The 72,089-nt window shown below is 36.6% G+C and overlaps 3 protein-coding genes across 3 annotated transcripts; 1 reads left to right on the forward strand and 2 right to left on the reverse strand.

The window, feature by feature from the left end:
* Positions 1–17,317: 17,317 nt before the first annotated feature.
* On the reverse strand, positions 17,318–17,881 carry LOC145089907 (secreted RxLR effector protein 161-like). The gene has a single exon (XM_079028291.1). The coding sequence runs from the start codon at positions 17,879–17,881 to the stop codon at positions 17,318–17,320; it is 564 nt and encodes a 187-aa protein (XP_078884417.1).
* Positions 17,882–37,852: 19,971 nt separating this feature from the next.
* On the reverse strand, positions 37,853–38,705 carry LOC145090679 (agamous-like MADS-box protein AGL29). The gene has a single exon (XM_079028801.1). The coding sequence runs from the start codon at positions 38,615–38,617 to the stop codon at positions 37,928–37,930; it is 690 nt and encodes a 229-aa protein (XP_078884927.1). The 5' UTR covers positions 38,618–38,705; the 3' UTR covers positions 37,853–37,927.
* Positions 38,706–65,030: 26,325 nt separating this feature from the next.
* LOC145087943 (uncharacterized) lies at positions 65,031–66,590 on the forward strand. The gene is made up of 4 exons (XM_079026089.1): positions 65,031–65,237; positions 65,343–65,427; positions 65,518–65,995; positions 66,115–66,590. Exons 1-4 carry the CDS (start codon positions 65,210–65,212, stop codon positions 66,361–66,363), a joined length of 840 nt encoding a protein of 279 aa, XP_078882215.1. The 5' UTR covers positions 65,031–65,209; the 3' UTR covers positions 66,364–66,590.
* Positions 66,591–72,089: the final 5,499 nt, after the last annotated feature.

Raw genomic sequence — 72,089 nt, forward strand, 5'->3', positions numbered from 1 at the left:
TTCTTAGCAGGCATTCCGATCTTGCCATTGGGATTCAGATTCTTTGCCTTGTGGTTTGACTCTTAGCATTCTGCGCGTTCCAGTCACCATTATCTGAACGTGACCTGGAAGGGTTTCTTTTGAAGTATCTCCCACTTGGCGCGTTTTGCCATCCTTGAGCATAGTAGGGAACGTATGCGCGATTTGGACAGTTTTTGGCAATACGTCCAAGTGTTCTACAGTGAAAACATGTCTTTTTCTTCACTGGGAAGTTGTTTCTTCCTGCCCCTGGTGGCGTATCCTTGCCTAGTCTCTTGTTGTTCCCACATGCACACTTGCCACAAGAACTCTGTTGCGTTGGAATTGGTGGCCTGTATTTCTCAACGGCATGTTGATCAGAAGCAGTTGAGTTCGAAGCAACAGATTCAGAGTTCAAGGAGATGTTGGTTTGTTCAATGTTTTTCTCCTTGTTCTCATCTTCTGCTACTTTATCTGCACATGAAGTAGCAACATTAGTATCTTTAATATTAATTACTCCTCCTGACACAAATCCAGCTCGTTTGCCATATCGAAGATGTGCCTCCCTGTCAATTTCTTCCTGTGTCATTGGGATGGATGTGTAGTTATGATTGAAAGGTGGAGGAACACTATCATATGATTATCTTTGAATTTTAATTGGGTTTCAAATAAGGACTCGACTGTCTGACTTGACGCAGTATAATTTTTGAAACTGACATCAGTTTTTCCACACTTAATTTTTAAAGCGTCAAGTTCTTCAGTTACAGCAGCAAGTTGTCTCTTAACATAATCATAATTTTTACACTTGTTGCTATACTCTTTCTGAAGTTTCCTAAAGTCCTTGGTTTTTGCTTCTAATTCAGCCTTCAGGGGTTTATGTCCTTTCCTGAGTTGATATCCTTTATATCTCAGGTCCTCAACTTCCCCTTTTAATAAATCAATTTGTTCCCGAAGAAATTTAATCGTATATTCACATGATTGAGAACATGAAACTTCACATGAATGAGAACACGACACTTCATTGACAGGAAGGTTTGCTGAACTCATTGTTTTTTGACAATTCAAAGCGTTAAGTTCTTCAATTATATCAGCCAGACTAAGACGATTGAGATCTTTTGTCTTCTTGATGTCAACCACGTCCATATCCCATGATTTTGGAAGTGAATTCAATAGCTTTTTGTTTATCTCAGATTTAGACAAGAAGATCCTAGCTATATTCATCTCGGTAATAAGTGTAGTAAATCGCTGCAACTGAGTTTCGAGGGTTTCTCCAGGGATATAATAAAAAATGTTGAAATTTTGTCTTAACATATCCTGACGACTCTCTTTCATGTTTTCAAGTCCCTTGTAGACCTTAAAATCAATTAAAAAACACAACTAGAAGCTAAAATAAAACTTAAAAGTCAAATTGAAAAAGTCAACCTTGAAAAAGTCAAAAAAAATCAAACTTGAAAGTCAAACCGAAAAGTTAAATTTGAAAATTTAAAAAATTAAACGAAAAAGTCAAAGTTTAAAGTCAAAGGTCAAACTTGGAAGTCAAAGACAAAATTTAAGGTCAAAAGATAAAAATAAAAAATAAAAAATAAAAAAAATTAAAATATAATTTTATTTATTAATTTTTATTTAATTTATAATTTTTATTTATTTATTTATTCTTATTTTTTAATTATTATTATTATTATTTTAATTTTGGATGAAAAATGAATTTAAAGTTAAAAGAAATTGAGTTTTTTGGTTAAAAGTGTCAAAATTCGAAATTAGGAAGCGACAGGCAGTGTTTAAGTTTAATATTTCGGAGTGAATGCACAAAGGATTGGCTAGCCGAGATGGTTAGTCGCTTGGGTTGTTGATCCGGCGGTCGCAGGTTCGATCCTTGCCTCCCCCGAGATTTGCGGCCTATTTTATTAAAGTGCTGAGCCGAGCTGTTCTTGCCGAGCCACACACGTTCGATCCGCAAGCCGCCGAGCCGAGCTGCAAGCTCGGGAACCCTAGCCGCAAACGCGAACCACGCCGCCGGCCGTGAACTGTTTCCGGCAGTAAGCTCCGGCCGAAAACCCTTCAACGATTACGTGAAAAACAGCGATTTTTCAACTTTGAAGCTCCAAAACTCGATCAAAAACCCTTTTTTATGAAAAACACGAAGAACAAACCCCCTTTATTTTTGCGAGATCTATCCAAAAACGCAAAAATATTTCGAAAATAAGATCAAATAATGCTCCAAAATAGGGTTTACGGCCCAAGAATCTAGACTTCACGGTTGATGAATTTGACTGGTTTGCGGCCGTGAATTCAGTGTTTACGGCCGTAAGCTTGGACCGAGAACACAAAATCTTCGATTTTTGGATGAAGCAATGAATCCTTTTGACTGATACAACCAGGCTCTGATACCAATTGTAAGTCCCTAATTTGCCTGTGTATCAGTTAGATCTGTTTGATGGTGCGGAATCCCAATCAAACGGATGATGTCAGATCAAATAGAAGAGAAGAAGAAGAAGAATATGATGAATCTCAATGTATTAATGAATAGAATGATGATCCAGATACAAGAGACTCACACACTAACACACAATAGTTCTTATGTCTCTCTGGTCGTAAACTCTCTAGGGTTCATCATTCTACTCCTCACCCTAACACCTCTATTTATACTTGGAATATGGGCCGGATAACACATGGGCCGTAAATGAGTTTACGGCCGTAAACTCAGCCGTAAACTAGACCATAAATTCATAAAATATTACATAAAAATATAATTGCCCAGAAAAGCAAATTATAAACCATATCTTGACCTAACAACTAGTTTTTCCAACACTGGGTAGTTTAGTTCTGGTCCTTATAAGGCTCTACTAAAAAAGTGGATTGGAAGTTGTTTCCTTTCTCTCTTCACCACGAGGACCACACTGATGGCTTCGTGGGAAGTAATTAGGTAGACAGATAGTGTTTCACCTGGTATTACCTATTGGATTGGCTAATGTTGGGAGCTTTTGTAAGGTTGTTTTTAGCTGTTCTAGTTCTTGTTCTACTTCTTTTGTCCAACGTACATACCAGACTCTAAGATTATATTCAAGGTCCTATGTCAGGCATACCTGGCTCATACACCCAACGTAAGGATCAAATTTGTCAATTTTTTAAGAAATAAGGCTAGGAAGTAAAACTCACCTAGAACACTAAAGTTACATTCCAAACCTTTTTTTTCCATTGGTTGGGTAGTGATCTGAAGCAATGTTTGAACATGATATCCATCGTGCATCTAATGTCGAAGTAAACTCTATGGATTGTAGTATTCTTCATCCGGACTCATATTATCAACAAGTCATCTCCACCCCAATTTGAGGGGGCGCAGTTACGTGGTGAGAACCGCAACTCTATTCCCTTTTGGGTTGTTGTAATTGTTTTTCATGTTATCGTCTAATGTTGGGACCGAATGGCAAGTGTCTCCGCCCTTTTGTATGAAATTTTGGGTTTCTCTTTTATTGGTTTGACTGCTGACTCTTTTCTGTTGTGTCGCTCCCTTAAACTTCTGGCTATTTCCTTGAGTTTCCCTTTACGGATGTAATCATTGAGCTCTTTCTTTAGGACACTGCAGTTAGTTGTATCGTGTCCATGCCGCTTATGGAACACGCAATACTTTGACTTTTCAAGTGGTTTGTCTGGGAATTTTTGGGCACCTCTGGGTTTGTTGAAGATATCTAGTACGTCTGGACGTTTGTCGCGTCTATTGTCTACCTGGTATGGTCTGTAGGGTTAATGAAAACGTCCTTTCCTATTTCCATATCCTCGATCTGGCTGGTTGTTAGTGTGGTTATCTCTCATGCTTCCCTTCTGGGTGGTTTCCACCTTTAAGTATGCTTTCTTTGCTTTTATGCCTTCTTGTTGTCGTAGGTATTGTTGGACTCTTTCATTCATTTCCTGTCTGGTGGTGGTTATCTTGCCAAGAAGCTTCTTTAATAGTGTTCATGACAAGATCCTGTGTGCGAAGGTTCCGGTTGCTAGGTGGTCGCTTTGTCCTAGGACATCCAACATGGCTTCGTTAAAGCGTTTGAAGTAATCCCTTATTGATCCCCCTTCGTGTTGCTTACAGTCAATGATTTCACGTACATCTGCTTTGTATTTTCCCAGTTTCATGAAGTTGGTGAGAAATAACTCTTTTGGTTCTAAGAAGTTTCAAATGATTTTTGGTGCTAAGCTTTTGAACCATCCCCTTGCATTTTCATCTAAGGTGGTTGGAAAGATTGTACACTAGTACCACTTGTCTAATTTTAATGACAACATATGCCATTTGTAGGCGTCTAGATGGGTGCCTGGGCAGGTTTTTCCATCGTATATTTTTAGGTGTGGAAGTTTGGCTATGGTGGGCATGTCGTAGTCATGTAGTTTTAGTACAAATGGTGATGTGTGTCAGTCGGATGACATGATGTGGTTGTTTCCATGGTGTTGTTGGAAGGATAGTTGTTGGAGCGGTGGAAAATTTGGGTAGTGTGTGTTGTATAGTGGGAAAACAATGAACATGGGGAATGGTTGTGCATGAACGTTGTTAAATGGAATGTTAGGGTATGACGGGGACATACCAAACAAAAATAATGGAGTAAGCATTGGTTTTGATTTTCTTACTATGCTATTGAATGATATGGATAAGGATGGTCATGTCAGGGACGTTGAGTAGATTGGTTGGAAGTTGGGTATAATTTGCATTTGTATATGGGGTTGCATTCCCGTCTGTGATGGTGTGAATCTACAATAAACACTACAACATATACATGCATACCAAACATATCAGTAGTGAATCTACAATAAACACTACAACTAACTGAATGGGCCGGCCTTGGTGCCTTAGACCCATTGGTATGGTGAGGAGACTCACCTGACACTACTGAAGTCCCGCGGATAAAACTCTTGTTGCTGGTTGACAGGTTCCCGAACTGTCAATCATCAAAACGACACGTAATTAATAATTGGGTTCTAATACATAACCATATGTCTACACTTAGGGTAAATGGACCACTTTACCGCTAACATATCTTGGTCCAAAACCAAGGCCCAAACTCACACTCTGAAGGTCCAAAAGCCCAATAATCAACCAAGGCCCATTTTTCCAAATTGGGCCCAAACCTCTACATGGACTTATGTTAAGGCCTAACCAATTATTCTAGTCCAAACAATTGGCATTCTGATGGCCCAATAGCTAATAATCCTCAAGGCCCACTTATGGCCCAATTTTCCAAATTGGGCCCAAGCCCCTCTAATAGGTCTTATCCTAAAGGCCAATAATCTACTTAGTCCATAATTATGTTCCCCTTTAGCCCACCAAGGCCCACATCAGCTTAGTCCAATAAATGGCCAACCAAGAACCCAATCCCATTTAGGATTTTTCACATAAAATGACGATTAGGATTAAGTGTTCCTACTTAACCCATTAAGGACTTAATCCATTAAGTCCAATATTTCCTTAGGTTAATTTGCCAATGATTGATAATTAATATTTTAAGTTTATTAATTAATTCCAGCGTGGGTTTCGATAAGTCCAAACCAATAATTCCAACATTAGGGTTTTCAACCCAATCATAGCCAAATAGGCCCAAAACTAAGTCCTTAGATCAATTAGGGCTTAATTAGGCCCATTAGGGTCTCATAAGGCCCATTAGGGTTTCATAAGGTGGGCACCACCCACTACCACCTCGGGTAGTGGTGGTCAACGGCGGCTCATGGCGGCGGCCACCACCTCACGGTGGTGGTTACGAGTTTTTTTATTATTTTCGCATCGGATACAATATTATAAAGCAAAACCCGAAATAGCACCAAAACACACACACTAATACAAGTACACACACAACCACCCTAGTGGTGCCCGGCGGTGGCACGTGGTGGCGATGGCTTCCTTGGTTTTCCAACCAATGCAATACATACAACATAATACATCAACACACCTAAACACATCGTAAAACACGCACACAGCAGCCTCCCTCGGGGTGGTGGAGGTTGACCGAAACAGCCAATGTAGGATAGTCGCGTGGGGCGGGAAGCATAGCAATAGATAACCGCTTGGGGCTATGGCGGCGATGGAACACGGTAGAAAACCACCGTAGAGGACGATGGAGGCGTGTCCTCGGCCAAGAACAACGGTGGTGCAACGGTGGAAAGAAATGGAGACGGAGGTGGTTGGCGACCCAACTTGCGAACGACAGCAGCACGATCCTTGTTCTCCCATTTTTTTCCCAACTAACACTCATCGGCTCGTGGCTCTTCGTCTTCATCGGCAGCTGTGGTGATCAAACCAACTAGGGGGCGGCTGTCGGGGGTGTTGCTCCGGTCAGGGAGGCATAAGGGTGGGTGGAACTTGAAGAGGTTCCATAGCCCTCCTCTTGGCGTTCCTCGCCTCGACTGTGGTCACCAATGGATCTCACGGGCAGTAGGAGGGGGCACAGTGGTCGGATTCGATGACGCAATCGGTGGCTGAGGAGGGTTTTAATGGTGGTGCGACTACCGGAAGTGAAGAAGGAGGTATAAGGCGGGTGACGGCTGTAGAGGGTTAGATAGGGTTAAGGTTTTGTTAGCTTTATATACCAGAAAATGAAACATATTGCAATAATGTCACAAATTGTCCCTCCCTTCACCTTATCTCTCAAAGTCAGCCCATATTTTACTCTTTTAACCCTGCCTCCTGAAACCCTTCACAAATCAAGTCCGAATTTTACGATTTAGCCCCTCCCTTCTGAAATCTCTTTCAAATCCAGTCCAATACTTACCAAACACACCCTAACTTCTAAAAATCCTTACAAAATACATCCTGAAATTACACTTTGACCCCTGAAAGTCAAAAACGTATCATTTGGCTCCCCGAAACCACTCTCCGCTAAATATTCTTGGTTTTATGGCGACTATTCATTCATTAATTTTTATCTATTTATTTATTAATTAAACAAAATGTTACAATTCTCCCCCACTTAAATTAGATTTCGTCCTCGAAATCATTCCTTACCATCCCTTACACACCCGACAACTTGGACGACATGGTCCAAAACCACAAGCATACCCCAGCCTCCCGGGGAAACCAAAACCAACCCCGTGGGGTTCTAAAACTCGGATATTCTAAAACTCGGATATGAAATAAATTCTTTGCAACATGATCACATCAACTCAGTTGAAAGTCTGTAATCTCGAGATGGTCTGGCTCCCTAACAGACCACCCATGTAGAGCTTTACCAAGCTTAATCTTCCTCAAGTGACCGAACAAATACACACTTTCTGCCTTGATTATCCCGATTCTACCATTGGAAGCAAAACCGCTGACCATAGTCAACAATAGAGCACTTATTTTTGACAGAAAGCTCAAATAATCCTGCTGTGAGTGACTTAGCATAACCTAGCAATATGTTATTTCGTCAGTATTTTCAACCTAAAGCACCAATACTAGTACTGCCCAAACGTTGTGATTGCCCAAAACAGCATGCTGCCACATGGCTGCTTTCCAAAATCTACCGTGACCTTCTGGGTCTCCAGCCGATCGAGTCCATGCGTCGAATCCTGACGTCACAAAATCCCAGGCTAAAAGTGATTGCTACCCGACCATTGGTAGCCTTATCTTACAAACGACCTTAAGTAGTCCCTTGCTTCCTTGATCTCATAACTGCAGTGGCGTTCCTATTGTCTTATCACTGGATCAACCAGGTCTAATCCCTCTGGGGAAATCCATAAACCAATTCGTGGATTTGCCCCGCCCTCACTGCTGCACCCGAACCGGTGGATACTACTGTTCCTTCTGCGTTCCACGAACATGCTCATGCCATCTACCAACCAAGTGAATGCTACGGCTACACCCGCAGTCTCGCAACACTCTATCACTATCTGCCAACCTCATGAATGCTATGGCTACCCCCAAACTTACATCATTCTAGAACTATCCGACTGTTACTGAATGCTACGGCTCCCCCGCAGTCTTACAACACCATCTACACTATCTGACTACTAGTGAATGCTACGGCTCCCCCGTAGTCTTACAACACTTTCACCCTACTGACCATGATTGAATGTTACGGCTCCCCCGTAGTCTTACAACACTTTCATCCAAATTGACCATTAGTGAATGCTATGGCTCCCCCGTAGTCTTACAACACTTTCATCCTAACTGACCATTAGTGAATGCTACAACTTCCCCATAGTCTTACAACACTTTCACCCCAACTAACGATTAGTGAATGCTATAGCTCCCCCGTAGTCTTACAACACTTTCATACTAACACAATCGTAGCCCAATACCTTACCCCTAATCTATCAATTCAAAACGCATGCAGAGTCAATCACACACTTGACCGAACACCCGAACTGAACTCACTTCATAACTGGAGTCTCGACCTACCTTCCCAAATTCTGTTATCAAGCCCCCAGAAGACGCGATTCACATGCTAGGGAGTTTTACCGAACTCCAAAGTCTCACAGCTCTCAAACCAAATAGCCCTTGGGCCGCCATTTTCCTCGATGAGGTTGAGAAACTCATCCCGATCTCATAGCTGCCCTTGTCCTGAATACCTGCGCGATTCCCCCCCCCCCCCCCTCCACTTAGATTCGACTAAGTCTTTTCCATACATGAGATTTGAAGGATTCCCAATCCTTTTTACTCTTTACTATCCAAACCGTTGACAACCCGCTGCTTCCCATGCTAGTGTTCTATTACTGGCCTAAACCCCAAGGACCACACAACTCCTAAAGATCAGAAAAATACTTCCTGAATCCTAGCGAGACTAATAATGTCAGACGCCTTGAAATGATACCCCACTTGTATATTAAAGTCCAAATAACCGATGCCCAGACCAAAGCCTCTACAGTAGACCACTTCCCCTGGCGCCTCCAAAAGCCGACTCAAGCACACTGGTTGAGTTACCAATCCTGACCGTAGACCTTCCGTATCACGACTCTGAACCGATCTCGACCATAGACCTAGATAAGATTGAACGCTCCAAACCAGCAAAGAGGGAAACGACCTTTCACTAACCACCCAGTAACTTACGGTATGCAAATGGCATATGACCATGTTTGAAGGTATAATCCAATCACAAGCAGGGAAACAAACCCAGAGATACACTTACTAAAACCCTTGAAACAAAAAACTCTCTCGTGCAGTTTCCCGCAAGTATTGTACTAAATCTGGCCCTGCTGGCCTCTCAAAAGCTGACCCAAATTCTTGGGTTTCGTTCTGGGACCCTCCAATATATGCACCTGATCTGGTCCCCTCTTCCCAATATGCTCCAAGTCGATCCCTTGTTCTTGAGCTCTAGAAATCATATCATTTAGGGTCTCGCACCCTGGCACACTCACCAGCTCAATCGTTCACGGCTGAACTGCAGTAGTTGGAGCAACCTCTACTCTAAACCGGGCTACTAACTATCCCCAGGACATAGTCTCCAATCCCGATAGTGCAATAGAATGCAAAATCAATCCGTGCCGTCTGACACGAGAGATCCACGACGATCTCAAAACCCTAGCAATCCTTCCACTAATTGGCTCACCACCGGATCCGGGACCAAACCCTGGTCCTCCCTCATGCGTTCTCATCCTCTTTTGGCACAGCAGCTATCCCCATTATCAGAGTATAACCAAGAATTCTCCTTCCCATAAGCTTCTTATATTCTTCAAGACTCTCACTGATTCGAGTATGGATCCTGTGCTTTCAGTAGTATAGGCCCATATTACCTTCCACACCTATCCATACTTTCCTCAGCAATCCTCCTAAATCCTCTAAGTCTCCTACCCCACTGATGCACCAAATATCCGCTAAACAGCAACACGATACTCACTGAAGCAACTCCTAGGCTTCCCCTAGGTTCCCAACCTCGCCCTGCCATCAATTGCAGAAGAACTCCCCATGATGTCAGTCATCCACCTCCTGGATATCGTCATATCCACTTAGTAGCTGACTCCCATCATTCAAGAGTTCCACAAAGCACAAAGCAAGCAGCATTCGTGCAGTATCACTCTAATCCAAAGAACTATCATGGGACATTTATCCCACATACCACTACTCATGTTATCCACATCCATCCATCCTCACTATCGGCTGTCTTATGCATACAAATTATACACATAACAGGATCTAATACACTGTTGAATAATAGACTCTACCCTAGGAACACAACTAGACAAGGAACAGGAAATAAGGCCAAATAAATTATTCTAAGGCTATAAGATCCTAACCATATACAATTTTAAAAGCATACGCGTAGCAGTTACTAATACCAATAATCATTCCCATTCTAGCATGGCATACAATATCTCCAAGGATACAAGCACCACATATCAGGCCAATCTATTGATGACTACTCAACACTAACATGCAAGTCTACCAACTCATACAACATATATAGGCATCTCCCCTAGCCCTAACTAGAATGCGATTCATAGATTCATAAACCAAGTCATAACAAATAAAATATATGGGTATTCTGGGGAAACTTACTTGAGCTCGACTGATTGCATGCACCACACCCTTTTCTTATTTTAGAAAGTTCTTTCCTTGAAAACATTTTTCTTTTTAAAAACTTTACAGATCCTTATTTTGAGTTCAGACTCACCCTAAAGTATGTCTGAATCCCTCAAACCAAGGCTCTGATACCAACTTGTAACGACCCAAAAATCAAGGGTAAAAATTACATTTTTAATATAGTCAAAATATAGATATCATTTATTACAAACATCCGAAACATTATTAATTAAAACATTTATTAGAGTCCATCCCAATATCATTCAATGTGGAAAACATGGGTGTGTGCACTGCGATCAATCTGGGTCCTTCTATTCCATACCGATGATACCTGAAACAATAAACAAAACTATAAGCACGAAGCTTAGTGAGTTCCCTAGAGCATACCTCACACAATCCACATAACCACATATTCCATATAAGCTATAATAGCTATATAAACCATATCAATCACATAGCCATACATATAAACATATATGGATGCTGTGGGCTCCCCCCAAGGTCTTACTCCAGGATGCCATGGGCTCCCTCATGGTCTTACACCTAAGTGCCATGGGCTCCCCCATGGTGTTCAATAGGAAAGCCATGGGCTCTCCACATGTTTTACATCCAAGTGCCATGGGCTCCACCCATGGTCTTTAATAGGAAAGCCATGGGCTCTCTACATGTTCTTACATCCGGTGTCATGGCCTCCCCCATGGTCTTCCATGCAAATATCATAAAGATAGCTAACATATCCCATACCGCATAGTCAATAGCATACCACATAATTACTAGCATACCATATTTACATGCATACCAAACATATAAGTAGTGAATCTACAATAAACACTACAACTAACTGAATGGGCCGGCCTTGGTGCCTTAGACCCATTGGTATGGTGAGGAGACTCACCTGACACTGCTGAAGTCCTGCGGATAAAACTCTACCTGTTGGTTGATAGGTTCTCGAACTGTCAATCATCAAAATGACACCCAATACATAACCATAAGTCTACACTTGGGGGGTAAATGGACCACTTTATACCTAACCAAACTTGGTCCAAAACCAAGGCCCAGACTCACACTCTGAAGGCCCAAAAGCGCAATAATTAACCAAGGCCCACTTATGGCCTATTTATGGCCCAATTTTCCAAATTGGGCCCAAACCTCTACATGGACTTATTTTAAGGCCCAACCAATTATTCCAGTCCAAACAATTGACATTCTGATGGCCCAATAGCTAATAATCCTCAAGGCCCAACTATGGCCCACTTATGGCCCAATTTTCCAAATTGGGCCCAAGCCCCTCTAATCCGGTCTTATCGTAAAGCCCAATAATCTCCTCAGTCCATAATTATGTTCCCCATTATCCCACCAAGGCCCACTTCAGCTTAGTCCAATAAATGGCCCAACAAGAACCCAACCCCAATTAGGGTTTTTCACATAAAATGACGATTAGGGTTAAGTGTTCCTAATTAATCCCTTAAGGACTTAATCCATTAAGGGGGTGTTTGGATAGGGAAAAAATAGGCTGCTTATTGCTTATTGCTTAATCCCACCGCAATAAGCACATTTAAGTGTTTGGATAGGAGTCTTTAAAAATCAGCTTATTGCGGTAGGAATAAGCAAAATAAGCTGATTTTAATAAGCAAAGGGGGAATGCTTATTGCTTATTGCTTATTGGTCATTTAACTCATATAAGCTGTTTTATTTTGCCAAACACTTAAATGCTTATTGCTTATTGCTTATTCCCACCGCAATAATCTAATCCAAACACATTTAAAAAAAATGTTTATTCTCACCACAATAAGCAAATAAACAATAACTTAATAAGTTAAAAACTATTTATCCAAACACCCCCTAAGTCCAATATTTCCTTAGGTTAATTTGCCAATGATTGATAATTAATATTTTAATTTTATTAATTAATTGCAGTACGGGTCTCGATAAGTCCAAACCAATAATTCCAACATTAGGGTTTTCTAAACCCTAATTATGGTTTTAAACACAATCATAGACCAATAGGCCCAAAACTAAGTCCTTAGATCAATTAGGGCTTCATTAGGCCCACTAGGGTCTCATAAGGCCCATTAGGGCTTCATAAGGCAGGCACCACTTACTACCACCTCGGGTAGTGGTGGTCAATGGCGGCTCACGACGGCGGCCGCCACCACACGGTGGTGGTTACAAGTTTCTTTTATTATTTTCGCATCGGATACAATATTACAAATAAAAACCCGAAATAACACACACACACACACACTAATACAAGTACACACACAACACCCTAATGGTGGCCGGCGATGTCACGTGGTGGCGGTGGCTTCCTTGGTTTTTCGGCCAACGCAATACATACAACATAATACATCAACACACCTAAGCACATGGAAAAATACGCACATAGCAGCCTCCTTCGAGGTGGCGGAGGTTGACCGGAACAGCCAATGAAGTAGGAGAGTCGCGTGGGGCCGGAAACGGAGCAATAGATAACCGTTTGGGGCTATGGCGGCGACGGAACACGGTAGAAAACCATCATAGCGGACGATGACGACGTGTCATTGGCCAAGAACAGTGGTGGCACAACGGTGGAAAGAAATGGAGATGGAGGAGGTTGGCGACCCAACTTGCGAACGACAATAGCACGATCCTTGATGCAATCGGTGGTCGGATTCAGTGATGCAATCGGTGGCTGAGGAGGGTTCCAATGGTGGTGGCGGCTACCCGAAGTGAAGAAGGAGGTATAAGGAGGGTGAAGGCTGTACAGGGTTAGCTAGGGTTAGGGTTTCGTTGGCTTTATATACCCAGAAATGAAACATATTGCCATAATGTCACAAATGGTCCCTCCCTTCACCTTTTCTCTCAAAGTCAGCCCATATTTTACCCTTTTAACCCTGCCTCCTGAAACCCTTCACAAATCAAGTCTGAATTTTACGATTTAGCCTCTGCCTTTGGAAATCTCTTTCAAATCCAGTCCAATACTTACCAAACACACCCTAACTTCTAAAAATCTTTACAAAATACATCATGAAATTACACTTTGACCCCCAAAAGTCTAAAATGTATCATTTGGCTCCCCGAAACCACTCTCCGCTAAATATTATTGGTTTTAGGGTGACTATTCGTTCATCAATTTTTATCTATTTATTTATTAAATAAACATAATTTTACATTATGCATGCCGGTTGGAAACAAATAATCCCGGAAATCACCTACCAAAAATCACCAAGATTTTTGTGGTGATTAGCAACACCGGGATCAATTATCTCATGAAATCAAGCATGTATATCACTTTCAAACTGTAATTCTATCGCTTTTCTTCTGGGGTTATGTATCACGACCCAATATTGTATATGGTTTCCTTCCAAATTTCTTCTGGATTTCGGTCTATATAGATCATAATCGTCGAGGTCATCTGATTGTTTTGTCAAATTACACCAGTTGATTGTTGTTTTGATAATTTTTGAAGCTAGTACTTATTTAATTTTTCATTTTGTTGTTTTTTATTTAGGGCACGGATCTTATCTATCTTCTTCCTGATGAAAACATGTTAATCTCTCTTATTCCTGATGAAAATGTCTTAACTTAATTTTTTTATCTTGTTGTTTTTTTATAAGTCAATGTCTTCAGTCAAATTACAATCTTTATAGCAGAGTCTTGGCTAAAATTTTGTTTCAAAATGAATATTTCAGATTATTTGTCCAATACTTTGTCTGCTTCAGTCGATTCTTGAGCTCAAACCTATTACATGTCGGCCTCTTGACTGAAGTTTTGTTTGAAATCAAATATTTCTCATTATTTAGTCGATATGATGTCTACTCCTTTTTATGAGTTTTAAAGAAGAAACATGTAAGCTTTAATGTTTCAAAATTTTGAGTCTATGAATGAATTTGTTGATGAATTGGGGTTCCTTTTAATTATTAATTTTTTAGTTGCACTTGTGTGTATATAAAGCAAAAGGTTTGTTAAAAAAGATGAGAGTCAATAGGGTCAAGCAAGATGTTTGAACTTTAAATACTTTCATTTAGACCGGTGTAGGTAATATAAATGGATTATATGGTTTTAAATTTCTCAATTGAGGAACTGTATTGTTCGTCATAGGTAAGCCCAGTAGGTGGTATTTTGATATGGTTTTCTTAAGATATTTTAACGTCTGTAGGTATTCATAAAGATGACGTTTATTGATATGTTGCTGGTAATAAAAATGAATTATATGTCGTGCCCTATTTAAGATATATTTCAAGATGATTTAGTGATTGATAGGTCGCTTCAAATTTATTAGGTTTTATGTTTGTTAATTATATACTAATGTAGTGTTTTGACTTTTTAGGAGTAAAAGCAAATTTTTTGATGATTTGGATTTGGATGTTTAATTCATATTTTTTAACCAACACCATTTGTTTTTGGGTTTCCAAGCCCAAGAATTAGATTTAGGCTTATTTTGATTTGGATTTGGGTGTTTACTTGACAATTACATCAAGCACAAAGCGTTTTACATATCTCAAACATCGTTTTTCATTAAACCACTTTTATAAAAGCTTTGTTTCATCGATAGAGTTGTATTTAATTTTTCACCGTCATGCTCATATGTATATAAAAAGTAACTATACTTCTTCATTTCCTTATTTAATTTTCTGAATTTCTTTATATTCACACCTCTGACATATTTTATTTCAAATTTCAGGACAAAATACTGAAGGTGAAGTTGTTACTATTTGTTCTATTCTCAACGAGGATAATGATAACCTAAAGGCATTACTCATTTGCGGTCGTGCCACTTAGTTTTCTTAGCTTATCACGAACTATCTATAAGGTTTTTTATTATTTAAAATTAAAAACATATAAACCAATATTCTGAAAATAGATAATTACTTAATTTTTTTTACAGTTTTTTACTAGAATGGATTTCACCTAGATCCCGAGCATAATGAATTAAAGAAAACATATTTTTGGGTTAATTAATTTAAATAAAAAGACAAAAAGTGTAAGCCTTTGAATTTTTCCAATCCTCGATTGACTTTCTCATAATATTTTTTAACCTTTTTTACAGGCAGAAAAGAATGAAAAGAAGCTAAGTTGCATGTAGTTGTGGAAGATTACAAGCCAACCCTTGATTTAGACCCTAACCATGTGGCACACGGATGGGATTTGGTATAAATAAGAGAGTTTTTCATAAAAACCAGACAGCAAAAGCTTTTAAATTTTCTAGAAAAATTTGAGTTTATTTCAAAATATAGTCATCAATGGTCCTTTTAAAGAGGTTAGAATGATATTACAACCAACAATAAGATGTTTTAGAATAACTACCTTTGGAGCCTTTAAACCCACTTTGTTTTGGGGTGTTGATGAAGAAGAAAAGATCAAAGAGGATGATCTTCTCTACAAGTATCCACCATCAAGATTAAGGTACCAAGAATTGCTAGAGAGAAATTCAAGACCAAAAGAGAGAAAGCTACGACTTCAAGAGAGAAATTCAATACCAAAAGACTAGCAACTTTCAAGTATAGGAACTTATTATATATTCCACGCATGCAAAAAGGCTACACATTATTTTAATCTAAATTAATACCCTAGTAAAGAGGAATGGAAGACAAAGTTTGGAGGTTAACAAGCAACCTCCATGTCTTCTTGAAAGTTAAGGCCAAATGGATAAAAGAATATGACAAAAGTTTGGCTAGTTTGTCTAACTAAGTAAGCCAACCACTTAGTTAAGTCATGGTTTGCCAAAGTATCCAAAAAATTTGTACATGACTTGTTGATCATACCTTATGATGTAATAACTAGGTTGTCTTCTTTTTTATTATTATTTTCATAAAACAATAATTTTTCTCTAATCAAAGACAAGTGATGAATTTATTTATTAATAATCAAATACTTAAATAATATTCAGTAAATACCAACTTGATTAAGGCATGACCTTATAGTATCATATTTTATTATTAACACCACTCAATAATGATCATTAAGCATATAGATCCAACAATCTCCCACTTGCATAAGATTCATTACAGACTGACATAGACAATAGCTGGCGTCTAGCAACGAGCTACTGCCCCTAAGAAGTCACGAAGGGGTGCCATCAATCAACATCCAATTCCAGGAGGTCAAAAGTTGCGATTGAAGTATAAGCTAAGTGTATTAAAATTCTCTTTATTTCAAACATCATGTTGGATATGAGACATGGAATGTAATCATTCACATTTGACATCCAACTTTAAGTAAGGCGCCTTAGATGTCTAACTCACAACACATAAGAGGAAAAAATATCATCTTGACTACATATACACTCTCATATAGTTCATGTTATACCCAAAAAAGGATTTCATGACTGCACGATTACGAGCAACATTTAACCATGACAAAGTATAACAATTTCCATACTTTAGTTCTCCAATATGTATTTGAGATCGAAATACATAAAGATATTTACCAATGTTCAAGATTCACTTATGAGAATGATCCATGAAGTGAATCTTGACGCGGGTCATATCCAATAATTGTTCTTTAACAAGTACATATGAATTTGGATGCAAAACTTTGTTATTTCACCACTTGAAATTAACCACTCCAATTTATATTAGTCTTAATTCACAGTTGCTCCCGCAATAGTGACTGACTATGGACAATTTTGAATAATGACATTATTCAAGGATTAAATAATATGCTAACATAGAACACAATAATATTTAACACAAAAGAGATATATCATATATCAAAAGAGATTACATATCATTGCTACATAGTTCAGAATATCCAGATATTAGTAAAGTACAAATTTAAATCCAATTGCTAGTTAATCGAAGACTGATTCCTTTTTCATGGATCTCAAACTTGTTTTGAGAAAGAGGCTTCGTGAATGGATCAGCTAGATTATCATCCGTAATGAACCTTCTCAGTGCATATATTTCTCAATTCGAATCCTTGATGAATGAAATGGAATTTCCGTTGAATATGTCTAGTCTTGTTTGTAACCATTGGGTCTCTTACGATAGTAATCGCACCAGTGTTGTCACAAAGCATCTCAGTGGCATTTTTGATGCTTGGAACAACATATAGATCACCAATGAATTTCGTCATCCAATCAACTTCTTGAGCAACCTCAGATGCAACTATATACTCAGATTCTGTTGTAGAAAGTGCAACCACTTCTTGCTTTGAAATTTTCCAAGAAATGGCTCCTCCATTAAGTGTGAACACGAATCCCAATTGTGATCGTGATTTATCTCGATTAGTGTTGAAGCTAGCATCAATATAACATCTTATAGTAAGCTCTTCCTCAACTCCTCCAAAAATGAGAAACATGTCTTTAGTCCTTCTTAAGTACTTAAGTATGTTCTTTACAACCATCCAATGTTTTTCTCCAAGATTAGCTTGATATCTACTAGTTAAACTAATAACATAAGCTATATTCGGCCTTGTAGATGTCATAACATACATAATTTAACCTAGTGCTAAAGCATACAGTATGCGACTCATTCTTTTGTTCTCATCGTCAGTACTAGGGTAGTCTACCTTAGAAAGAAAGGTGTCAAGCACTAGTGGTACAATTCTTTGTTTTGAGTTATCCATTGAAAAGTGTTTTAAGACTTTGTCAATGTATGTACTCTGACTCAAACCAATGAGCCTTTGAGATATATCTTTATAGATCCTGATATCGAGTATGTATGCAACATCTCCTAGATCTTTCATTTAAAAGGACTTGCAAGTAAGTCGATATCTTTCCCGATTAGTAATATGTCATCGACATATAGAATAAGAAAAACCATTTGGCTCCCACTTTCTTTGATGTATACACATGGTTCATCGACACTTTATGAGAAGCCAAACCTTTTGATATTCTCATCAAAACGATGATACCAGGTCCTAGATGCTTGTTTCAATTTATGAATGGACCTCTTTAGTTTGCCCAGTTTATCTAGGTTGACAAAACCTTCAGGTTGTTCCATATAGACATCTTCCTCAAGATATCCATTAAGGAAAGCGATTTTGACATCCATTTGCTATATCTTATAGTCGTTATATGCAGATATGGACATGATAATGCTAATAGATTTAATCTTGGAAACGGGCAATAATGAAATATTCAAAGTCAACGCCTTGAATTTGAGTATACCCTTTTGTGACAAGGCATGACTTGAATGTTTGTACATTCTGTCCATGTTGATCTTCTCCTTGAAGATCGATTTGCTTCCAAAAAGCCTGCTGTTAGGAGGTAGGTCAACTAAGTCTCATACTTGATTGTCATTCATGGACTGAATTTCAGCTCTCATGGCTTCAAGCCATTTTTCAGATTCTGGATTTGTAGTAGTTGCCTTGAAATTGATGGAATCACATTGATCCATCAAGAAGACTTCCTCTTCAGGAATGAGAAGTCCAAATTATCCAAATTCCTGACGAGGTCTACTTGAGTGTTGTACAGTTGGTGTGTTTTCGGCATCTGAACGATAATTTCATGTTCAACAATGCTTTGTTGATTATCATTCTCAACTAAAGGTTGTGTTTCTTGAATTTATTCAAGATCAATGGGGATCCCACTTTCTTTATACAAGATAAAGTCATCTTCAAGAAACACTATTTTTCGGGCTATGAACACTCGATTATGTTCTTTATGAAAGAATAATAACCCATGGTTTATTTTGGGTACCCCACATAGACACACTTTTGAGATCTGGGTTCAATCTTTTTAGAAGTCTCTCTTTTAATATATGCTTCACAACCCTAAATCTTTAAGTAAAATATTGATGGAACTTTTCCATTCCATAACTCGTGAGGACTCTTACTAACCTTTTTAGTTGGGACCATGTTTACAATTCAAGCTGATGTATCGACGGCATAACCCCAAAACGAATGAAGAAGGGAAGTGTGACTCATCATCGATCATACCATATCAAGTAGAATACGATTTCTCCTTTCCGAGACGTCTATTGTGGTGTTCTCGATGGAGTGAGTTGTGACACTATGACATAATTCTTAAGATGTTCATCAAACTCATAACTTAGATATTCACCACCACGATCTAATCGTATGGTTTTAATCTTTTTCTCTAGCTGGTTTTGTACTTCATTTTGGAATACCTTGAAAACATCAAATGCATGATGTGTTTCATGAGATACACATTTAAATCAATTTCATATATTCCATTACTAGGATAAGTCTCAAAATAGAACACATTATATTTAAAAATAGATATGGTTCCAGAATAAAAGTCAAACTTATAATGAAAACCTTGTTCATACAAATGGAAAGTAGAGATACTATTCCTAGTTATATTAGGTGCATAACAACAATTTTCAAAATAAGATTAAGACCATTTGGAAGCAAAATATGATATTGCCCTATGAATTTGATAGATACTTGAGTGTCATTGCCTACATGGAGTTCCAAATTGCTATCTATGAGTTCTCTAACATTCTTTAATCCCTGCAATCATTGCAGATGTTAGTACCACTTCCAATATCGAATACCTAAGAATTAGTATGGAATGCATATAATTCAATCACATATATACCTAGGGTGCCAACCTGTTTGGCCTTGTTTTTCTTAACTTCCTATAGCTACTTGGGACAGTTGTTTTTCTAGTGTCCATTTTCATTGCAGTGAAAGCAATTAGAGTCAATAGACGGGTTGGGCTTAGGAGTTGGGTTGGTAGCAGGAGGCATCCCTTGACCCTTTCCATTTCCTTTGCCTTTCGTGGCAGATTTGCCTTTCCCCTTATTGGTAGCATTACTGGTTATCTTCTTGGTGATTTAACCCTCGCAAATGATCAACACTTGATTCCCAAATTTCTTGATGTTTGCCTCAGAATTCTTGAGCATTGAATGAAGCTAACTAATTCTCCTCTCCCATTCATTCAGAGTGAAGTTCAACACAAATTGATTGAATGACTTAGGCAATAAGGCTAGGAAGCGATTGCTAGCTCATCATCAAAAGGGAATCTGAGGCAGGCAAGCTGCTAAATTTAAGCTTTCATTTTGAGTACATGTACACTCACAAAAGAACCTATGAGTTCCCATTTTATCGATTAGACTGGTGTTGATAGATATTATCAAGAAGATAATGGCGTATCAACATGATGAACAAAACATGTGAGTAAACTGTGATTTATAGATAGAGAGATTTAACATCTTACAAGAGCAACTTTCATGGCTAGGGAGAATTCCCAGGTAACTCTCTATCACTACAAAAGTCTACATGGTGCACTCATAAAATAAATGACCACTCATCTCCACTTTATATACTAGTAGAGGGAATATGCTCTCATACAAAAGAATATTCTAACCTAATAAATCAATCATCATTTTAGAGAACTTCTAGCTCCAATAACCCCCCCTAAATGCTTGGAAATAATGAGGGTAAAAAGCAGTGATAAAAGGTAGAACATTTGACGTGTAGGTTTTGGTGTTGAAGTATCTCAGAAAATCCGAATCTTTCGTGGTCTCGGAATCTGGAAATGGAATCTCTAGCATCAAAGAACATACAGAGGAACTAAATCTACATAAGAATATGAAATTTCAGTCTTCGAAACTGAACAGTCCCCAAAAACCGATCATGTTCACAGTTTACCCCTCAACTGTTGAACCGAAGAGCTCAATCTCATATCACGTCTTCAACATTTCGAACTCGAGTGGTAATGAACCAAATAATCTTGGAAGAGTAACATGCTAAAAATATGAAGAATCTCAAAGTAAAGTTTGAATAATAAATAATGTGAATCCAAAGAAGGGTCTAGCAATGCAAAAAATTTGATTGGAATATAAAAAATCAGTGTCACGTCTCAACGCCAAAAGAATCTTTGTCTTCAAAGTATCACAATTCCAAAATCAAATAATAGAATCTGATCTGGATGTTAACACAAATGATACATCCCAAAATGTAGAGTCTGAAGATAAAAAATCATAATACAAAGTACATCTAGTAATGCCAAAAATTTGATATGTAAAGATCAAAAATCAGTGCCACATCACATTACTAAATCAATCTCCGTCTTTGAATGTCTCTAAAATCCAAAATCTAACAGTAAAGATCAACGGATGCTCATGATTCTCCCAAAGTTTTGATCGACCACGTAATAAAGATAAAAAATAATCATGAAACCGGGCAAGAGAATATGTCCGATATGATGGAGCATCGCACTCTCCCCTTTTATGTGAGCATCTAACCGTAAAACCGAGGATATTATTTTTCTTGTCATGGGTAGAATTGGTGTTTTATTTCCAAAATGAACAAACATTGTAGAGTATATATGATAAACCGTTGTTAAAGAATCATAATGTTGAACCGAAGTGATGTTGATACCCGAAATGCAAACTCAAACTCCAAAAGCATAACCATGACTCGTCAATCAGGGTCGAAATGAATTGGTCTAGACCTATAATCCAAAGATCTTAGGTCCGAATGATGGTCTGAGACCTTATGTAAGAAGTTTGAAGGAAGTTAAAATGTGAACCTCGGAAAGATCCAAACATCGGAAAATATTGTTGTTCAGACAAGTTTCCGAATAAATACGTGGATCCAAATCTCTGAAGCATATAAATTTGAGGCTGCAAATGCGAGTTGCTCGGTAGAATGAAGAACACACAAATAATAATCTCCAAAATAATTATGTATTCACTTGAAATTAGCAAGAAAAATGAAGCCTTGAAACATGAGGCTATTATTCGTGTTAAAAAATAATTGATTTTTTAAAATAAAATAATGGGTATTAAATAAAATTAATTGGGTAAAAAGGAAATTAATTGGTTTCAATAAAATACACATTCCGATCAATTTTTTGAAAAAAATATATTGGATCCGAAATTGAAATGGGTTGAGTAATCTCAGAATGAGTGAGGGTCCGAACAAAAACGAATATGAAATAAAAAAGGAATAGGTTAAAAAATTGGAATAGGTAAATCTCAGAAAGTAGTTAAAAATCGATCTGAGGTGAGTCTGGTTGCTCAGAAATGTTGGATCCACAAAATAAATCAGAATCCGAGATTCAAAATGGAAACGGGTTAAGTTGATCCAAAAGAGAATCCATGTGGGAGGGTTACTCAAAAATTGTGAGTCTGGGATGCTTTTGGATATTGAATCGAATCCAAGATTGAATCCATAAAATAGAATGAGTTGAATCCGAGATGGGATCCATCTTACTAAAAAGGATTCAAATGAATATATCGTAGAAAGCATAATCTCAGAAATGATAAGTCTCGAAAAGATACAAAGCTGACAAAATCAGGGTGCATTTAAATGAGGCATGGGGTTTGATGTTGGATGTTGTACACTGCTAGACAAAAACTAAGAAAGGCGGAGTGTAAGTCAATAGATGAGACAAAAGTCTCAAGCATCTATCAGCTATAGGACCCACATATGCTGATGTGTAGCGAGTCTATTGGAGACGTGTTTCACACTTGCTGGAAATGAGAGTGACAGACGACAACTATCACCCACTCAAGGAACTTTAATCTCCTCCATATCAAGTACCTTTGCTACCGATAATATGTGCAATAGTAAAAGACAAAACTTGTCCTCCACTCTTGGTTAGCATTAAATGCTCAACATGACTTTTAATTTGAACAAGAGCATGCACGTACCCATACTCTTCAAGTACAACAACTCTCATTCTCGTTTTTAGAGCATATATAGCTAGTACAAAATTTTGCACTCACATATAGAAACAAATAAATAAGTACAAAAGCATGTGTACATGTATTTCCATGTGTGTACGATGCCCAAAAAAATCAGCATTATAAGCTTATAAACCCAAAAAAATTAATTTGCACTCTCAGAAAATGCATACCCAAACACATTAAAATCCATATCATTTGAACCCCATACCCTTTGTTCAATATTTTATCCCACAACCATATTTTTATGATTTTCGAAACACCTTTTAGCATGCGATAAAGATATCAAAACACTAACTTTTTACTAAGAAACTTCATCTTCTTTAGCAAAAAAATAATACTCTTTATAAACTCAGATTTAACAGCAGCAAAATGTCTATGAACAGAACAACATAATCTTTATTTTCAAGCAACATTACCAAAAAAAACAGTAAATAACTCACATATGATTTTTCAGTTGCGAAGGTTGAGAAAATCATTAATAATGATGAAAATCTTCAAGATAGTAGACCAATCGAGATCGTTCTCTTGAAATAACCAGTTGGATCTTCAAGGTCTCGCTCTGATACTAATTGTGAGTTCCCATTTTATCAATTGGATTGGCACGGAAAGATAATATCAAGAAGATAATTGTGTATGAACATGATGAACAAAACATGTGAGTAAACTATGATGTATAGACAGAGAGATTCAACATGTTACAAGAACAAATCTCATGGCTAGGGGAATTCCCCAGCCAACTCTCTCTCACTAAAAAAAGTCTACATCATACACTAATAAAATAAATGACCACTCACCTCCACTTTATATACTAGTGGAGGTAATATGCTCTCATACAAAGGAATATTCTAACCTAATAAATCACTCATCATTGTAGAGTATTTCTTTCTCCAACAGAACCCTCACTCATTTTGCAACCAATCAAAGTATTCAGGGTCTCAAAACTCACTTGCTTAGCCTTTTTGCATGCATGGATATATAAGAAGGTCTTATACTTGAAATTTTCTAGTCTTTTGGTCTTGAAGTTCTCTATTGAATTCATAGCTTCTCTCCATATCTCAATCTCTACCTTTTGAAGTTAGTTACTTGATTTGGAGCTTCCCTTTGTGTCTTCCTTTAGTGCTTATTTTATTAAGCACTTAAAGTCTTAAAGAACTAAGAATTCAAGAAGTAAACTAGAAATTCTTGGTACCTTAATCTTGGTGGTGGATACTTGTAGAGAAGAACATCCTCTTTGATCTTTGCATCTTCATCAACACCCCAAACCCAAGTGGGTTCAAAGGCTCTAAAAGTAACAAAATAAGCACTAAAGGAATACATAAAGGGAAACTCCAAATCAAGTATCTAACTTCAAAAGGTAGAGAGTGAGATATGGAGAGGAATCTACGGCTTCAAGAAAGAAATTCAAGACTAAAAGGCTAGCAACTTTCAAATATAAGACCTTCTTATATATCTCATGCATGCAAAAAGGTTACACCTTATTTTAATCTAAATTAATAGGCTAGTAAAGAAGCATGAGGGACAAAGTATGGAGGTTGATAAGCAACCTCCATGTCTTCTTGAAAGTTACGACCAAAGGGTCAAAAGAAGAGGACAAAAGTTTGGCTAGTTTGTCTACCTAAGTAAGCCAACCAATTAGTTAAGTCATGGTTTGCTAGAGTGTCCAAAACATTTGTACATAACTTATTAATCATACCTTATGATCTAATAACTAGTTTGTCCTTTTTAGTATTATTTTCATAAAACAATATTCTCTTCTCTAATCAAATACAAGAATTGAATTTATCTATTCATAATCAAATACTTAATAAATATTAAATAAGTACTAACTTGATTAAGGTGTGACTCTATAAGATCATATATTATTAGCAACATCACTTAACAATGATTCTTGAGCATATAGATCCAACACACACAACTTTCATTTTCAGTGAGCTTTTAATAAGACTAGATCCACAACCTTTTTTTAAAATTTTCATTAGGATTGATTTATCCTTGGTTTGACAATAATGTAGCTTCTTCATGTTTGAAATTTAACATATGCAATTGTGGTCTCCTATTATTATGATTTGCCACCTATTTGTGAAATTCATGTCGTAGCAATCAAATTTACCAAGTGATGATATGGGTTATTTAGCTCAAATTTGAAGTTGATTGTGGTTCAATAGATGGTGAAAGCACATAATCTTTTAATAAGAGGTTCACTATGTATATATGTATATTTATGTTATTGAAAATGTGTTTTAGGGTTTGATATATATGGATATACATGGATAAGGCATTGATAGCTAATATGCAAAACTTTCATTATCATGGATGATTTTTGCTAATCCATGGAAAAGTCCTAAAAAACTTACGCAAAATTTATATCTAAACGAAGGGATTATTTCTTTTAATGCATGTTAATTCTTATTAAATTATTTGACTTTATACCACGATTCCACCATCACCATACCTATAAACCGACCCCTTTACAATGTCTTAAAAATGGAAGTGAATTTTGTGTATTTTTGAGGCTTGTGAACCTAACGTTGTTTAGTTTTCTAAAACGGTATTGGTGTTTTCTTTCCTATGTTGTAGGGACTCACATATCTTTTTTGAATGGTTCAATGCTACTTCAGTAGTATCAACTTTATAGGGAAAGGCTATCTTTTAGTTATAAGAGCAAATTACTGGATATAGCATAGTACTTTGCATTTTTTACCAATATAGATAATGTACTTACATTGTTTTTACCTATGATGACAACAAACTTACATATTATTTGCACGTAATAGGAACATAGAAAGAAATATTTACACTAATAATAATAACATTTATGAAATAATTTGTTTTCCTCTATTACACTTAAGAGCGTTTGGTTGGGTTAAAAATCAAAACCTATAGATTTCTTTCTTTGTAGACTTTGGTAAATATATATTTGTAAATACATACTAAAAACTTATGGATTCCTTTCTTTGTTGGATTTGTTATTAATATTATGGTTTTTTGTGTTACTTTACGGACTAAAATAAAAACTAAAGTCTTAGGTATTATTGTATAATGAGTGAGATGACAAATGGGAAACAAGTTGTATCACTAATCATTTTTGTATAGTAAAGTCAATTTTTCTGAAAGCTACATCCATAGATCTAGGAGATAGTATGATTCATGTTTAAGATTTTATAAATTTTTTAACCATGGTTTTCATGGGTTATAAGAGCATTGGGAGTGGGCAACGGGATGTAATACCAAATTGGTGGCACCTCATCCATAACACCAAGGGGAAATGGTGTTCCAGATGTTATATCATGTTAAGAGGTAGAGAGAGAAAATAGAGAAAATTATTTGATTGGTTGATGAAGAAGATAGCCAATCATCTTTCTTGTTTTATCTCGTCCTCGTTACCACAAGATCCACCATAACGAGCTTCAACGAGTTGGGGAGGGGGGGGGGGGGGGGTTCCCCGTCATGACGTCGTTGAGGCATGCCACATCAGCCTGTTGCTTCTCGTTTTTGGCCCATACCACGTGCTCTAACCTAATATTATGATATTTGAAACGTATAAAAGATAAGTAACGCATATTTAGAAAAGATCCATAAATTTGAAAGTAATGCCTTTTTGTTTCTTGAACAGTTATTTTAAGGGCCAAAAGAGAACGATAATTGGGCTTTTCTTGTATACGCCATATGGACTAAAACTAAATTATGGTTTTTCTTATTTCATGTCGTATTTCTTTTTTTATTATCCTTCTACTAAATATTTCTATCTATTTTTTATTTATTGGACCATTACAAAATAAAAGATAAGATGAGGAAAAAATTAATACATTATACATAACAAACATTTAATAAGTAGATTATATAAGTAGTGGATAAAATAAGAATAAAATTTATTTTCCATATTTTTATGGGTTAGTAGAAAGTTTGGGATATGGGTGATCGTTAATGATATACCCACCTTAGGAACGACTCAGGTAAGTGCCTTTAAAGACTGCATGTTACCTTCAGGTTATTTTAATTGTGAAATATTCTATGATAATATAAGTGTTGTAAATATCGGTTTAGGCGGTCTGCAACTGATTAAGATTATGGGTATTTGGCTGAAATTAATCAATATCGGTCAAACTCGGGCTAGACGGTCCTCGGTGTTCCTAGGTAGGAATATTTTGAAAAATTCAAAAATTTAAATTTTCAATATCGGTCAAACCGTTGACTTTTTGACCAGTTTGAATTTGAGTCAAACTTGAAGGAATTGGGGTATTGATTAAGTTTCCACCTTGGTTTGGTCCTAGTCAGTTCGCGAGACCGATCGGTATAGGGAGGGAGCGTGTTGTTGTTTTTCTGTGGGACTTTTATTTAGGTGAGTTTTCTCACTATATTACCTATGTCATAGTAGGGTGCATGCTAGACTACACGAGTATTCGTATTTGATGGTTATTATTAGTAATTACTGAGTTAATGATAACTCCAATATAACTGATAGTCCTAGGGTTGCAGATAACCCATTGGTGTTTATATTGAGATAAGGGTAGTGGTATGTTGGTTAGAGTACCAAGAGATTAGTGATTGTCTAGTTGAATGCCTTAGGGGTTGTACGAAGTCATGTAGGATAGCCCGAGAACTCTTAATCTAGGCTTTCCTGCCAATTCCTTGTTTGGTTATGACTCGAGAGTGAGATCATTTGTTTGACTGTCTATCTCACCTTTAGTTACATATGTCCATGCATTCAATAGTGGTTGCTAATGGTGACTTAGAGTCCGGTGTAAGGCGCGGTATGTGGTAGTTAGCTATTAGTCCAACCGAATAGTATATATGTTGCCTGTATGTTGTTCTTATTTTTTGATTGATGTTGTGTGTTACTAAGCTGCTGATAGCTCTAACACATGTTGTTAGCATTGGGATTGCTGATAGTCCCCGTAGTTACTGATAATCCATAGAGCATGTTGTTAACCCATTAGGATTGTTGATAGTCCCCAGCGTTGCTGATAACTCACAGGACGTGATGTTAGCCCACTAGGATTTCCAATAGTCCGAAGGGTTACCAATAACCTATATGGCATGCGGTTAGCCCACTGGGACTGCTGATAGTCCCAGGGTTGTTGATGTAACATCCTGTTCTGAATTGTTCCCGTTTTGAATTGATGATCAAAGGATGAAATGCTATCAAGCTACGGATACATAAGGGGTTGGGTTTTGGACCAAGTTGGATTTGGATAATGTACCTTGGATTGCTTGGGTATTCAGTTTGAGTTTCTGGATCAAAGGGTATTTCGATAATTTATCAGCTCAAACTTTTATGGAAAATGGATTTTAGTTCAGGATATGTTATGGCAGGCAGGAATTGATAATAGTGTTGAGAGTCTTGATACCTTTCTATGGATATATGAATGGTGGGAATAAGAGTTGTATCGAGTGAGTCATGGCCTTCGGGAGAATTAGGGTTTTGGGAAAAGCCATAGTACGTGGGGTGTACCAAGGTGGTATGCAGGGTGTACCGAAGAGAAGAAACTACGCAATGTGTAGCTGGGAAGAACGCGTGAGGTATATGTGAGGTTGGGTCAGGGTGTGTGGCCTCGTATGCAGGGCGTACAAGAAGGTACGCTAGGCGTACGAGGGTAAGATTAAAAACCTTAATCTGAGAGTTGTACTCTATATAAGCATAATGTTAAGCCTCCTTTTTCATTCTAAGTCAAACCCTACCCTCTAAAACCCAAAATAATCGTCCTTAATAATTCATGGTGGCATTTTGAGCTTATGGAGTCCATTTTTGGAGTGTTTGGTCCATTTCCAAGAAGGTGGAGTTTGATGCAAAGATGAGGATCAAGGAGAAGCTTATGGACCTGGCTTTGGTGACTCATTTTCTGCTTGATGAAGGTATAAAGCTTTGAACTTGATCATTGGTGTCTTAGATATACCATTTATGGATTTTTGTTCACTTTGGTCCCAAGTATGAGATCTAATGGTCTTAATTTCATTCTAGGAGCTTTGGGTTGCCCCACTTAGTGTTTCTAAGGTCCAGGGTCCATAAAGTTGGCACCTTTAGAGTTTAAGACCATCTATGTTGGAGTTTGAGCCATTTCTGTGAAAGTAGAAATTTATTGGTTTTTTTGGGCAATGTAAAGTCACAAAGTTAGTAACTTTATGGGTTTAGATGTTATTTGGGACTCAGATATGTGGTTTGGACATAAGGTTTAAGCATTAAGTGCTTAATGGAAAAAGTGGGACTGAGAGGGAAGTACGTTGGGCGTACAAGCCAATACACGCAACGTACAAGCCATTAAGGAAGTACGTTCAGTGTACAGCTGAGTACGCCTTGCGTACTCAATCAGATTGGACTTCACGTTTATGGGCCTCAGGTTGGGCCATTTCTTGGACTAAGTTGCTGTGAGCCTTCGTGAGCCAATTGGGAACATATTTATGGACTAACGAAATTGTTGGGCTTTAGGATAAGGCCCATTGGAAAGGCTTAGGCCCAATTTGGAAAATTAGGCCATAAGTGGGCCGTAGTTGGGCCTTGATGATTATGAGATATTGGACCATCGGAATGCCAAGTGTTTGGACAAGAATAAATGGTTGGGCCTTAAGGTAAGACCATGTAGAGGTTTAGGCCCAATTTGGAAAATTGGGCCATATGTTGGGCCTTGGTTGATTATTTGGCTTTTGGGCCTTCAGAGTGTGAGTTAGGCCTTGCTTTTGAACCAAGTTAGGTTAGGGGTAAAATGGTCCATTTACCCCAAGTGTGGATTTAAGGTTATGCATTGAAACCCAAATGGTTAATTGGGTTTTGTCTTGATGATTGATAGTCCGAGGATCGTTCAGCCAGCAGCCAGAGATTTATTCGCGGGATTTCAGCAGTGTGAGGTGAGTCTCCTCACCATACCAATGGGTCGAAGGCACCAAGGCCGGATCATTTATCTAGTTATGATGATTATTGCGGATGTGTTATTTATACATTATGTATTTATGTGAAGTCCATGCAGGGGTTCCCATGGTAATTAGTTATATGTGGTATGCTAGTTGATTGTGTGGTATTTGGTATGCTAGTTGTCTTTTTGATACTTGCATGGAAGACCCCCCCCCCTCGGGGGGGGGGGGGGGGTTCCCGAGGCAGTTGGATATAAGACCATGTGGGGGTTCCCTTGGCATTCCAGGCTAAGACCATATGGGGTTCCAATGGTATTCTAGGCTAAGACCATGTGGGGGTTCCCATGGCACCCAGTGTAAGACCTTGGAGGGTTTCCAGGGCATCCTTATATGTTTGTATGTACGGTTTATATGGAAGTTAGTTAAGGCCATGTGGGGGTTCCCATGGGAGTGGGCCAAAACCAAAACCTCATCGAGTAAAAAATACCAAACTAAAAGGCAACAATACAAAAGATCAAAACATGCCCGAAGAATCTCTCATACTACAAGCTTCTTAGAATCTTCGTTACTTTCCTTGATCCAAGTATGGATCTTTTGCTTTTAATAGTACGAACCCAATACCATCTTCCATACCTATCCATACTTTCCATAAGAATCGTCTTGAATCTCCAAAGTCATTCTCCTATGACTATCTTTACATAGTTCCCATCACTACACAGCTCACATCAAATACAAAGATACTTCCTAGGATTTCCTAAGATTCTAGTCTCCACATGTGCCGATAGAGACGTTTCCGATGTTGACAATCACTCGATGAATGTAGGTCGTACATAATTGCAATAAAATAGGCATTCAAATATATGTCTCTACCATAAGTTATTCATCATACAAGAACAAGCAATAAGGTTGAATCAAACATTATAAGGCTATTTAGTCTTGACTATGTACCATCCTAGTGCATGCATTAAATAATTTATAGTATCAACATAAATCGTAAAGCACCTAATAAAAAAATAGACATATAAAAGGCATCTCTCCTAACAAGCATCCTATCATGTAACACCCAAAATTCAGAAGGCTAATTAAGGAAAGAAAATTTTCAATTAAGAGGCCAACTCGTTGAGTTCAAGGGTGAGAACTCGACGTGTTGGAATAATCGGGCACGTGGGAATTTAAAGACCAACTCGACAAGTTGGGGAGGACCAACTCCATTGTCCTAACCCTAGATCTTGGAACCCTAATGTTATTTTGAGTGATTGTGACCCATTTTGAGTGTTCTTGTGGGTGTTTGAAGCTATTGGAAGGAAGGAAAGTTTGAAGGAACAAGGAAGAGTTGCTAGATCATGAAACCTCACTCCATTTTCGTCACTTTCTGGTAATCAAGTCTCAAACTTGCTGAATAGTTGATTAGATCTCCTTCTTAGCACCTTTTGCTTATTTTTGGTCCAAATGATATGGTCCCTGAGAGTTGGACGTTCCAAATGAAAAGCACTTAAGATCTAGAGTCTTGAAGGACTTTCATGGCATAAAGGTGACAACTTTATGGCCTTGGAAGTCCCATGCAACCTTTCAGCCATCATTTTGGCCTTTTGAGCTACTAATGGCCATGCATGTAGAGAAAGCTGGGAACTTTATGTGATATTTTGGTTCTTATGGTCCAGATCTATGACCTCATGGTCTACCTTGTAGTTTTGTTGGTTTTGGATTAAGACCTTGGCCCTTTTTGGGTTAGGGTTTGAGCTTATTCTCTTTAGGAAGGGATTAATGGGTAAATTTGGAAACTTTACCCTTCTAAAAGGTATTTCCAGTCTAGATCTAGAGTATTGGGTTCAGATCTGAAGAATAAAGGCTTAATGTATTAAGAAGGAGTAAACAGACTGAAGAACTCGACGAGTTCATGAAGGGACTCAACGAGTTGATGTGAGTATGACCCAATCCTATTAAAAAGGAAATAACTCGACGATTTGATTCAAAGTATCACGATTATGTGGTTTATGGGAACTCACCGAGTTGAAGGAATAACTCGACAAGTTGAGTCAACTCGAAGCGTTGACTTTGACTTTGACTTGGATGTTGACTTTTACCTTGACTTGACTTTGACCAAGGTTGACCCCTATAGGGTTATGAAGTGTGGAATGGGTTCTAAAGGGGTAGTTCCATGTAAGGGCTTGGGCCCAATTTGGAAAATTAGGTCATTAATGGGCTTTCATGGGTTTTATAGTTTGGGCCTCGATAGGTCGAGGGTGAAACAATCATTTTGCCCCATGTAAGCATTATGGATCATGGTTTGGAACCTAATTGCTAATTAGGATATGTTTTGGTATGGATAGCTCATGGAATTGTCAGGGCAGCAGCTAAGGATTTCATGCAGTAAGCTTCAACATTCGAGGTGAGTCTCATCACTATTTGTATGGGTCGAAGGCACCAATGTCGACCCATTTGGTTTATGTATGGTAGGAAGACTCGGGGATTAGCCCTAGGCATTATGTATGAAAGACTAAGAGGTGGCTCCTGGCACACTATATCCTAATTAGCTAAGTAGAGTAGTATGTATGCTAGTTATCTTTGTGATGCTTGCATGGAAGACCAGGAAGTGGCTCTCTACACTTGTCTGTAAGACCCAGGGGGTGGCCCCCGGCTTGGCAAGAAAGGACATGTAGCGGCCCGTGACATAATAGCAAGACTATGTATCGGCACATAGCATCTTGATTAATTATGATATATGAATGATATGTATGGCTTATGGTTATGTATGATAGTATGTGATTTATGTGCTTATATGCTAGATAGTATCCGGCTGAAAGATACCGAAGGGGTAGGCCAACACCCAGATATGCTAGGCAGTATGATGATATGTCTGGTATGTGGTATTTGGGAACTCACTAAGCTTCGTGCTTACGGTTTTTAGTTTTGGTTTTAGGTACCTCCAGTTTTCAAATAAAGGAGCTCGGGACGATCGCAGTGCATACACCTATGTTTTTCGCAATATGTGGTTTCTGGGAATCAACTCTGATAAATGTTTTATTCAAAATGCTTTTCAATGTGTGGACCAAGTTACAAATGTGTTTTAGTTATATTAAAAATGAAATTTATGGTCATGAATTTTGGGATGTTACATATCAATTATCATGCATCCCTAAGCAGATCTTTAACCATATACTATCATGAAATTCACATATTAGCATAATAATCATAACGTTCATGTATGGGTATTTGGGGAATCAGTTATTGGGCTCGGCTGATTACATGCATCACACCTGTTTCTACATAAAATCTTTTCTATATAGAAAAATATTTATTAATCCTCAATTTGAGTTCAGAAACACCCAAAAGTGTGTCTAAATCCCTCAAACCAAGGCTTTGGTACCAATTTTTAATGTCTTAAAAATATCAAGTAAAATTTTTATTTTAATCACCAAAACCATTCAAGTAATTGTTCAAAAGAAAATCATAATATAATATGTTTTAAAAATTCAGAATAATAATCATAAATCAATAATGCAGAAATAAACTCCAGGGATGCAATGCGATCAAGTTAGGCCCTTCGCTTTGGAACCAGAAGTACCTAAAACATTTAAAACATGAAACCAAAAGAACAAAGCATAGTGAGTTTCCTAAAATACCGCATATCATACATATTAGTGGGCCTATCCCTAGGGATATATTCCAACGCATATGAATGCTATGATCCAACCATAGTCTTACAATCACTTTTATTTCTACAACTCAGTTGCAGTCTTTCCTGTAATGATCCAACCATGGTCTTGCATACAAGTGATGTGATCCAACCACAATCTTTCATATACGTGATGTGATCCAACCATAATCTTTCATGCAAGAGTCATAATGACAGTCTAGCATCATACATAGTATAGTGAAAAGACTCACCTCACAAGCGCGGTTGACAGCTTACAAACTCAAACAAACGAAAAGCGGGTGATATATACCTCTTAATGAATCATACAAGGTAAACCCTTTGTCTACCTTTTGTAACTAACAATTTGACTAAAATTTGATTGGGTCAAAAAAGTCAACGGTCAATGGTTAAGGTCAACTTCAAATGGTCACCACATCATGGCCTACCCATGGCCACATTGTGGCCTTTCATCATAATCGCAACCAACTTAGCTACCACGACGTGGCGAACATGCAACTACGTCATGGCAGCATCCTAACAAAATAGTCGCAAAACCCATATTCACCGCATCGTGGTGAGCAGCATGTCGCGTCGTGGTTTCTTGTTGAAAACAACTTACTTGATTAAGCTCTTAATCTGATAAGCCCTTTGCTCTAACTTTCCAGAAAGCTTCTAGGGACCCTAAAGGTCTATAAATATCCGAACTTTATAGACATGCATGACCCATGCATGTCCATCCCTCTTCTAGGTCAAAAAGGTGAGAAAATGACCAAAATCACATGTAATGTTCTCAAATTTCATCCAACTTCTAGATCCAAAAATCATTATGCTTAAGGGACCTTGGTAAATCATAAAGTTGCAAAAGTTATCTCATTCATCCACACAAATCACAAATATTAACTAAAACATGCAATATAGCCTACATTTAAGAAGGAGGGACCAAAAAGGTGAAGAGTTGAGGACTTACAAGGAGTCCACAAGATGCACACATGGAGTAGAGATGAGTAGCTTGTTGGATCAAAGCACTAGATTTCCTTCTTCTTCCTTCCAAGATCACCAATACACTAAAAATGTGCTCAAAGCATAAAAAGGGGCTAGGGTTTATCAAAGACTCTTTGGAGGTGATAAAGGCTAGAAGTGGAGGAAACCCTAGCCATCACTTCCCTTAAACAGGGCCTTAAGCCCGAAGATTAGAGCTTTTCATTTATGTCGTCACCACGTCGTGGCAAGCATCATGCCATGTTGTGGTGTTGTTAATGAAACACGTGTTCCATGAAAAAAATTCCACGTCGTGGTAATCCTTTCACCATGTCGTGGCCAACCAACAATCTCAAAATTACAAAGTGGAATTCATACCTGAAATCAGGCAATACAACGCGAAATCCAGAAATTAAACCAACAATGTGTAAGTCGTTGATGTTAGTGACTAGGGTTTAGACCAAGGCCCTTAGGGTTTAAATTAGGTCATTTATGTATCCTGATTTATATGAGATTTAACCTCCACTATTAATCAAACAATCTATTATCTTACATGGTATTGGAACTCTAAGTTAAAACCTTATTGCTAACCACAACTCATAGTTGTCGCCTTCCATCTCCAGCGACCTTCTATAATAGTTGTCGGAGGTGCCTTTTCTGTCTGGTTTTTTTCCTTTTCCCTAATCTATTCTCCTCTTTTCCCTCCTAAAGAAAACCTCTCTCGTATAAACAGTTGGTCTATCCTCTACTATCTTCTCCGATGTCTTTTAGCATTGACTTCGTCGATCTGTCAGTTCTTCCTTGTTGTCATTACATCTAGTTCTAACTGCTAAAGTTATCGCCAACATCGCTGCCTCAAAATCTGATCGTCGTCGCCACCACCTGTAGAACTACCACTCATGCGTCCAGTTCTGGATCTCCACCGGCCTTCCTCTTCTACTATTTATCTTCATTTATGTTTTATGTTTTATGTTTTTGTTTTTCCAATTTAACCGTCTCCTCCCAATCAAATTGTATGTGGATGTTAATTATTAGGGTTTAGGCCCAATGCCCTTAGGGTTTAAGTTAGGGCATTCATGTATACCTATTTATATGATGTTTAACCCTCATTATTAATCAACAACTTATTATCTTACAAAGATGAAGGACTAGAAGGTGTTCGGTTTATTATATGAGCAGCAATAAGAACACATTCCCCCTGAAAAAAAATATTGGCAAAATACCTTGAAATCCTAACGCAAAATCAACATTTAAAATATGTTTATGTTTTCTCTCCAATCTTCCATTTTGATGAGGCATACCAACACAAGATGTTCGAAAAATAATTCACCATTAGTTACAAAGTAAGCTTTCGTACAATTAAATTTTTTACCATTATCGGGTCGAACAATTTATACTTTTTGAGAGAATGGTCGCGCAATCATATCAATGAAAGACATAAACATCTTAAAAACTTCTTATTTATAACCTAACAAATAAACCCACACAACTACCGAATAAGCTTCTATGATAGTTAAAAAAAACTAACGAGCACTAGAAGAGGAAGTTTCATCATACGCATCCCATAGGTCACAATGTATTAAATCAAAAAGAGAAGTATATTTTTTTTTCACCCGAAGGAAAGCTATGTTTATTGCCATAACAAATATCACATTTTTATAAGAGAAATTAAATGTCATCCCACTAATTCTTCCTATTTATCATCCTACTAGAAAAGGAAGAAGTTTGTCCACTTTTTCGGATCATTGGATGACCCAATCACTGTGTCATAGTTCTAAGGACTTTGACTTATCAACTAAAAATGTTTGGACTTTCAAAGCTTGTGGAAGGTAATAATTACATCCAACTCCAAAGTTCAACTTAACGAGAGAAAGGAAATGAAATGAGTGGAAATAAGAAGAAAATAAAAGAAATTGATATTCCCGAGTTTAATTAAAGGAATGAAGTGGAGAGAAATGGAATGATCATTTTTGTTCCTAACTTTCCTTCTGATTTTGGAGAATTTGAAAATAAATAACAAAATGATTATTTTTTTTTTTTTTGAAATGGCAAACCATCCTACTACTAATCTAATCTTAAACATCATTTATGTCTCATAGTGAAACTTAAACAAAATGATTAATTTTCGTTCCAATTCTCTCCAACTCATAAACACAAAAAAGAAAAAAAAAAATGTTTTCATTTCCTTTCTCTTTTTTTCTCTCCTAACTTTATTTCCTCTTCTTTTCTTTTCTTTTCTTTTGTTAAACTCGGGAACTAGACGTTAAAGTTCATCCCGTCTCTCACTCGGGCCGATCACCTCCCTCGAATGTCCGACCTGTATAGCACATATGTCAGACTGTAAGAGTCAAATATGATAAGAGAGTTTTGGATCTTCATTAAGTGTGAAACTAAGATCAGGTTGCAATTTAGTTTGGGAGCGAATAGAACATGTTGAAGAATGACATTGTGTGTTAGGGGGTGTTTGGCAAAGCATAAAAAATGAGTTTTTTGACTTATTACCTGTTTGATATCGGAATAAGTTAAAAAAAATGTTTTGGTAAAAAATAGTTTATAATTGTTGGTAACCTCTAATAAGTCAAAAAGTGATAAATAACATACCCTTTACTTATTAAAAACCTATTATTTCATCAAATAAGTTATAAGTGAAAAATCATAAGTTTTAAATCAAAAATCATAAGTTTTTCTAAATAAACTTTGTCAAACGCCCTCTTATTCTCGCAATTTAATTGATTCATCTCCGGTAACATGATTAGTGCTCCCGCTATGAATTATCCTAGCACCCAACTTTAGCTTACCATGCAGACCATTAGAATGAGGCTGAGGAGTACTTTGAGCAGTACCAAATGTAGCTGCTATTGCTGCCCATTGTTCAGCTGAGAAGATTGGCACGGACTTCATTCAAATTGAAGTAAGACCACTCATCGAAATTTTCTGCTTTGAACTATTACTCAACCAATAAATCAAATAAATATATACACAGGGAAGCCATGAATCATGCCTGCAATCTCGCCTATCAGACTAATTAGACTAAAACTTCGAAACAAAGTCCTATATCCTAGGAAATGCAAAAGGAAATAATATAATCAATGGAAAATACCCAAACACAAATATATCCTTTCCTAACAAAGAAAATGGTAGAGAGGGTGCTGCGATGGTTTAAGGTGGCTCTAGGCCGGGTTTTGAACGCCAGCAGGGAAATCGTGGGGAGGGAAAAAGAAAGACATTTGTTCTTGCTATTTAAACGTATGTTACATACGTTTAGCATGAGATTTTATCAAACATAATGATACAACAAAAAAAATTTCTTATTGAAAATGGAATTAAATAAATCATTTTAACAATCCACTCCAATCTCAATCGCAGTTAAGACAAAACAATTAAAGTGATGGTTAAACAACTACCTTAATTAACTAGTTACATCATCCACTCCCTACTATGACTATGTGCAAAACCAAAACTAGACGACGCCGTACCATTAGTCGGATTCTCCATATTCGCAATGTCATTTGCCTGAGCAATACTCAACATGTTCGGACCAAGCAACGCCGGAGCTTTCTTGATCATCATCAGTTCATCCGCACGTACTAAAACCTTTCTCTTCAACTCTACCAAGGATGATATGTACTGCTGCAACTCCTCCACCTCCAGCCCATCAACGCCTTCGCTGTACCACGGTAATTCACTGGCGTTTATGATTTTCGACTCCTGAATCACCTCTCTCAGCTTCTTCTCCGCTTCCAACTCCTTTGAAATCTCCACGTAGTGTTGGTGGAACTCTTTCTCAAGTTGTCCCTTTTGGGTGGTAGATTCATCTGATGTTGATGCGTTATTGGTGGTGATGTTAAGGAAGCGGTCGGCAACGTCATCCACGGTGGGGTGGCCGAATGCGAAAACCCGGCCACCAGGTGAGTGGACAAGCATGGTGATATGGGCTCCAGTTAAGATGCAAAGCTCGGCGGCTTTCTTGAAGAGACCATTACGGCGTTTGGAGAAGGTGACTTGACGGTTGTTTTCTTCTTCTATTTTCTTTATTTCAATCTTTTTCCGGCCTTGTGACGACCTTTTCTTCATGCTATTGACGCCGGCGATGCTCGTTATGTTCATGGCGCAGTGGTGATTATAGCGATTATGTAATAGTCGTAAATGGGTTCAGGATTTATTTATAAGTGAATAAAGACGAAGATTTATCTGTCTTAGGGAGAATCTCGATAATTAGGGTCTGTCAGAGATTTTGTTTTTTTAATTGGAAATAATATTGTAAGGTCAAACGTTGTAGAAGGAAAGTTGTTTCTGGTATATATATTATGGAATAAGGTTGAATGGTGTATCAAAAATATAGTATCACATAAATATTTGCATTTTTTTTTATCAATCTTTGGTTATGATAGGAGTACATTAAAATTGTTTCCAAACCATAACTATTTACTACCATTATGATTATTTTTTTAATGCATCATAGTACAAATAATAATGCAGCCCAAGCCTAATTGAGGAATGTTTTCATCGGACTTCTGCATTTTATCGGTAATAGTATATGGTATACAAATGAAAACTACTGCCGGTATATCAAATGGTTGAGATGCGGCGTTCGCCGACAGTAATATACTCGACGTATGTATACCACCAGTAATATTATTATCACACCTTAGAGCTTAGTAAAATGTAAAGTTCACCGAACTATTTAATAGTTAAATCTTCTTGTATCTTAATTTAAAAACATTAAAAGGACACCAATTATCAAGACCTATCAATACTCAAAATTGTTTTTTGTGATTTTACGTAAAACGTATATCAAAGCACCGCATCAATAGGTCGATACTTGAATAAATTGATTAGGAAAATGACTTATTAAGTTAATTAATTTTTTGGTATGTTTACATCTGGGTAACTATCTTTTTATGTACATATCTAGGTAACAAACTTATTGAAAGTGTTCATATATGACCATTATGACCTGCTATAGCAGATTAAATCGTAGGATGTGAACGTTTTCAACAAGTTCGTTACCTAGATGTGTACAAGAAAATTGTTATCCAAGTATGAACAAAACCAAAAATAAAAATAAATTACATGCATGGTCCCTGTGGTTTGGGGGAATTTGTGTTTTTGGTCCCTAACTTATTTTTTAACTTGGATGGTCTCTACTGTTTATTTTTGTTGCACGTTTGGTCCATGTCTTACCTAGAAAGACTATTGTGCCCTTATTAATTTATTTTAATTAATTTTCTTATTTATGTATTTATTTTTTACATATTTAAAAAAATTAATAGACCCCACATATTTGTATCTCATCGGATGATCCCTACTGTTTATTTTTTAATTAATTTATTTTTGTAACTCAGATGATCCCTACTGTTTAATTTTGTTACGAGTTTGGTCTCAGTCTTACCTAAAAAGACTATTGTGCACTTCTTAATTTTGTTACGTCTTCATCATCCCTTCTTTTTTCGGTCCTTCAACTCCGTCGAATCAACACCACAATCCACTAAAAATGAAGAGACAGTAGGTTATGGTGTTGGTTCGCCAGATTTGAAGTACCAAAAAAAGAAGGATAGTGAAGACATCGATGTTACTAAAGATGGAAAAGAAATAGAAGTTGGGGAGGATGGGAGATGGGATGGTGGCCGGTTTGACCCAAATTAAATTTCTCAAATGTGGCTTCAGGTTTACGGTGAGGAGATACAGATATGCGGGGTCTATTAATTTTTTTAAATATATAAAAAATAAATACATAAATAAGAAAATTATTTAAAAATAAATTAATAAGGGCACAATAGTCTTTTTAGATAAGACAGAGACCAAACGCGCAACAAAAATAAACAATAGGGACCATTTGAATTAAATTTCTCAAATGTGGTTTGAGGTTTATGATGAGATACAGATGTGAACACTTCCAATAAGTTTGTTACCTAAATGTGTAAAAAAAATAAAAAAAATAAAAAAAAGATGTTACATTATTATTAAAAGAAGATGAAAAATAATAGCAAATAGGCTTTTAAGTTTTAACTAGAGTTATTGTTGTCATAAAATATCTAGTAAATGGCACAAAAAACACTCTTTTTATACAGAAATTCGATTTTGACACCGTGTTTTTTTATGTCAATTTTGACATTGTGTTTATCAATTTGTTACAATTCTGACAACTTCATTGGTTAACCAGGTTACATGCTGATGTGGCATGATGACGTGGCATGCTGACGTGTCAAAATTGATTTTTTTTTCCACAAAAAACACTAAGTTTTCACTTTTTTCGATTTTAACACTAAGTTTAATTTTTTATTTCAATTTTGACACTATGTTTTTTTTTGTTCCAATCGAACATCATTTATCAAATTTTGTTCAATTTTGTCTATTTTCCATTTGAAACCGTATAAATATATTTTTTTTTATTACATTTTAAACCGTATAAACATATTTTTTTGTTTAAAAACCACATTTTTATTTAAATACAAGGTGTTTTTTTTTCTTACATTCAAAGCATTAGTTATATCATGAGAATCAAACTAACCATAAGCTTCTAATAAGATGTAAAAATTTGATGGGTTGCAAACTTGATATCTGAGTTTTGATCGACTACATGCCTCCAAACCTCCAAACACATTTTAAAGTTGCATATTTAATATAAAATACAATTTTTATATAACTAATACATATTTATACATAAAAATATGGTTTGAGTGTAAAAAAATATATTTATACAAAACTATGGTTTTTAAATGAAAAAAAACATATTTATACGGTTTAAATGTATTAAAAAAATATTTATACGGTTTCAAATAGAAAATTGTCAACATTGAACGAAATTGGAAAAAATGATGCTCGATTTGGAACAAAAAAACTTAGTGTCAAAGTTGAAAGAAAAAATTAAACTTAGTGTCAGAATCGAAAAAAATGAAAACTTAGTGTTTTTTGTGAGAAAAAAATTCAATTTTGACACGTCATCATATCATGTTAGCATGCCACCTCATCAAAACCGACACATCATTATGCCACGTCAACATGCAACTTGGTTAACCGGTCAAGTGGTCAGAATTGTAACAAATTGGAAAACACAATGTCAAAATTGACACAAAAAAAACACGATGTCAAAATCGAATTTTTGTGTAAAAAAAGTGTTTTTTGTGTCATTTACCCTATATTTTATGACAACAATAACTCTAGTTAAAGCTTAAAAGCCTATTTGCTATTATTTTTCATCTTCTTTTAATAATAATGTAACATCTTGTTACATTTTACATGTAATCTATAAAATTTTGATTAAAATTTAACATCTAAACTTGACATGTTTGTATTAAAACTCATAATGTTTTTTTTGACAATTCATGAAGATAAAATATATTTTCTAATAAATAAAGTTTTTTTTGGTCACATGTGACATTTTTATTTATTTTGTCATATGTAATTTTGTGGTTATTTTAAATTAATTTTTATTCCACATGTTATTTTATGGTTTTTTCATTTTATTAAATTCTAGATAGTATTTAAATGCAATAACAAAAGCATATCAATTTCATTAATGAAGTTTCCTTCTAATTTCAAAATTACTAAATTAAAGATTCATTAATTTTCTTTATTTATTTATCTAATTTATTTGTTTAAATTTTTAAAAAAATCATTTTAATTTTTATAATTCAATATTTTATTACTTTTCTTATAAATTCAAACTTCTCAAATGTTTAGAATTTTGTATTTAGTTTTTCTTTTATATAAACTCATGTAATACATGAGTTTCAGACCTAATAGATTAATAAACATAAACTCCTATCATGTTGGTAGAATATTCTGACATACTATTGAAAATTTTATTTATTTTGTTTCGTTGAAAACTCGTCATTTGATATTCATGAAAAATGTTTAGTAATTGTAATTTGTAAATGAATAGTAATTAAGATTTATATAGTGATGTGTAATTGTCATTGTAGATTTGGCATTTAAAAGAAACAAATTAATCTTTGAAATTCACAGGTTACAAAATTATGATGAATTAGTTTTTTTTTTTATTTGTAAAAGTTATAGAGAAAATAATGTCTTATTCTTTTAAATTTACAAGTTGTAAAAATATATACAAATTATTTTGAAATTTGTAAAATCTATAAAGAAAGTGGTGAGTTATTATTTCACATTTGCAACTTATAAAAAAATGATCGAATTATTTTTGGAAAATTATAAAATTATAGATTAACTGATATGTTATTTTTTTTTTAATTTTCATGTTATAAAAAAAATGATTGGATTATTTATCTTTGAAATTCCTAAATGTTGTAAAGGAAGTGATGAATTATTATTTCCTTTTATATATATATATATATATATATATATATATATATATATATATATATATATATTCTCCGCACCAATGTTTGAGAGTATTTTTCAGTCAACTTATTGACTTTCTGGAAAAATCAGAAATTCCTAGCATTTAAAAAAAATCATTTTTATACATAAAAGTTGGTGTTTATCAAACACTCTTTTTAACTTATTGACTTTGTGAAAAGTCAATAAATTAATAAATCATTTATAATAAAAGAGTTGTAATGACTTCTTTAACGTCTTAAAAATAAGATCCAAAAGTTTCATTTTAAAATTATAAAATAGTAATCCAAAACATTGCCATACAACCAAGACGGATCAAAATGTATCACGACATCATAAAATATTAGAGTAATCATCTAATTGCGGAACAAAATAGTGTGTGCACTGCAATCAACCTGAGCTTAACCACTTTGCACCATAAGTAACTGAAACATAAACTAAAAAATGTAACCATGAAGCTTAGTAAGTTTCCCCCAAATACCACATACCACACATATAAAACATATAATGGGCCCCGCCCGATAAGTGTAACGGGCCCCATCCTAACTCGCATAACAGGTCCCACTCACTGAGTATAACATGCCTTGTCCTAACTCACATAACTGGCCCCACCCACTCAGTATAACAGGCCTCGCCCTAACTCGCATAACGAGCCTCGCCCACTAAGTATAACGAGCCTCTCCCTAACTCGCACAACGGTCCCCGCCCAACATACAAACATACAAGTATAACAAGTAACAGTATAAAAATGATCATTGCGCCCCGCCCCATAAGCATACAAACACATACACATGCAAACATACAAGTATAACGGGTCTTTCCGTAACTCACACAATGGGCCCCGCCCAGCATACAAACATACAAGTATAACAAGTAACAATATACAAAATAGCCATTGGGCCCCGCCCACTAAGCATACAAACACATACATATGCAAGAGTCACATATACATCTAGCACCCTAACATAATAAACCATGGGTTGGCATTGGTGCCTTCGACCCGCTAAACATGGTGAGGAAGACTCACCTCAAACTGTTGAATCACACAGATAAATCTCTGGTTGTTGGTCCGAAAATCCCCTTCCTATCAATACTAATAACATCCAATTAATAATTGGATTCCAATCCATAACCATAAATCTAAACTAGGGTAAAGGACCATTTTACCCTTTACCTAACTTGGCCCAAAGCCAAGGCCCAAACCAACTACACAAAAGGCCCAATTCCAAAATGGTCACTGTAAAACCTAATTATGGCCCAATCTTCCAAATTGGGCCCAAACCTTTTCGTGGGCCTTCATCCAAAAGAATTCAAAATAATAACATCAGCCAAAAAAATAGAAATTTGATGCCCCATCAAGACCCTAATCTCCTAAGGTCCAAACATGGGCCCAACACCGAGAAGCCCAAATCTGAAGCCCACATGCTGAGTACGCGGGCAATACACAACTTTCATGCTTAGCATACACCCTTTGGGGCTAGTACGCGCAACGTACCAACTTAGTACGCCTAACGTACTCCTCAGTTGGCCACCCTACCACATTAAGCACTTAATCCATTGAGACTTGAAGCTAAACTCTCAGATCTGATTCTATAAGACCGCTTATCACGTAAAGTTGGCAACTTTACATACATGCATGGGTTAATGGGGCTCAAGAGCTCAAAAAGAGCCTAACAAAGGTCTCAATACATGCATGGTTCAAGATACACCATAAAGCTTGCATTTTTATGAACAAGGGGACCAAAAGAAGCCTAGATCTAACACCAATACTTCTGGAGTGAGTCAAGAATCTCATCAATAACTCCAAGGACTCAAAAAACATAAAATAACAACATAACTAGATCTAGCATCATGGATCATCAAGATGTGAGCTTTTTACCTTAAAAAGCTTGCAAATGATAAGCTAACCCCGGATCTTCAAGCTCAAGACACTTCTCCAAATGGTCCCCTTCTTCTTCTCCTTCACAAATCACCAACAAACATTCTTTAAGGTTAAAAACTCAAAAAAACACAAGGGTTTCAATTTGTTGACAAATGAAGGTGGAGGTTGGCTAAACATGACCAAGTGAGGATATCATAAGGTTTAAATAGGGTGCAAACCCTAAACATTAGGGTTTCATTAAAGCTCACGTACTACATGCATACTCCATGTTCGCCCAACGTATGTGGATGGGATCCACAATCATGAAGCAGGCTAATACGTTAAGTGTACCACCTAGTACGCCCTGCATACTAGATTAAGGACCAAAAATGCAAAGTTTTGAGATAGAAAGGGTTCAATACAAAACTTACCAAGCTCGAGGGTTACAATTCTCCCCCCACTTGAATCAGACTTCATCCTCGAAGTTCGCTGCTCCAAATAACTTCGGGTAGTGCTCCCTCATCTCATCATCTGGCTCCCACGACCATTCATAACCCTTGTGATGCTACCAATGAAACTTCACCAACTCAACAACCTTGTTCCTCAAGGTTTTCGTCTTTTAGTCAAGGATTGTCATCGGTCTCTCAATATAATTCAGGCGGTCATACACTTGAATATCCTCAAATCGAACTACTGTGGATTCATCCACTAAACACTTTCGTAGCTGCGAGACATGGAACATTCTATGGATATGACTGAGCTCATCTGGAAGATCCAAGCGATATGCGACCCGGCCTACCCAAGCCAAAACCCTGAAAGGACCGATGTACCTGGGGCCCAGCTTGCCCCTATTCCTGAATCGGATGACACCTTTCTAGAGTGACACCTTCAGGAGAACCATATTCCCCACCTGGAACTCTAGATCTGATCGATGTCTGTCGGCATAACTTTACTACCAACTCTAGGTTGTCTAGAGTCTACTTTGTGTTGGATTGGTATGTAGTTGATTTGATTGTAACAAGACCCTTTTGGGTTGCCTTCACGCATGCAACTTGACAGGGCGACTAGTGGAGAGAGAGTAGCATTTATTATTTAAAATAGTAAATTGGTACTCGAAATGATTTTATCAATATATTATAAGATTAATATATTATTTGGAAATCATATTATTAATTAGTATTTAATTAGAAATTAATTTGGTATTAATTTTGAGATTAAAGGAACTGATTAATAATAGAGGGGCTGTTTTGCAAATCATTGATAGTTGTTAAACTGGGCTACTGGACTCCTTAATTAGGAGTGGACGAAATCCTATAGGGAGACTCTATAGATTTCGTCCAAGTCCTACTGATAAGAGGTCCATGGGTTGCTTAATCCTTAAGCGGGAAATTAGGGTTTCCTCCAGAAACCCTAGCAGCCCACAACTATATACCCCCCCAAACATTAGAATTTCGACCAATGCTTCCTTGAAGAGCCCTAGCCTTCTTTTCTAGTGTCTCTCCTCTCATCTTGTTGCATTGGGTGTTTGTGACTCCATCAGAGGTTCAACATTTGGGGCACTAAGCTTTCAAGAGTCAAGGATCATCAACATTGACTTGTTATTACTATATAACAAGTGAGGTAGTCTTCTAACCCTAATTTTCTATATGAATTTCGAAATTGTATGCTAGATATAGGGTTATTGCTTTGATATTCAATTTGCATGTTCAAGTAGTGAAAAACTTAAATCCAGAGCAATTAGGGTTGCATGATCACATATGAATGTAGATATGCTCATAACCCATTAGTGGTATTAGAGCCTAGGATGTTTTTCAATTGAATTGATGCAATAGTGAACTGTCCAAAGTAGCAGAAAATCATTTTTTGCTGTCTGCCTCTGGAACTCGATGATTTCATTATCCAACTCGACGAGTTGACTCTTCGGTTTCCTAATTTTTTGATTTTCAGATCTTGTTTTGATTAGGATAATTGCCTTATTTCATTTTTAAAGCCTAAAATCGAATTCTCTGAAAGATAACATGATATCCTTATCAAAAAAAAAAGATTTGGTTAAATTTGGATAATGATAAGATTATTTTGATTTGAAATTTAACCTAGTATTTTGAAAAGTTTTAAAATACACCCCTTTGGTTTTATAGTTTAAATTTGAAATTAAAAGTTTTAATTTTGGAAATTTAAATGGACTCAAACCTAGTATTTTATTGAATAGTTTGAGAATACACCCTCATGGATTTTGTTAATAAATTAATTAAGTGTTTAATTAAAAAACAATTGATAAATCCATAGACATGTTTAAATTTAATGAAATTAAAAGTTTAATTTATTAAAAGATTAAACCACCTAGTATTTTAAAAGTTTAAAATACACCCTTATACTATATGTGACAACCCAAGTTGTTCCGTTACATTTCCCCGTTACTGTTAACGGAATATTCCAGTTTATAAAAGTTCCGTTAATTAGAGGTCGTCAATTTAATAAACATTTCATTTGTTTACATTTAATATGCCGTTAAGTTGTGATAAATGGGAATAAAAACACATAACACACATTTCCATTTATTTGGAAAATGTTAAGTTTTATTATTACGACCACTAAATCGGGTGCGACCAAAAGCCCCGTTTAACGGCAGTATCGGGTAAAATTCCACTGAGCCCCGACTCGGAACCCTATATAAGGGTGAGTGGAGTCCATTGGAGACTTTTTACACTCTCTCTCTATACTCTCCCTCTAGACTCGTTTTCGCCTCGAATCCGCAACCAAACGCTTCCAAATTGTAAGTCCGCTTACCCTAGCTTAATCTAAACATATTGATTTGTGTTTATAGCTAAAAATCCGGACTTAGAAGCTGTTAGAATGGAGTTTACGGCCTAAGCCCCTCCTTAGGCCGTAAACCCCTTAAACAAGGCCAAAATGACCCAAACTTGTCTCTAATAGCTTGGAAACTAATTGGGGATCTAGCCTAGGAGTGTTTAAACATCAAAACACAATGATTTAGGGCATAAAAGAGAGTTTACAGCCCAAGCACATGCTTAGGCCGTAAACCCCTCTAAACCATGTCAAAATGCCCCAAAAACACTCCCAAACCACCCTAGGGCTTCATACATAATTTAGGGACTTAGTATTTGGGGTTTGGACCAATTAAACACAAAAAAATGAAGGGTCAAAAGGAGTTTACAGCCCAGGCATGTACCAGGGCCGTAAACACCCTTAAACATCCCCAAAACATTAATTTTGTCCCCCAAATGGCCTTAGACTATTACCAAAATGCTTAGGAAATTACCCACTACCATTTAAGCCCTTAATACACCAAAAGAAAGAGGGTATAGGAGCTTATGGCCGTAAACTCCTCAAAGGGGCCATTTCATGCCTTAAACCCATTTACACAATTGATATTTGAGCCTAGCATAAATCTACCATGGAAATGAGACACTTTAGCACACTAGATACCCTCACCATGAGTTTACGGCCGTAAACTCATGGTGAGTAGTCCCTGGGCCGTAAACTAAGTGTTAAGGGTTTACTCTCGGAGAGTAAACTCCATTCCTAAGCCATACACACCTTTAGACGCTACCCGGGACACCCAAACACTTGCCCAAAGTGTTTTCCGCTCCTTTGAGCGTGTATACGTGTTTAATTAGTATTAAATATACTAATTGTATGTGAACATATGTTATCATATGTTAAATAGGTCATTGAGAGTGTTTGAGTCCTTGCGTGACACCGAACGCCCAAACGACACCTTCGTCGGACCTACTTACACTAGGTGAGTTCATACCCCTGAATGAACCTTTTAAATGTTTTTACATGTTTTATAGGGGGAATACAAGTTAAACATGCCAGTTATCATATCATTCACATGTGATTGATAACCCGCATGCACAAGATTTTACCACTGTACACTGTTTTACCGAGTAGGACACTATAATGGTTTTCAATTGTTTCAAAACTCTTACTTATACTGTTTTATCTAAATTCATTCTAAACTGGTTTATGAAAGATTTTCTAAGGTTTTCAAACATATTTTACAAAAGAATACAAATTGTGATTTTCTCCGGATATAAAGGTTTTTCATCAAAGTTTCCCTTTTTCGACGTATACTTTTACTTGTTAAATACTGCTGCTTCGCTTATACTTATTTTATACTCCTACTCTGTAACGCTTTCACTTATACTTGAAGTCACTTATACCTGATGGACGCTTATACTTATTCACACTCTTACTTAGTGATACGATTCTATTTCGCTTATACTTGATATCGACTCTACTTCACTTATACTCGATAGACGCTCTTACTTCACTTATAGTCGTCTCTACTTCGTGATACGCTTATACTTGATCGACACTCCTACTTCACTTGTGACCGTTTCTACTTCACTTGTTCGACACTCTTACTTCACTTGCAATCGCTCCTACTTCACTTATTAGACACTTATATTTCACAAGAATCACTTCTACTTGATACACACTCAGTCGTAATTAGATATATGTATGTGCTTATATAGGTACATATAAGTAATGATTGAAAGACTTAGGAAGGCTCGTCCGCCCTATTTCCTTTTCTTCGTTGAGATGTGGTCTGGTGGGATCGGATGGCCGTCCGAAGGTCGTTTGAATCATTAGTTATATATTATGTAAATGAGTAGGGACATATAGGAATTCTCTAGTCAGTTCAGTTAAGAGTCTCTACCTCTAGTCTACACTTACATTAGAAACCCACTAGTTGGAAGTCTCTACCCACTATTTGGGATGCATCTTCAGGACATGGCCTTCTCTGTCGTCTAGTTGGTAACCAGAGTCTCCTGTAGGGAGAGCGGACATTGTGTGTATAGATCTATACGGGATTGACAACCCCGCACCCAGACTGCTAGCTACAATCCCGGCCTACCAAGCCAACGGGTGACAGATGTCACATTATAGACGCTTGTAGGGCGTCTGGTACTCTATTCAGTATGGTTACGAGTATCCCGGGTTACCTTATAATTCATTGGCTTTAAGGTAATGGTATTTCGCCAGCAATTTACACTGTATGCTGGTAATTCATTTTCAGAGTAACACTGTTTTGACCTTACAAGACGTATCTTTCATTTGATATTGTCTGGGGTCTGTCTCCTCTGTTTTGACCTTACAAGACGTATCTCTCATTTGATGCTGTCTGGGGTCTGTATCCACTGTATTCACTGTATTCACTAAATTCACTGTATTCGCGGTATTCACTGTTTTAGACCTTGCTAGACGTATCTTTCTTTTGATATTGTCTGCGGTCTGTATTCACTGTTTTGGACCTTACCAGCTGTACCTTTCATTTGGTACCTTCTGGGGTCTGTGTCTCTATTTGTTAGACTGAACCAGGCGTGTCGTTCGTTCGATACTCTCCTGGAGTCTATGATTCCTTGCCTTAGTCAGCAGTCCTCACTGCTGAGGCATATGTTATTCCCTGATGTCATTTGCTTTCCTCGATAATCAAATTCAGTATTTTGATAATGATAGCAATTTAGGGAAAATAACTTTTTACCACATAACACTGACCAGTCTTGGTAGAAGGCTGCTTTTAATAAAGAAAATATAGGATTTTCTGGAAAGGACTCTAATACACTGAAATCTCTTAAACTACTACTTTTATTAAAGTTATTTGAATGAAAACGTCACTAAATGCTTATGAACTCACCAGCATTTGTAAAAATGTTGATACTCGCTTTTCAAATAACTTGTATTCTCAGGTTAGCATTAGACAGGTACATCCCCGGAGCTGTTGATGAAGATAGCTTAGTACCGCGCTGTATTTATTCTATTACTTGTATTACTTTGATGTATTAATGTAACCATGTAAAATTATTACTATTAATGCAATGTTTTGTTGTACTTTGATTACTATAATGCATGTGTTGTGATACTTGACATGACGTCATCCACCCCAGAACGTTTCCGCCGTTCCGGTTTTGGGGTGTGACACTATATAATGTTAAAAGTTTAATTACATATATATGTATAAGAAAAGTCAGTCTTACCGTTAGTGGGTGTTTAAGGAAGCGGCCTGTAAAATGACCGTCATTGTGTATCCATTCTTACCCACCGCACTCTTGAATAGTGGAGGTTGTTAGCTGAACGAGTAGGATAGGACATTAAACTCTCATTAAAAGTATAATGAATTATAAAGTAACTAAACGCTTTTATAAAATTCCCAATCTTAGTTACTTTAAGAAAAATGTGAATTTGATGCTAACCATGAAATTGCACATTGCACCTTATTGGTCGTTAGTGGAGCATGTGTGGTCAGCCGACACACTAATATGGGACTAATATTGTTGGCAATGGGTTTCTCGTAAATTATCATTGATCAATGGAGCGTGTGTGGTTAACCGGCACATTGATTAGGTGATAAATGACATCGAGAGTACCAAGCTAATTTGCATGGTTATTCACATCTCATTTGTGATAATCGGCATCCAATCATAAAGTGAGAGCATAATCGAGATTAAACATACCATTGAAAAGTTCAATGAATCTCAAAAGATCTAGGAATTTCGTTTAAAACCTAATTCATTTAAAATTTTGTTTTCGTGGTGGAATTGGTAAATCATCATTTACCTACATTCAAATAATTTACAATTGGATTATGACATCCATCTTCCGAATGGTGAATTATTGTGTTGGGTCCTAGCCTTGATATTTCATTTGGGTGTTATATTAAGGATCTAAATCAACTCACTTGAATTTTCTCCATTTTGTAGATGTCTAGTTTTGACAACTATGGTCTTCCTCATCCTATTGGAAAAAGCTTTCCGTCTGAAGATGATCTTCCACATGTCGATCAAGGTGAAAGATCATTCGCTTTATCATGCATTAGTGGAACTGGAAATCATACTTCTCTTCCTCCATCTCCTCCAGTGATTCTCCTTGACCCACGTTTTTGTCAGATTGAAAAGTTCAAGATTACTCAAGCCCTGTTGGCATGTAAACACCTAGATGGAAATTATGTTTGTGCACATGTTCTAAACATGAAGTCGCACATTGACAGATTGCGAATTTTGGGTGTCATTTTCCCTAAGGAGTTAGTTGTTGACTTGGTAGCCTGATCTTATCCTTGGAGTTGAGGTGACTCCAACCCCTTTTAGGCACTAAGGATTATCTCCTGGAACATTTCTTCATGGAAAGTTGGTATCTTGATCTTATCCTTGGAGCCATCCATGTTTTGTGTAGGATTTATGCCATTTTGTAGTTAGGGTTGTAGATCTTGCTTTAGGGTGAGGTCCTAAAGGATAAATTTGGAAACTTTATCCATTAAGTCATTGAAAAGGGTTATGTCGACTTGATTTGTAAGGATTAAGATCTTAATGAAGGAATGCAAAATCTGCCAGCAACGACGACGTGGCAAAGGACTTGTCACAACGTGGTGGAGTCCAACTTCATGATTCTTGTCCTGAAATGACCACGACATGGCCAAGGAGGGCACACCACATGGTGATGTCATGTATATCAACTGTTTTGTCTAAACATGCCCACGACATGGCCAAGAGGTCTCTACGACGTGGTGTAACATCCGATTTTGAGGTATGTTTTGTTTTTAATTTAAAGTTTGACATTAGGAGTTTCCATGACGTCAGGAACGATAGGCACGATGTAGCAAGGAATTTTATGGTCACAAGCCTCTTTTGACTCGCCACGACGTGGCCGCCGCTGACGTCTTAAACCCTAATTTTCCGTGTTTTGCACCCTATTTAAAGGAATAAGGAGGTTAGGGTTTGCTCAAACTCAATCTCCATCACCCTTTTTAACTTATAAGAAACCCTAATTCTTTGTCCTCCATTATTGAAGCTTTCTTGAGCACTTTTGAGATTTTTGGAGGAAGAATCAAGAAGGAGTAAGCCATGGATTAGCAAAAAAGTCCCCATCTCTATACCTAGCTCGATTTTGGACCCTTTGTAAGTGTTCAAGGCTCCACCTTTTCGATTATAGGGTGCTCGATCTTGTAGTTTGTCCCATTTTATTTATAATCTTGTTAGTTGGGATGGTGATATTTCATAAAGGTTGGAACTTTATGAATCTATGGACCATTTAGTGTAGTTCATGGATTGGATCTGAAGTTTGGTTGGTTATTTGATCCATGCATTAGTTTTTGGTCATAAACCCTATTTTGACCTAAGTTGAGTCCAAGACATGAATTGGACATGCATGTGAAAAAAGCACCAATTTTTATGTTGGTTTTAATGTTATAAGCTCCTCTGGAGCAAATGGGTTTGAGACTTAAGGGATTAAGTGCTTCTTGGTTATGCCCATGCCATGGTTGTGCTTTATGGACTTAAGACTTGAGATCTAGACCTCTTGGTGAGTCTTAAGGGATAAAGTTGGAAACTTTATCCGTTTAGACAATAAAAATGATCAGATCTTGAATTTGGAACCTTTGGGATCGAAGGATTCGACTTAAACTATTAAAACACTTTGAACCTAGTGCCCACATCATGGCCTAAGTTCCCACAACGTGGGGATTGGGGAATACACATTTGTTTTGTCGTTTGAGGGCATCAACGAAGCCAAGGATGACCACGACGTGGCGAGTTAACTTTGACTGTTGATTTTGACTTTTGAAATGTGTTGACTTTTGGTCAATTCCCTAGTTTTAGAAGGAAAGCTAAGGGTGTACTTCGTACGATTGTATAGGTGGTTTATAGCATCTGTATTCATGGTAGTAGGAGCAATAACGATTGATCATCATTTGTTAGGTGAGTCTTTTCACTATATTCATGGGTCGAATTCACCAATGTCGTCCTACTAGATTATGTTTGTAGGAGATATTTGTCTTTGTGACACTTGCTGATATGCCTGCATGTGCTTGTTGTCTTTTTGACTCTTGCTGATATGATTGTATGCCTAGTTGTACAGAGTGAAATAGAGCCAGTATCGATTGAAAGATACCGAAGGGGGGGGGGGGGTGAAATAGACCCAATATCGGTTGAAAGATACTGAAGGGGTGAAATAAACCCAATATCGGTTGAAAGATACTGAAGGGGTGAAATAAACCCAATATCGGTTGAAAGATATCAAAAGGGGGTGAAATAGACCCAATACCAGTTGAAAGATACTGAATGTCACACCCCAAAACCGAGAACGGCGGAATACGTTCTGGGGTGGAGAACGTCATATATAATATCATAACAGTTGCATAATAGTAAAAACAAGCGACAACAACCATTGCATTAATATAGTGATTTAAATACAAACGTATTATGTACAGTTAATAGACACCAAAAGTATAACAAAAATAAAAGATAGGTCTTGTATATGCTCCATCTTCTCAAAAGCTGAGAGTAGTAGAAATCCCTAGAAAATCCTAAATTTTCCAGATTTAGATATGTGTAAGTTAAATCCTTTGAGTGTGTAAGAGTATCTTCATTGAAACTATCAGTACTAAAAATAAGGTAGTAAGTTTCATACAAGTAGCGTAGATGAGTAAAAGTATTGTTGGTTGACTGTAGTAGTGTTGCAAACTTCAATATATATTCATCTACTTTGGGAAATTAGATTAGACTTTAGTTCTTAGTGTGTTAATTTGAATATAGATGAGATTTCTTATGTAACTGAACTGAATGATTATAGAGGTTCCGATAATCTTCCCGGTCATCCACAGTGTAGTTTTGTAGTGCCATCCCTGGGCCTAGTCGGCTTGGACTGTAATTTAACAGTCGGGATGTAATAGCATCTGTCCTGTATAGATCTATGCATGTAGTGTTGCTTTCCTTTCGGGAAGCCCTGGTTACATGGTATTTACGTAGTAGAGTGTCGTATAGAGGAATAGTATGTTATATTCTGGATTAGTGTATTCTCTTGAATTATAGTATAGTAAATTTTAGTTATAGTATAGAGAGTGTTCTCTTAAACGTGTCTAAACTCATGATAGTAGTAGTTATAACGGGTATCCTAGTGATAGAGGTGTCAAGCAGTAGTGTTAACTATACCTATTATAGTTATATAGGGTGTAGAGTCGCATGCCTTTGATTTACAAAGGTATTATATAAGATGAAGACTTTCATATCTAACACAATATATATGATATAAGTAATAAATCAACGACAGTCGGACGGATAACAATATACCCTAAGACCACAATCAAACAAGAACAGGAAATAAGGTGAGCTATAGGTCCTAAGTCCTTCAAGTCTTATTTATATAAATATATGGATGTCGATATAGTTTAAAAGAAAAGTAATTTAAATACAATTTGAAAATAGTTTAACAAAATTTTAATTTAGAAAATGCGTTTGATGAATATTTAAAACAATTTTATTGACAAATAGATAAAAGTATAGAGAAACCCTTTTTGGTTGTAAGATATAAATCACATATGATTAGGAACTAGAACTTGTTGCATTTACTTGTATCCCACCCTAAATCATGTAAAAACATTTAAAGAGGTTAATTAAGGGGTATGAACTCACCTGCAACGAGTAGATCGGGTGGAAGTATCGGATGAGCGTTTGGTGTCAAGTAAAGACTTGTACACACTTTATGACCCTAGTAACATATGAAGACATATTTTTACAAGTAATTAGTGATTTAAACACTAATTAAACACATATAGACATCCTAATGTGAATAAAAGCTATATGGTTGAGTGCTAGAAGGCTATTGGGTTGCAAGGAAGGAGTTTTAGGCCTCACTATGGAGTTTACTCCTCACAAACTCACCTTAGGTGAGTTTACGGCTGGGGAACCACCTCCCCCATGAGTTTACGGCCGTAAACTCATGGGAGGACTGTAATTGCGTGTTTTCAAGACTCTTGTGGCTCTAGAAGGGATTCCAAGGCAATATACAAGGCTTGAGGGGTGTTTAAGGTTCCAAAGGAGCACTCCCTTGGAGTTTGCGGTCCTAGGACCACTCCTTGGGAGTTTACGGTCGTAAACCCCATGGTTTACGGCTGTGAACTCTTGGACACCCCCATACTTCGATTTTTGAGGTCATTTGTTCACTCATATGTGTTCCTAGGTGAAGGTATAAGGCTATTTAGGGGTTTAAAGGCTCATTTTGCATGGTTTAAGGGAGTTTACGGTCTAAGGATATTCTTGGGCCGTAAACTCTCTTTTTAGCCTCTAAACACAAGATTAAATGGTTAAAACACTTCTAGGGTATGTTCTAACTTAGCCTCTAAGCCTAAGGAAGGGATTTGGGACCATTTTGGCACATTTTTAGGGGTTTACGGCCCTAGAGTGTTCTTGGGATGTAAACTCCTTACTCTTTGCCTTCTTGGACGATTTTTGATCTATAATGACATGCAATGGGTTGTAGAACAAGCTAGGGTAAGTGTACTTACAGGTTGGAGCGGAAACTAGCGGATTTCGGGAGAATCGGGCCTTGAGGAGAGAGAGACTAGTGTGGTAAAAGTTCTAACTTGGTGACCACTCAACCCTTATATAGGGTTTGAGTTTGTGGCCAGGTGAAATTTTACCCGATACCGAAGTTAAACAGGGCTTATGGTCGTACCTGATTAAATTGTCGCAATTTAATGTTTTTGTAACTAAAACTTCTTAAAAGGATATTTAGGGTGTTTCCCGCATTCTTAATTTATTTCAATCCTTATGAAGTCATAGCAAAAGTACAAATTTTTATTTTTTTGATCCCAATGTTAACGGAAAAGTTAAATAAGTACGAGTTTTATTAACGGAAAACGGTTTACGGTGACAAAATACTTTCGGGTTGTCACACCGAAGGGGGTGAAATAGACCTGGTTTAGCTTCGAGCTGTCATGTATGTTTGGTGTGTGGTATTTTGGGGAAAATCACTAAGATTTGTGCTTATAGTTTTATGTTTATGGTTTCGGGTACTTCTGGTTCGAAAGGGAAGTGTCCGACTTGATCGCACCGCATCCACCAACATTCCACATTTTATGACATGATTTGTATTATAATAACTTGTAACATTCCGTTTAAAAATAAATAAATAAAATAAAATAAGTATATAAATAAATAAAGATAATAATAATGATAAATAAATAAATAATAAGCCTTAAAATCTCGAGATGTATTTTATATTTTATTTTAGCCCTAATTCCTTAGTAATTTATCAGTGTAAGTTATAAGGAATTAAATGTGATAAATTCCAAAATTGAGGTCCATATTGTAACATCAGAACTTGAATTGTAAATGATTTTGTGAAGCAGGGGCTGCTTGGTAATTAATGGGCTTAGTTTGAAAAGGATTGGAGGGGGAGGGACTGAAAGTGTAAAAAAAAGATGCAATGTTTGGAAATGATATGGGACTTGAACTCGTATCTTCCTTCCCATTTTTAAGCTTCATTTAACCTAAAACCCTAACCTTAAACATCCTCCCAACTGCCACCTTATCACCCCTTATTCTCCAGCCACCGCCCCTCCACCAATTGAGGCCGGAAGCCTCCAGCCTTTTCGTTACCAGCGAAGACGAAGAGCCACGAACCGATGTTGTGTTAGTCGGGAAGAGCGGCAGAGCGAGGATCGTGGGAGCTGCAACCATTGCATCTGTTGTCGACGCCATGTCAGTCGGAGACCAGAGGGGCGATTTGTATCCGTCGCTGTTGTTGTTCCATTGTCGTCGCTTCTCCTCTGCAATCACCGTCATTCTTCTCCTCCGTTCTATGTTGTTGCTACGCCGTCGTTGCCGCTCCAGCGACTGTTCCATGGCTGCCATATCTCCCGACTATCGTGCGCCTCCACGTGGGTAGCTGAGTTTAGGTGTGTGTCTCCGTGTCGGGTGCTCATGTGTCGATGTGTGTGGGTGTGTTTCCATCAATGTCGATTGGGTATGTGTTTATTTGGCCGGAATCCAAAAGAGAACCCACCACCACCACCGTGAGGTGATGGCTGTCATCTCCGATCACCGCTTGTCGCCGCGAAGGTGGTCACTGTTTTGGGCATTGTGTGGATGTTTTTTTGGCAATATGAACCGACGATAAGAACTACCATGGCAGCCAACCATGGTGGCTGCCACCTCCTGCCGTCGTCGACCACTGTTGTGGTGGTTGTATTGGGCTTTTTCCTTGTTCTTTTGGTGCTAGTGTGTGTATGTGTGTGTTGTAAGAAATTGTATGTAGATTGGATTGTTGGAATATTAGTCAAACCGCCGCCGTGTGCGGGTGGCTGTCGCCTCCTACTGCCATGGACCGCCGCCGACCACCATTGCCCGAAGTGGCAGTGCATGATGCCCAATTTATTAATTATATGTTTATTTTATTAGATAATAATATAACTTTAGGTGTTAGAAACCCTAATTAGTGTTTAGAAAACCCTAATATCAAGAAACCCTAATTTTGGAGTTGGTCGGGACCCGCATTAAAACTATTAATTAAACTTAAAATAATACTTAATAATTCTCCACAACTAACTTGATGCAATATTAGACTTAATTGATTAAGTACTTAATGGTTTAAGTGAGGAACACTAACCCTAATTATCATTTTATGTAAAAAAAACCCTAGAATCGAGGAGCTTTATTTTGGGCAATCGGGCACGTATTTAGGCTGTTGACTGGATTATTATGTCATCCAAAAACGACTAAGTCAAACCTTAATCAATCATACCCTTAAGTGATTAAGTCCTTAATGTTTTAAGTGTTCTTACTTAGCCCTAATCGTCATTTCATGTCAAACCCTAATCGCATTTCATGTGAAACCCTAATCGTCATTTCATGTGAGGTGGTCACTGTTGCAAGTGACTATGACCTGTGATCGAATATTGAATCAAGTATCTTCCTGTAGGTGATTGGAAGTGAGTTGAATTTGGTAGAGTGCTTTCATTGCTACAGTGGTTTTTGTGGGCACATCGAGGTGAGTTTCACCTCACTATACCCAAGGGTCGAAGGCACCAATGCCGCCCCACTAGTATTGCTTATCTGCTAGTAGAGGGATGCCCTAAGGACTGTATATAGTCATGTAGGATAGATTGAGGACTCTTGATCTAAGTTCTCTTATATGTTCCTTGTTTGGTTGTGGTTTTATAGTAGGATCACCTGTCTGGGTGACTATCTCACCTCTGAGTATATACAGTTATGAATTCCTTGGATTGTGATATTGAGTATGTTGTTATGTTGTAGTGATCTATTAGATCTGTGTTATGGTATTAAGTATGTTGTTATGCTGTAGTGATCTGCTAGATCTGTGTTATGGTATTGAGTATGTTGATATGTTGTAGTGATCAGTTGGATCTGTCTCCTGGTATTGAGTATGTTGCTTTGTGGTAATAACTTGTAGAACTGTATGTTATCAGTGCTTGCTAGTTATAATCTACAGAGTGCCTTTAAGGACTGTCGGTGGTTATGTAGGATAGCCTGAGAACTCTTGGTCTAGGCTTTCTTGCATGTTCCTTGTTTGGTTGTGGCTCTAGAGTAGAACTATCTGTTCGGGAGGCTATCTCACCTCATGTTACTTATGGTTACACATTCTCTGGGGGTTAGCTGGTAGTGGGATTGTATGTTGTGAGAGGATTAATAAGCAGTAGTGAGCTGTATGATTGTTGTTTTCATGTATTATGTGCCTACTTGATCATGATTGTTTATATGTCGACATATTGTGTTTGGTTGGGTTGAGGCGGTCCTGCTTTGTGTGGTAGGCCAAGATACCCAGTGCGGGCCGACTGTAAGCCGTAGTCATGGAGGCTCGGGAGGAACGATAGGGTTGAGGCGGTAGGACAACAAACCCTAGGTATTCTAACCCGATGGTTGATTGGACCCGACATATTGGTATTCCAGCCCAAGACTGATTGCGCCAATATGCTTATGATACGAGGGTATTCCATCCTGAGGATGACTAGACCCATCATGGACATGCCTGATATTCCAACTCAAGGTTGATTGGGTCGGGCATGAGTATTTGTGTTTATGGTTGTTTTGCATGGGGGTATTTGGGGGGAAACTCACTAAGCTTTGTGCTTATAGTTTTGTTATGGTTTCAGGTTCCTCAGATGATCAGAGTGGCAAGGCGAAGGCGTGACCATACACATCCTTGGTTTTACAACAAATTGGATCTTAGGAAACTCTGATTTTCAATTAATGTTTGAGAACATTATTTTTGTAAACATTTTATTAGTAAAAGGATCGTTTTGAAAAGTTTAAAATTTGTTGAAATTTTTGGGACGTTACATTACTATTTTATACATTATCACATTTTGATGGATTTTGGAATGAATGAATGATGTTTCTGTTAGTTTTAAAATAATATTTTTACATAATAATTTTTGGGACGTTACATGTAGTGAGCGTTGACTCACTTGACCGTTGACTTTTGTTAACCGTTGATTTTTATCAGTTGCATCTGGGGGTCACACTTGGAGGATACAAATTGTTGGTTGAGTATTTATCTCTTTTTATGTTAGTCGATTCATAAGATTAAGCAGTGCAAGGTGTAAGAGTTTTGTTGTGCTTCTCCGATTCTTCAATTCATGTGAGTTTCTCACTATGTTATGTATCCAATTGTATTTCCTTTACATGGTAGGATAGAGGTATTATTAGGGTACAAGTTTGCTAGTTAACTACGATAACTCCTTGTTATGCATGTATAGTTGGAACACTTGGTGTCATGGTATGTTAGACTGATAAGTTCTTTCCTTTTGATTATATGAGACTGTTAGGAGTTATGTTTTGTTAGGGTAACTAAGGAAGGCCAGTTATCAAAATTATTTATGTTTGACCAGCGAAGGACTTAATTAAGAAGTGGTTGATGACAGGGTAGCTAGGGAAGGCTATTTGCCAAGGGATTGTAAGATGCTAGTTTATATTACATGTTTATGTTATATGATTATGTAGTAATTACAACTTTGGTTCTATGCATTTTAAGTTGGATAGCCTGAGAACTCTTGCTCTAATGTCTGATTGCGATGTTCTTGTCTGAATGTTTGCTCTCATGTGGATCATCTATTTGACTACTTATCTGATCCCTGACTACATAAGAATCTATGTATGGTATATAAGACTAGGATCTCCCCCCAAGATATTATGTAGAAGAATAGGATTTGGCCCTTGATATTTGTATGAAAGACCAGGGTTTGGCCCCTAACATTTGAATGAAAGTCCAAGATTTAGCCCCTGATAATGGTATGGAAGACCATGATCAAGCCCTTGACACTTGTGCAAGTAAACACCATGATTTTTCCCATGGCAAGATGTTACTGTAAGACTATGATTTAGCCCACAACATTTGCTTGGGGTTAGAGTGGACCTATTATTTCATATATGATTGTTATGTATGTTTTATGCAATGATATGGGAGCTGACCGGTTGGCGTTAGAGTCGAAAGCTTGTGTGTATGCATTGTATATTTGGTGGAATATATGATTTGTTGTGGAACTCACTAAGCTTTATGATTATAGTTGTGGATAAAATATTTTGCAGGTTGTTTGTGAGAAGAGCTCGGCGGGACTGTACACACGCATTGAAGATATTCGTTTCCGCAGTTTTGTAATTTAACTTTAAAAATTTTATGGTTTTTAATAAATGGATTTCACTTATTGTTTTAAGTAAAAAGGTTTTAACCAGTTATTCTATTTTGAAAATGAAAAATCTATTTGTAATTTTTGGGATGTTACACCCCCGTTTTTGCTTTTCTCCACCCATGCTTCATCTTTTCTTTATCTACACCAACTGTCAATCAAGACTTTGAAGGAAGCAGGTATGTTTGATTCACAATAGGTTAGGGTTTAAGGATTAACAAACGAAACTTGAATATTAATCGAGAATTTGATGATTTCATCTGCTCATTCTTTTGAAAATGACAACCGGTTGTAATCAACATCAACAATCACAATTTTCGGAGCTCCAAAATCTCGAGAAACAACCATATTAACGAGTCAACAACTCACACATTGCACCTTCTTCCATAATCACATTTCCAGGCAGTTGAAACATAAAACTGCTAAATGTACCACATGTTGATTAACCATAATCAAAATTAGGGTCTCATCTTATTGGGGATGAAGGATGTACCACATACTTTTCTTCATCTACCCTAGTTTCTAACCCAAATGCTTCTAGTTTTTGAAAGCTCGTGGGAGAACACGATTAACTGTTCCAAAATCGTTAACATTGGAGGAAAAAATGAAGAGTAGTTTAACGAATTTCAAACAAAATTTTAATATTTCGAATTAAATTTAGCCAATGATTCATCATCCCCAAATGTTGCTTCAAAAACCCTCATTATGTCCTAAACCTTCATCTTCCCCGAAACCTTCTTCCTCGAAACCCTTATTATTTTAGTTGCAGATCCTTTCTCTTTCCTTTATCTGCTTCCTTCATCGATATCATGAGCTCCAACATGAGGTTTGTAAGGGGAAGAAAGATGAAAAGGCTAAGAGGTCAATAAAGGAAAATAAAGAGACTGAGAATATGTTTGACTATGGAGGAATTTATGACAAGTCAAATACATGGCATTTTTTTTGTAACAAGGCAAGGCTAATTGGGTTGCCCCTTTAAATTTCAAAAATGACCATTTAAATACGACAAAACACACTTTATGCTCCCATAAAGCACCAAAAACTTTTAGGGACTGATTAGACAGAATCCATAAATATTGTAGGGCTAAAGTGTAATTTCCCCTTTAAAGAAAGAAAGAAATGCGAGACAAGCAGTCAACCGAAGTTCAACGGGTGGTAAGTCACGTTACTCAGTTACGTGTTCTATGTATTAGAAAGTTAAGAGTATGTATATCTTGATGTTAAGCATGTTAGAATTGTCTGATAATGTTAAGGTTAAGTATAAATATGTTGTTTACTACATTATAGTAAAAAGGGAAACTTCCTAAGACTTCCATAAACAAATGCCTATAGGTGTGGACGGTAGTATTGGATGTACTACCGAAAGCACATGATATATATATTGGGCGTACTGCCAATTACCGTTCAAATGATTGAATTTCAACCTACACAAACTCTTGTAATCCTTCTACTAGAACAACATGCATGTTTGAAGACCTCATCACCATTCACCTTCATGAAGGCACGCAGTAAAGTAAGTTTCTTCGACGAAAAACCCTTATTGTAGTTAATCTATTGATTATTTGTTTAGTTTATAATACGTTTCTTGTTTGTTATTGGATTTATATGATTCTCTGTTGGTGATGGTTTCATTCTTATTTTGTAAATGTATCAAATCCCTTTAAAAAAATGTGTTTCTCCAACGTAGTGTGTCTGTATTCACCACTTGTATGATGAAATTCCTAAAAGATGAAATTCCTAATAAAAAAGAATGTATATTTGTTTTGTTAGTTTTCATGTTAAGTGTGATGTTCCCATGATCTTGTTTATATGAAACATGATAGTTTAGGGATCATAATGGTTTATGTTTCCTATAAATTAAATCATTTAATATAAGTTCTATTAAACAATTTTGACCTTAATGTTATACTTGCATAATTAGATTCATAATTTTAAAAAGTCTTGACATAAGTATCACTCCCATTTTATTATGCAATGGCAAGCATGACTTGTTGCTTTGGTTGAAAAAGAGAGAGTTGGCATCCTTAAATTTGTCATTAGTCGAGAAAGCTAACCATATTCCTAACGTTGTTGGGAGGTTTCTTATATATAGGCTTCAGTTGTACTAGATGATATGATATAAAAAAGACAAAACTGCAAAATTGGTCCCTGTGGTATTAAAAAATCTTTGGATGGGATCCAAAAACTTTTCCACTTGCATAGAAGGTCCAAAATCAAAGTTTTTATGTGTTTTTAGTCCAAAAAAACTTGAAAAGACGATTTTGCCCTTTAAATTTCTTTTTTCCTTTTTCTATAACTATTTAAATGTTATTTAGATTTTAAAAAAATGAAAAGAAAAAAACGAATAGGACCCACCACCCTACCATTCTCTCTCTCTCGCTCTCTCTTCTCTTCTCTCTCTCTCTCTCTCTCTCTCTCCAGATGCCTATCGTTACCACATCCACTCAATCTTGTCTTTGTTGCTCGATCTTCTAATCCCCATCCTAGATCTCGCTATATGACATATTCATTGCTTTTTTCAAACAAACAACATCATTTGTGTGTGTTGAAGAGCAAAAACCCAAATGAAACCCATAAGAACCATATCAAAGTGTTAGATGGGTGCTTTGCAGGTTATGGTGCTGGAGTTGGAGGGCCTTTCAAACCATCATCACAATGGGTGGAGTTAGAACACCAAGCTTTGATATAAAAAGACATCACTGCTAATGTTACGATTCCTTCTGATCTACTTATTCCGATAAAAAACCCCAGTTTGTCAACATTCTTGGACATCTTCGTCTCTGTTCTTCAGAAACACCACATCAAAGAAATTACCTTTCATCAACATCGAGTTCTAATTTCCGAACATTTCATTCACCCGCTAACTCCTACAATGTCATCGTCCTGCTGTTTCCTATTCATCGGAAGGACGGGTAAGAGTTTCATCGACATTGATTTCTCCGGTGACTCCATTAGGTAAGTTCTTCCATCGATTCATACTCGAGGATGATTCTCAGAATGTGTTTTCATTTGGCAGTGTGTGTCTGTGTTTTGAGTTCGTGGTATATGCTAGTGGGTATATGTGTGACCGAGTTGACAGTGTATGTGTGTGTGTTTTGAGTTGTAGTTGTGTGTGTGTGTTTTTTATGAGTTGAGGTATATGTATGTATATGTGAAGTATTTATTTAAGTTTCATTGTGTTTCATAAGGAAGAAGACGAAGTGTGTATATATGAGTGTGTGTGAGAGAGAGAATAAAGAGAGAGAGAGTATGATGGGGTGGGTGGTGGTCCTATTCTTTTTTTTTTCTTAAATCAAAATAACATTAAAATAGTTATAAAAAAAGGAAAAATTAAATTTAAAGGGAAAAATCGTCTTTTCAAGTTTTTTTAGACTAAAAACACAGAAAAATCTTGATTTTGGACCTTCTATGCAAGTGGAAAAGTTTTTGGACCCCATCCAAAGATTTTTGAATACCACGGGGACCAATTTTGCAATTTTGTCTATAAAAAACTAAAAACAAGTTCTACAAAAAATTCACATTGATTTTATGAGGCCTAAATGTGTCAACAAATTTGCAGGTAATTTCGAGATATATCCAAATATATCATATCCAAATTAAAACTTCATCTACCCGAAACGGAATACCCAAAATGCAATACAAGTTGGGTATAAGTTTTATCTAAAAAAGAAATTTTTAACTACCCAACCCATACTATCCGAATACGGATCAACACCTCTAGATCCAAGCATAAGTACAAGCAAATGTTAACCTTTTTAATGGCTAACTAAAATATGAAAAGCAAAAGAAATAAGTATAAAAGAAGAAGAAGAATAATTAAAAGTTATGGGGCTAATTTGAACCTAAAGAACTTACGGGGCCCACATGGAGCGTATTTGATCAACTGACAACCATCCGTCCGCTCCTCCGGTTTCACTCGCCTGTTGCCGCCCTTTTCCATTTTCAAAAACTTCATCTTTCTTTTCATTATTTGAACTCCAAAAATTCAAAATTAGACACCCACCCTCAAAACTCAAAAGGAATTACATCATTATCATCTCTGTTGAATTCAGATTTCAAGCATTTATTTTCGAAAAAAATGGATCCCCATCCTACACCTTTTCCTGGTACCATGATCTTGTTCTTATCTTGATGAATTTTAGATTTTTTTTTTTACAGTTCCATTGGTGATTAACCCTTGATTTCTCCATTTCTTCGATTGTTCAACACAGGAAACAAAACCCAATCAGTGAAATCAAAGTACAAAAAGATCTCTGAAGCACCAAAACAGAAAACCAAAGAAGCACCTCCTCCAAGGTGATAAGATAGAACTCGTGTAGTCGTGTATCTAATTTTCGCTCTTAGGTGTTCTATCCCGAATCAACAAATCTGTTTGTGTAATTTCAGGCACCGGAGAACATTTGGTACGATAAGGAATCCCAATGTCCCAGAAAAGCCAGTTTCCGAAAAACCGAAAGCAAAACCTTCGAATCAGATCTCTTTAAAACCACCGGAGATTGCACCAGTACCAAAAGCAGAACCGGCATTGAAACCCCCTCAAAACGGGAGCAACGACAGAGCAGCGGTGGCGAAGAAGAAGAAGAGCGTCGTTTTCTCTGAAAAAGTTGAGGGATCTGCGACGAAAAACTCTCCCGCTAGAGAAGTTGACGGGGTGGTCAAAACTCCGGTGAGACCACCGTTTTCAACAAAACCTGTTAGAATTCCGGGGACACCGTATCTCAGTGCTGAAAAATGTAGCAGTTGCCGGTTTGATAGGCTGGAGACGGCGTCGTATTGGCTCGGTCAGATCAAATCGTCGGAGTTCGTCGGCAAGCATTTTGTCTCCGCCGCTTTCTTCCGGCTTGCTAATGATTGCAATGCAGAGGTTTTTTTTTTTTTTTTTATTAAACTCTTCGTTTGTGTTCGACTGTTTTCACTTATACATAATATTTTTAATCTTTAAACGCTTCTCTTATCTACTTTTTTTCTTATAATTTTTTATAGCCTACTCGAAATCTTCAAACAGAGCTAAAGAAATATTTAGGTCGCCATCAGTACTTATCTACCAGGACTGAATGGAAAGATGTGTCTCGTGTATATGGACTAATGGGAGAAGGGTGTGCAACTAAAAGCAAAGAAGACAATGTGAACTTTGATTATGTAGTGACGACTACACAAAGTGGTTCCAAGTGTGTTCAAGAACAAATAGAGAATGAGAATGATGAGGTGAAAGAAATATACGAAGGAGGTTAGTTTTAAGTAATTAAATGTGTTTTTCTAGGGTGATTATGAAAGTGTGTTATTAGATTTGATGTGTGGTTATTTTAGTTTGTATTGATGTGTGATTATTTTATTTTTCATTGTGAAAATTTGAGTTGTCTTTTGTGACATGTATACTTTTAATTACATAAGGTTTGCTATTGGAGTTTCGGAGTATTGATATTAGAATCCTTCTTAATAAATAAAAGTTTTTTTTGTCACATGTCAATCTCTCATGAATTGACACTTGTCATTTTGTGGTATTTTTAAAATAAATATTATCTATTTGTCAATTTTTGGTTTGTTTTAATTTTAAAATTTAAATTATATACTTATATATATAAAATACTAGGTTATAACCCGTGGAAACTATGGTTGATATGTTTAAACTTATTATATTTGATAAAAATAATAAATGTCAAAAAAAAAATAGCATATCTCAAATTGAAAGCATTATAAAAGATAATAAAAATAACATTATTGTCTGATCTTATAGACGATCAAATAAATCTTGAAATATCATGTAAATCATTGAACATAACACGGCTCCATCGATAGCCATTAGTCTTTGCAAGATGGCTAAAGCTCTAAATGTCACACAATCATGAAACAAACTATGCCACCATTTCAACATCTATGGACTTTTCAATGTGGTTATAACCGTGAGTTGCTGGAAAGTCCACCAAGACTCATACTAAACCCAACGATGTAGATGTAAAATTGTAAAAGTCGAATATAGTGTTTTGTATAGTTTAGCATTTTATGTTATTTTACTAAGTCATCTTTATGCGAAGTTAAATGTCTAGACTTAGTATATTTTTTGTACACTCATGTTCCCTATAAATAGGGACTGAGGTTAGAAGTAGAAAGAGACTTTTTGATAACAAATATCTCTTTTCTGCTTATGTTGTAATCAGTATTTATTAATATGAGATCTGATTAATATTTACTCTTCGTGTTCTAAATCTTCAATTACTAAAATCAAACTTTGCTTTCTAAAATCTCGATAACAGTTCTCTTCAATTGGTATCAGAGCTGGATTCAAACTGCTTCGATCTGATTTTTCGTGTTAGAATCATTTGCTTTTTGAGTTGCAACTTTACTCAAAATTTTCCGCGTATTTTGGTTTTGAAAATCACATTTGATCTTCAGATTTGAATTGATTCTGTCTTTGAATTGTTAAGTCGAGTAATCGATTAGTGATTTGTGATCAATTCAATTGATCAAATTCTCTATTTCATCAAGTTTTTCAAGCTTTCTGAAAATTTTTGTGTTCATCAATGGCGAACTTCAACATGAATACAATGACTTCCTTCTCTCACTTGCTTGGTTCTTCAACCAAAATTCCGATGTTAATTCCAGAATACTATGATCAGTGGGCTGATAGAATGGAAGATTACTTAAATGAAATTGATGAAGAACTTTGGAATTGTATCAATGGAAGAGTGCAAGCTCCTGTTAATGTTCAACCAATTGGTTCATCTACTACATCTACTGAAGTTGCTGATCAAGAAAAACGGTTGAAGAATAATGAAAAGAGGTGCATGAGGGAACTAAGAGGTGCTCTACTCCTGTGGTTTACAATTACATCCGTAGTTGTAAAACAGCCAAGGAGATCTGGAACACTCTAAAAGAGAAGTATCAAGGTAGCGAAAAGACGAAGATCAACTCTGTGAAGCAATGTCTAGTTGAACTGAAAGAATTCAGACAAAAGGATGCAGAAACTCTTGAAAATTACTATGATCGTCTGAATGAGCTTATGTTTCGCTGTAATAGGTATGGAATCACTAGGTCTCTCATGGAGTTCAATTTAACTTTCATTATGGGTCTTCACAAGGAATGGCGAAGTGTGAGCATGATGATTAAGAATCAACAGAGTTTTGATACAACTAAATTGAATGATCTCTACAATCAACTAAAAACACATGAATGTGAGGTTTCAGAAATGTATGAAGAATCAAAACAAAGTATTGGAGGTCCTTTGGCTCTTGTTTCAAAGGTATCAGAAACTGATGTTAATGAAAAAGATGGTTCAGATGATGAAGGATTTTTGATGAACTCTGATTATGAAGCTATGGCATTCTATTCAAACAACAGAGTTAAGAAGTTTTTCAAAAAGCCTTTTAATCCAAAAGGAAAGGCTAGTGATGTGAAGAATGCAGTCACAAGAACTGGAGGGGAGGAGAGGAAGAAATTGGAGAAAGCTGATGAGAAACAAAAAGATGCGAAAGAAGAGAAGAAGCTGAAAGGTGATTCAGGAATTTACTGTCACTACTGCAATGGTGCGAATCATTTTGCAGCTGATTGCATGTTGCGAAAGAAAGAAGAGAAGAAGGAAAAAGTTAAAGATGAAGCATACTACTCTGAAAAGATTGAAGAGATACGTGCTAAGACCAAAGGAGTGTCTTTGGTTGTGAAAGGTGAAACTGACAATGAAGAAAGTGGTACGTATCAGATCTGGTCTTCAGGATCTGATGACGAGGAAATGAGGCATCCCACACATGGAGCAATGTTCGCAAGTTTTGAAGATTGCGAAGAGGAAATTTCAGGAAGGTGCTTCGTATCCAAATCCACAGACAAATCACCAATGACAACCAAGGTACGTGTAATACTTGAATCTTTTAATATTCCTTTATCTGCTTATGATGCTGAAATTGTTTCATTTGATGAAACTGTGGCTTATTTTGATTCTGTTATTGTGTCTGCTAGTACTGAAGCTCAAAAATTAAGTATGCAACTAGGTGAGACAAGGAGAGAATTAGAAATAAAGAGGAGCAGAGTAGAAAAACTTGAAATGCAGATCAAAAATATAGATTGTGATAGGAATAATCTTACAAATGATGTTAGGTTGTTGCTAGCACAAAGGAACATATATTGTAATTCTGCCGAACGGCTATATGCAAAATTAACTGCTTTACATCATTCTTTTGAAATTAGCAAAGAACAACATAGAAAACTGTTACCTTTTCTTGAATATGAACGTGAAAAAGTTGATGTTGTTTCTTATGATTGTGAAAGTACAATTGCTCAATTTGACAAAATACCTGATGATAGATATACATATGGTATTGTCAAAATTGATGAATTTCTGAATGCTGATGAGTTAGTTAACATTGTCAATGAAAGTTTGACAAAGAGTGAACAAGTGAAAATCTTAAAGAAAACAGAAAATTCAACTCTTGCCTCTCAATTCAGTTATGCTGATATTGATGAAAATTCAGATAATATGAGTGAAATCAGTGAGATAGAAGAGGAAGAAGAGGTAGATTGTTCTCAATTGTCAATAGTTAATATCACATCTAAGATTAAAGGTAAAGAAATTATTGTTGATTCGATAGTAGAGGATGAAATTGATAAACCTTTAACTTCACAACATTGTAAGTTTGATGATGTGGAAGTTGAAAGCTGGAAATCTGATGATAATGAAGAAAACAGAGAAGAAAAGAAAGATTCAAATGAAACACCTCAACGAGTTGTGGTTGATCAAGTGTTTGAAAATACAAAAGAATTTGACAAAATTTTAAATGACAAAGGCGCACATTATTTGGAAACCAATACAGTGGTATATCCAAAATTTGTATGTACTGATAAAACCATTTTTCCAAATCAAGTTTTTGTCACTACTGGAAATGCTGAGAAAGTTCATCCTGAATTCAACAAAATGATTGAAAAAGATAATCTAAAGTCAACCACAGAAGGTTTTTTCGCAAATCAAAACACAGAAGAAAACAATTTAACTCAAAATTCTTATGTGTTTCAAAAACAAAAATCATTACAAAAATGGGTGGTTAAAGGTGAAAAACCAAACAAAATTTTTGAAAAAGTTGAAAAATCAAAGGCTGAAGTGAAATTAAATTATCATGAATTCAAATTGATGGTTGGAAATTATTCAACAGAAAATAATGTTTCAAAAAGAAAAGCAAGAAAAGCAGTTTTCTGGCAAGTTGTGTCAAATGACAAACCAAGAGATGAAAAAGAACAAATTTCAAAAACAAAATCATCTAAATTTCAGAGCAATAATAAACAAACAAATTTTGTTGATAAAAGTCCATATGTTCGGAAATATGACAACAATCGAAAATTTGAGATTTCGCAAAAATTTGCAAATAATCAAAAGTTTCAAAATGTTGGCAAATTCACGAAAACTTCATCAAGTTTGACAGATTCAACTCAAGCAAAAATAAAATTTTCACCAAAACTACAAAATTTTCCAAATCCTTCAGTTTCAAAACAGACCAAAGTTTCATATACAAAAGGAAAATCTGATGTAAGTACAATCAATCGATGGTTTGAAGGGAAAGGAAGAAAATATCAAAGTGGAAAGTTTTCAGAGCAACAAATCAAGAATGCATTTGACAAGTTCGCAAATAACTCTTCCACTACTAGTTCATCATCTTATCATTCGCAAGTTCCAGTTCAAAAATAGAAACCAGTTATCAAAAATGTGAATGTTGTGAAGGATAAGATTACAATCAACGAAAATCCAAAACTATTGAATGACTATATCTCAATATCTAGATCTGATGATGTTGATATAATGGATTCTGTCACAAACAAAGTGAAAACATGGTTTTTAAATTCAAAAAATTTGTTTCATTCTACTAATGATGGACACAACAAGTCTTGGGTTCCTAAATTCTTTCAATAAATGCAGGTGATGTGTGACGAGCAATATGATTCGAAATGGTATATTGATAGTGGTTGCTTTCGTCATATGACTGGAAGAAAGGAAAACTTGCGAGATTATAGAAGCTTGGAAAATACAGGAGTAGTCAAATTTGGGAATAATCACAAGTGTCAAGTGAAAGGCTATGGGAAAGTCACAAATGGAAAATTCACTGTGAATAGAGTTGCTTATGTTGAAGGACTTCAACACAATTTGATAAGCGTGTCACAACTTGTTGTTGGTACAGGAAATCAAGTTGTATTTAATGAAGAAGGAAGTATCATTTCAAATGCGAAGTCAAATGAAATACTTCTCAAATCCAAAAGATATGGTGATATGTTTACACTGGACATCAAACCAATTGTGGGAAAACCTGCTGTGTGTTTACTATCAAAAGCATCTAATGATCTCAGCTGGCTTTGGCATAGAAGATTGTCACACTTGAACTTTCGAAATATTAATAAACTTGTCACTGAAGATCTAGTTCGAGGGTTACCAGTACTAAAATTTGACAATGATTCTTTGTGTGCAGCTTGCGAACAAGGAAAACAACATCGAAAAGGTCATCCGATTGTGATAGATTCAAAAATCGTAGAACCATTGGAACTTCTTCACATTGACTTATGTGGACCGTCGACTGTTGCTACAATCAATAAAAAGCGGTATATTTTAGTTGTTGTAGATGATTTCTCTCGATTCACATGGGTGTTTTTTCTCAGGTTGAAATCTGAAGTTGCTCAGACGATGATTGATTTTATTAAAAAGATTGAACTTAGTCTGAAGAAGAATGTACGAAAAATTAAAAGTGATAATGGTTCTGATTTTAAAAATCAAACTCTTGATATTTTTCTCACAAGCAAAGGCATTTCGCATAATTTCTCATCACCATATACTCCACAACAAAATGGTGTTGTTGAAAGAAGAAATCGATCTCTATGCGAAGCAGCCAGGACCATGTTAACATATGCGAATCTACCTCAATATCTTTGGGCAGAAGCAGTGTTCACTGCATGTTTTACTCAGAATCGATCGTTCATTCATCGAAGATTCAATG

The sequence above is a fragment of the Lactuca serriola genome, chromosome 2 (genome assembly GCF_051521515.1).
Source record: "Lactuca serriola cultivar US96UC23 chromosome 2, Lser_US96UC23_V15, whole genome shotgun sequence".
Lineage (NCBI taxonomy): Eukaryota > Viridiplantae > Streptophyta > Magnoliopsida > Asterales > Asteraceae > Lactuca > Lactuca serriola.

Coding starts and splice junctions, on each gene's coding strand:
- LOC145089907 (XM_079028291.1), bottom strand. CDS start 17,881: ATGTATGTTATGACATCTACAAGGCCGAATATAGCTTATGTTATTAGT.
- LOC145090679 (XM_079028801.1), bottom strand. CDS start 38,617: ATGAACATAACGAGCATCGCCGGCGTCAATAGCATGAAGAAAAGGTCG.
- LOC145087943 (XM_079026089.1), top strand. CDS start 65,210: ATGGATCCCCATCCTACACCTTTTCCTG. Junction 65,238..65,342: donor CCATCCTACACCTTTTCCTG/GTACCATGATCT, acceptor TGTTCAACACAG/GAAACAAAACCCAATCAGTG. Junction 65,996..66,114: donor CTAATGATTGCAATGCAGAG/GTTTTTTTTTTT, acceptor AATTTTTTATAG/CCTACTCGAAATCTTCAAAC.